The sequence below is a fragment of the Gracilinanus agilis genome, chromosome 1 (genome assembly GCF_016433145.1).
Source record: "Gracilinanus agilis isolate LMUSP501 chromosome 1, AgileGrace, whole genome shotgun sequence".
In the NCBI taxonomy this organism is placed as follows: domain Eukaryota; kingdom Metazoa; phylum Chordata; class Mammalia; order Didelphimorphia; family Didelphidae; genus Gracilinanus; species Gracilinanus agilis.
In genome coordinates this window covers 201,510,761-201,582,849 of record NC_058130.1, presented here as the reverse complement: position 1 = coordinate 201,582,849, position 72,089 = coordinate 201,510,761, and the positions used below count along the sequence as shown (strand labels likewise).

The window sequence follows — 72,089 nt, the reverse complement described above, 5'->3', positions numbered from 1 at the left end:
ACTGTTATGGCAGACTTTGCCTTTAATTTCTTTCAGGATCCTTTTGAAAGTAATAAATAACAATTAAGAAAATAGCAAAACTAGTGCCTACCAATTTATCTTCAGACCTACAACAGGGCACATAAATCTGAACACTTGAGGTCATTATATTTATTTATAAAATCCTTACCAATACTGTGAATTGGTTCCAAGGCAGAGGAGCAGTAAGAGCTAGGCAATGGGGGTTAAGTGACTTGCCCAGGGTCATACAGCTAGGAAGTGTCTGAGGTCAGGTTTGAACCTAGGACCTCCCATCTCTAGACCTGGCTCTCAATTCACTGAGTTACACAGCTGCCCCCAGCTCAATATGGTTTTTTTTTTTTTTAACCCTTAACTTCGGTGCATTGTCTCATAGGTGGAAGAGTGGTAAGGGTGGGCAATGGGGGTCAAGTGACTTGCCCAGGGTCACACAGCTGGGAAGTGGCTGAGGCCGGGTTTGAACCTAGGACCTCCAGTCTCTAGGCCTGACTCAATATGTTTTTAACTTTTTGTTATTTCCTTTTATCACCACTCCAGGTTGGGTCATCAGAGAGCTTTCACTGTCACATTCTTATCATTTGTTTTTTTCAATTATACATAGAAACAAATTTTGACAATTGTTTTCTGATATTTTATAATTCAGTTCCTCCCTCTCCCCAGATAGTAAATAATCTGATATAGGTTATACCAGTGCTTTCATGCAATATATATTTCATGCTGACAGAAGATACAAATTACATAATCAATAAAAAACTCATGAAGGGAATAAAGTAGAAGATGGCATGTTTTGATTTGGAATCACAATGTTTTGCACTATTACACATGCAAAACATATATCAGATTGCTTGCAGTCTCAAGAGGAATTTAACTCAAACATCAAAAAAACAAAAGTTAAAAAATTGTTTTCTCATGTAATTGGGGGAAAATATTATTAAAAAAATATTTGCAATCAGACTCCAACAGTTTCTTTTTTCACTGGGGATAGCATTTTTTATGAGTTTCTTATGGATATATTGGGAACTTGCTTTGCTGATAATAGTTTTAGTTCTTCACAGTTGATCAGAATACGATATTTGTTATTAGATACAGCATTCTCCCGGTTCTGCTCACTTCATTTTGTATTGGTTCATATAAATCTTTCTAGCTTATTTTGAATTCACAGTGATCTTCATTTTCTCATGGCCCAATTGTATTCCATTACAACAACAATATACTATAACTTGTTCAGCCATTCCCCAATTGATAGACACCCCCTCAGAAGGTGAAGAAAGTTGGCAAATATATTTAATTGGTGGCTCAATGGAACTACTGTACTTTAAGCCAAGAAATACAGAGGTGGTCAGTAGTAACTTTTGAACTTGGCAGAATTTAAAATAACAAAGATGCAGTCATTGAGTTTTTATGAACAAATATAATAAAGACTTGGGGTAGGCAGCATTTCACATTAAGTGCATTTAGAATTTTTTTTTTTTAAACCCTTAACCTTCCGCCTTCCAAGAGAGAAAAGCAGTTAGGGCTAGGCGATGGGGGTACAGTAGGGTTCATTGATTTGCCCAGGGTCACATAACTATGAAATGTCTGAGGGCAGATTTAAACTCAAGACTTCCCGTCTCTAGGTCCGGCTCTCAATCCACTGCGCCACCTAAGGTGACCTCTATAAGAATATTAATCGTTATAGTTGTCCAATAAAAACTCAATAACTGTATCTTTGTTAAAAAGTTTGCCAAGTTCAAAAGCTACTACTGGCTTTCTCTGGCTTAAAGTACAGTAGTTCCATTGGACCACTAATTCAACATTTTTGCCAATTTTTTTTCCATCCTCTTTGGTCCTTTCATTTGCTCGCGCCTCTGGGGAATCTTGCTACCGTCACAGTTCACATCTGCTCCATTCTGTACCTTTCTGTAGTCCTCCTGACCAGTAGTGGCCAGAATCAGCCGGAGGAACTTCTGGCGCCTTGAGATGACGCAAGAGATTCCTGTTGCTATGACAACGCTCCATTGCCGTGAGAGCAGAAAACGATACTGAGAGAATTGAGTTTGTGGTTCCCATGGAGACCGTTGCCAGGGAGCTGCGCCTTCCACCTTTGGGCGGTCTGGAGATTATCGTAATGGGGTATTTCAAAATGTTCAATCCTCCTTTGTCAGGTTGGGATGAGGTTTATCAGATTCCACAGCCATCATCTTTTGCCCAACATTTCTATTTTCTTCTCGTGCATCTCATGCATCCCAAATTATGGAAAATAGCAAATTTCACCTCCTTCCTCCCTTCTACATTAATGTATTCTCCCCCCAAATTTTTTTAATATTGTATTCTCATTTATCTTAGAAACTGTCAGTTTTTGTGTGAAGTGTCTGAGGCCAGATTTGAACCTAGGACCTCCTATCTCAAGGCCTGGCTCTCAATCCACTGAGCTACCCAGCTGCCTCCTAGACACATGAGTCTTGAAAGTAGCAAGTGTTTGCTCTGGCCTGTTTCTGATCAGCTTGGTTGCCTGTGCTAACCAGCCCACTTCACTAGAGCCCAAGGGCTTCTGGCTTAGCCTTTTGTCCAGTTGTGGGGCTGAAAAATCACTTGCTGTATTTCCTCCATCAATGTGAAGTCTAGTGTGAATTTCAGGTTCTTTCTGAAGTAGGTAGGTAGGAATAGAGTAGACTGCTTCCATTCAGATAGACATATGCCAAAGTCTCCTTTTTGTAAAGGCTCAAATCTACCTTTCTTCATTATATCTAGTTGGTATTTGTCTCCTGATGCAGATGCTGCTGTCTGGGGACATCTATAGGATGCTGATGAAAAAGCTGAAACCTTTGGATCCTCCAAAGTTCATGAAGTGCTCTTTTAGTCAAGGGGTGGAGCAGAGGAAGGAGACAAATTAAGCAGCTAGATGCTAAAATGTGTTTCCAAACTAACTAGCTTTTTGCAAGCCCCACAGAACATGATTCCAGGTCCCTGAAAGAATCTGGACAGATTTGCTGCAGCGCATACATGAAATCTCATTGATTGAAGTGACTGAAATATTTTCACAAATGTATTAGTTAGAGTATTGCTTTTGTCTGTTACTTTAAATGGGGTGAAATGATTTTATTGGTTCAATAAACTCTCACCATTGAAACGAAAACAATTATTTCTTCAGTTGTGTATGTTTCAAGGCTTCTAATCCATGAAGCAGGCATTGAAGTGGATCTGTGGGGGCTATTCCATGTAGCAAGTACAGGGTTTGCTCCTTGGCCCCTTCTCAGGAAACGAACCTGTGGCTTTGGGATGATGTGGCAAAGCTTATGTGGCCTCTTGATCTCTCCTCCCACTATGGTTGCTGAAGCAGGGTGAGGCTATAACCCCCAAAATTTGTCTAGTCTGCAATAAAAGAACTGAGGCAGAGTTCTGAGCCAATAACTATTTATTTAAAATGCCTGTTCTCCTTCAACAAAAAGGATCCCAGACCTTCATGGTCTGTGAACCCTGCATTCCCCAGAATATAGCTTTTCTACCTTTTATAACTTAGTCTAGTCTTCATGTTCCTGGACAGTTATTGGTAGATTCCAAACTCTTGGTATACCCCTAAGTTATGTTGCTACAAAACAACAAGGTGGGTGTATGCCAAGCAGCTCATCTACACTCCATCCTTATGACACTTACTTTAGCAACTGGACTCTGAGCTGATAAGGTCAAGTGAGGTTGCTAAGTCTTGAGTCCAGCCTCTTGTCAAGGCTGGCCTAGGATGGATCACAAGAAGAAAGTGATCCAGGTTGGAGGGGCTCTTGATGTATCTTGGGGCTTTTTGCTGAAGCTTGGGACATCTCTATCATCTCTATTTTATGCCTAAATGTTCAGGTCTAGGGTGAGGGATTCTTTCTCTAATCTTGCAAGTCTTGTTGACAATTTATAAAGTTTAACATGAAATGAAAGAACCTATTCAACTATAATTTACATTTAATCACTCCTAATTATATTATGCTTTGATTAGTTGATTATCCTGAAAAGAAATATCAAGGTATTAATCATTACCCCTATGGAATCACAATAAATTGGATAATACAGATTAAATCATTGATCAAATATAGGTAGGAGTCTCCCAAAACAGGATAGGAGTTCAATTATTTCTCACAAGGCAGTATCCAAGGATTGGCCAATAAAGTAAGAGTTGTGATTTAAAATTATGCAAGCTTATGCCTGGGTTTCTGGTTCTGTCTCTTCTGATTTATATTTCTTTGTTCAACTATAGGTGATTAAACAGTGATTAGCAAGATGAAAGTCTACTAGTTGTTCATCTGATGCCAACTGTGATACAGGAGATGTCTACAACAGTAACTATGAAGATGATTCCCAGCAGGAGGAGAGGCATGGCAATTCTAGGAAACATGGACCTTGAAGGCATTATTTATACAGTGTAGAGTCTGGATGAAGCATTAAAATAATGCAAATTGCTTTTGGTTTTGACAGTTCAATCTCAACCTCTTTGGAAAATATAAGAATAGTTTTAAGTTACTACCACTTGAGGTTTTCTGTCAGTGCATACTTGTCAGTCCTGGTGTGTTAAACTTTCCTGTTGTTTAGAGGGAGTAAATATCTATTTTATACCTAATCTACACGGCACAATGACTTCTTTTCTTTTTTTTGTTTTTTTGTTTTTTTAAACATTTATTAATATTCATTTTTAACATGGTTACATGATTCATGCTCCTACTTTCCCCTTCGCCCTCCCCCCCCCGCACTCCCCCCACCCATGGCCGATGCACATTTCCACTGGTTCTAACATGTGTCATTGATCAAGACCTATTTCCAAATTGTTGATAGTTGCATTGGTGTGGTAGTTTCCAGTCTACATCCCCAATCATGTCCACCTCCACCCATGCATTCAAGCAGTTGTTTTTCTTATATGTTTCCTCTCCTGCAGTCCTTCCTCTGAATGTGGGTAGCGTTCTTTACCATAAATCCCTCAGAACTGTTCTGTGTCATTGCTTTCTGCTGGTACAGAAGTCCATTACATTCAATTTTACCATAGTATATCAGTCTCTGTGTACAACGTTCTTCTGGCTCTGCTCCTTTCACTCTGCATCAGTTCCTGGAGGTCTTTCCAGTTCACATGGAATTCCTCCAGTTTATTATTCCTTTGAGCACAATAGTATTCCATCACCCGCATATACCACAATTTGTTCAGCCATTCCCCAATTGAAGGGCATACCCTCCTTTTCCAGTTCTTTGCCACCACAAAAAGTGCAGCTATAAATATTTTCGTACAAGTCTGTTTATTTATGATCTCTTTGGGGTACAAACCCAACAATGGTATGGCTGGATCAAAGGGCAGGCAATCTTTTATAGCCCTTTGAGCATAGCTCCAAATTGCCAGCCAGAATGGTTGGATCAGTTCACAATTCCACCAGCAATGCATTAATGTCCCAATTTTGCCACATCCCCTCCAGCATTCATTACTCTCTCCTTCTTTCATTTTAGCCAATCTGCTAGGTGTGAGGTGATACCTCAGAGTTGTTTTGATTTGCATTTATCTAATTATTAGAGATTTAGAACACTTTCTCATGTGCTTATTGATACTTTTGATTTCTTTACCTGAAAATTGCCTATTCATGTCTCTTGCCCATTTATCAATTGGGGAATGGCTTGATTTTTTATACAATTGATTTAACTCCTTGTTTATTTGAGTAATTAGACCCCTGTCAGAGTTTTTTGTTATAAAGATTTACTTCTTTTCTACTTGACTTGAAATTTAAGATTTAAGTAATTTTCCTCAGGATTCTGGGATGGGGTTATAAAGATCCAGGGAGTGTAAAAAAAAAAAAAAAAAAAAAAAAAAGAACCTGACTTTTTTTTTAGGAAGTCTCACTCTCTCAGGAGTAAATTAGGTCATCAAATACTGGTTTATTGCTGAAAATGTTACCTTATTAGAGAGGTTTAGCACCTCAGCCTTCTGACCCCAATAGCAGTGACAATTGTTAATGTTATACACATATTTAAAATAATATTTCATTTTCCCCTATTATATGTAAAAAATAATTTTTAATATTATTTTTTTTTAAGATTTTGAGTTCCAAGTTTTCTCCCTTCTTCTGACTCTTCCTCACTCTCTCCTTACCCTTTCCACTCCCTGAGACAGTAAGCAATCTGATACAGATTTTACATATGCAATCATACAAAACATTTTTCCATATTAATCATTTCATGAAAGAGATCTCAAATAAAAAAAATGAAATACAGTATGTTTCAATCTGCATTTAGTATCTATCAGTTCTTTCTCCAAGGGCAGATGACATTTTTTGTCATGAGTCTCTGGGATTGTCTTAGAATACTGCATTGCTGAGAATAATTAGATTGTTCACAGCTGTTCATTAAAAAATATTGCTCTCAAGGTATATAGTGTTCTGTTTCTGCTCACTTCACTCTGCATCATTTCATATAAATTTTCTGAGAATTTTCTGAAATCATCCTGTTTGTCATCTCTTATAGCACAATAGTCTTCTGTCACTATCATGTACCACAGCTTGTCCAGCCATTCCCCAATTGATAGATAGTCCCTCAATTTCCAATTCTTTGTTACTACAAAAAGAGCTGCAAAATATATTTTTGTACAAATGGGTCCTTTCCCCCTTTTTTAAATTTCTTTTAAGATTTGTTATAAACATATTGAGCAATTTTTTTATGATTTTAGGACATACATTCATGGGAGACATCTCATTGGAGGAGTCGAATGCTTTTTTTAAATTAAATTTTTAAATTAAAAAATAAATATGGTGAGATCTTATTGTCTTTCTATAGTCAAATTTCAATCAATCCTCTCTTTCAAGATATGGTCTTTGGTAGAGAAAGTTCTGTAAAAACTTGCCTATTTGCATTTAATGTTTATCTTTGAGCACACATAAAGCAACTTTACAATTTTTTTTTTAAAATAGGCATGTGGATTGTTAGTTATTGCCTTTTCTTTTGTTTTGAATTTTTTCCCACCTGGAGATATTTTAAAAACTGATCCCTGGCATAGAGATCAGAGGTTCTAGGTTCAAATGTGGCCTCAGATACTTCCTAGTTGTGTGACCCTGGGCAAATCACGTAATCCCTATTGCCTAACCCTTACCATTCTTGTGCCTTGGAACCAATGCTCAGTATTAATTCCAAGATGGAAGGTGAGAGTTTAAAAAAGAAAACTAAGCCAAGGGGCAGCTGGGTAGCTCAGTGGAGTGAGAGTCAGGCCTAGAGACAGGAGGTCCTAGGTTCAAACCCGGCCTCAGACACTTCCCAGCTGTGTGACCCTGGGCAAGTCACTTGACCCCCATTGCCCACCCTTACCAATCTTCCACCTATGAGACAATACACCAAAGTACAAGGGTTTAAAAAAAAAATTAAAAAAAAAAAACAAAAAAACTAAGCCAAGAGCCTTTAAATTTGCATTGGCTTCTACCTGGATTTTCTCTAAATGTATCTTGATTCTTCCTGGATTCATCTTCTTGTGTCTTTTCTACTTCCTGAAGCAATTTAGGTGAATTCGCCTATAGGAGCCTTTCTTAGAGGAGGCACAGATATAACTTGGTTAGATATAACTTAGGTTCCAATCTATCCAATTCAAACTTGGGGGAGCCTACTTGGAGTTAATAATCACCAAGGGGCAAGACTGAGTTGACTGATAATGAAGAGTAACTAGATCAATTGCTAACCCAAAAGAGCTGGTGAGTCAGGCACTGCAATGGGAAATGAATTCCTTCAGTGGAACTCAGTAGATAAACAGAAAGGTAATATAACCCTGTTTGCTCCTTTTCTTTCCCAGAAGCAAGTGAAAGGAGACTGGTCTGAATTGCCTCCTGGAAGGAAGGAAGGTTAGGGAGGGCAGTTGGCCCCATTCCCCTATCTAGCCATTTCAATGCTATGTATATGGCTGTCTTTATCTCTTTGTGTTTGTTTGTTTTTTCTTAATTTTAAATGAGTCAGTGTTTAGAGTTTGAAGTATCCAGTGACCTCTTGAATCCTGAAAAGCCAGAAGATTCTGGGAGGCCTGAAAGATGGTAATTTCAATGTTCCTAGAGTGGCAGATGGATAGAGAAACATCTATATCGGAAGAGAAGAGCAGAGTTAGTCACCCAAGGGAAGGGAAGGGAACTTTAGGGAGTGTTTACCATTTAAGTAAATACCTTTAGTTAAAGTTTATTGAGGGAGCAGCTAGGTGGCTCAGTAAATGGAGAATTAGGAGGTTCAGGGTTCAAATCTGGTTTCAGACACTTCCTAGCTGTGTGACCTTGAACAAGTCACTTGACTCCCATTGCCTAACTCTTAACACTCTTCTTAGAACCAATCATCAATTGGTATTGATTCTAAGATGGAAGGTAAGAATTGTTTTTTTTTTTAAGTTAATTGAGCCTATTGGCTGATTGTTAATAGGAAATATGCCTGTGGGGATTCAGAAGCTACCATATTAGAAGCCCCACAGGGTTAGTCCTAGAAACCTGAAAGTAGTTGTGATCCCTAGAAGGACTCAAATCTTAAATGTAAGTCCAAGTTCAGGGAGGGCCTTGGAAGGTGTGCTATGCTTTTATATAGCACACAAGAGGTGGCTTGGTATGGAGGATTGAGTACAGGCCTAGGAACCAGGAACACCTAGACCTAATTCATATTTCTGCCATGTACTAGCTGCGTGATCATAGGAAAGTCATTTAACGTCTCAGTGCCACTAACATATCTTCAGGGCTGCAAGTTTTGGAGTAGTTGCTGATCACAACTGCTAAAGGGAATTTCCTCAGAGGGAGTTCCTTATACCACTGAAATCACAGGTCCAATGCAAATGCATACAAATATACATGTATATGCCTATAATTATTTAGAGAAAGTGTATGATACATCTCTGAATTCAAAGAACCAGGGCAGTTCTAGACTAGAGGTTCATCTGAGTTCCAGGACTAGAGAGGTTCATTTGAGTAAGAGTTTTGTGATTAGGTAAAGGATTTTTTTTTTCTTTAGAACTATAAAGTGATCTTCACATGAAACAGAGACTGTGAATGTGTGGTTGTGAGAGTAGGGCAGCAAGGATCATCTAATGCTACATGTGTTTAGTTGCCAAAAGTGGGCATTTGTATACAACTACCCCAACTACTTTATTCAAGGGCTTGTTTCCTCAAAATTTTCTGGGTTCACAAACATTCTTGTTAGTGTATATGTTCCTAATTTTTTTAGAATGAAAAATTATGCCTTAACACAAGTTTTTGATTTTACAATACAGTATATTAAAATTCATAACTCTTGTTTAGAGGCCAACTTTCCTCATTTTATACAGTATAGATACTAAAATTCTAGATTAGTGGAATCAGATTGGGACATGGTCATTAACAGCTCTGCTCTTTATTAGACAATTAAATCTATTTTGAAAATATTTAATTTCAAAAAAGTAAACATTTTAATCTAATATTTAATTTTTAACAAAGGACAGGTATGAAATTGTACTGACAGACCATGGCATGCTGTTATGTAATAAAAAGCATTTACATCCTTCTCAAATATTTATTTTCAACAGTGGTAAAATTGTATGGTCAATAAGTAATGTTTGTGTCCAGGCTCATGGTATAATCAAGTTAGAATGTGTAATCTAATCCTAATCTAATTCTTACTGGTGAAAAAATGGGAAAGGGCAGACTATATACACACACACAGGGACTTGGAAATAAACAGAGAAACAACCTGCCAAAATGTACTTGAGTATCATTTTTTAACAGGTACAAACAACTTTTAAAAAAAGTGATTGGGAAATGGCTATAGTACATGAATATATTGATCACAACTGTGCTGTAAGCCATGATGAATGTAAGGAATTAATTTACAGAGACATGGAGAGACTTATATGAAATGATACAGCTAAAAAAAATCCAGGAAGACAACTGCAAGGATCAAAATGAAAAGAACATTAATGTGAAATTGGAAACTGTATAATGAAGCTTGGCCCTGGAGAAGGGATAAGAAAATAAATGCAAGACCTCATTTTGTTGAAAAGGTGCATGACTCCAGATATGCTGATATGGCATGCTATGTATGTGGTCAGGCATGGTTGATATGTTGGATTAATGTCTAAATTGCTTTGTTGGTTTAGAGAAGAGTAAGGTAGGTTTTGAAATGAATGTCACATAAAAGCAAAAAGGTATCAGTAAAGCTTTTGATTAAAAAAAAAAAAAAACCACAAAGGGACAAGGGGTAGTGATGCTGAAAAAAAAGGATTATTGTAAATTTAGGAATGGGGACAATAGGAAAAAGATACTAAAAAGTCCTTTCATTTTTTACATTTTAAAGCAAGTATATAATTCCATCAGAGATGGTAGCAGCATCAAAATGCATTGTTGTCCCCATTTTCTAGCAAGAGGCTAAAAGGCTGATGGGGGAAGCAGTAGAGACCTATTCTCTACTTTATACCTGAAGGATGTTATCTTGTTTCCAACAAAAGCCATTTGAGTTTTATTTAAGAAATATGCATATGTTCTCATTTTTCAAATAACACTGTGCCATTTCACAAAAAAATCCACTGACTTTTTACTAAGAATATGGCTTTTATAAATGATACTATTTCCTAAATTATAAGGTTTTGATGGTCCAAATGTGATCCCTAATGTATCATCTATTTTTTCATCTGGAAGGCTTTAATATTCAAAAAGTAAAAGGAAATAAAATTGCTCCTAGGTGAAGAAGTAGTTCTGTTATTTCAATATAAGAAACAAAGACTGTAGTTTGTGGAATGTGTGAATAAAAGAACTTCCCCTTTCCTTTTGATTTTAATGAATGAAACAGTAAATGTGCCAGAACACTAACATTTTTGATTCTATTGAACACTTTGAAGGTACACATTTTAGGCTAGAATTTAATGGAAAATGAGTCAATTTGTTAAAACATTTCCTTCTCAATTAGTCATGGTAAAATCAAAAGAATACAAAACAAATTCACAAGAAACATGTATATGATATATCTTAGCATAACTTATCTTTGGAAAAACATGGATTGATTTTCAATAAAAATGAAATATTATGAAATATTCTTCAGAAACATTCAACCACAATGAGCTTTACTCAGTGATGTCCTTCCAATGTAAAATGTAGTTAAAATACACATGTTTCTTTTGTACAATTAGCTTTTCCCAGTGCCCTACCAGTATAAAGTGTATTCAAGATGCACATTCTAATTGTTGTTGTCTGTAGGCATAAAGTGTGTCATTTTTTCAGTAACTTTACTTAAGATTCATGGCTTCTGGGTAGGTATATTACAGGAAGGTTTATTTTCTGTAAGGAGTTCTTTCCTAGGAATTAATTTCAAAGTGTTGTGTTCTGTGTGAATACCTTGTATAACAGATTTTCTGAGTATTAATTCAACATCAGAACCTATCTTGATCAACTCTTCTATTTTCTCAGGTAAAGTCTCATTTTTATGATTCTTGAATTCTTCATTTATCTTTTTTCTTGATGCTTCTAGTGCTCTGATATCATTTTTAAAAACTTGTTGTCTAGTCCTATGCAAGGCTTTAAAAAGTCGTAACACCTTGGTGGAGTCAACCATCTCTGTAGACTAGTCTTTAGATTCAGATTCCGGACTCCCACAGAGCCAATCACCTCCTTATTCCAGCCGGCTCAGAGTCTCTGTGGCACAGTTTTCCCCAGACCCCACTCTTTTTTTAGTTTATCCGTTTCCTCGGTCCAGCCACATTCCTTTGAGGAGAAAGGAAAGAGGGGAGGGACAAAGGGGAAAAGGAGAGGGAGAAGGAAAGAGGGAAGGAGGGGATCAGGAGGAAAGATAGGAAAGTGATACAATCTAATGTTATATACATCCATGGTATCATTTTAGTTTATTACATGAAGATATATAGCAATAAAATTAACATGCTCAAGTACAACAGACTCTAAACGCTGGACCTTTCTCGATAATTGGCTCACCCCACCCCCACCCCACTCTGCTAAGTGAAAATGCGTTAGCTTCCCCTTTCTTAGGGTCCAATTATGCATTTATACACTTGGCCTCAAATCAATTATTGCATTACCAAATGGCATAAAAACACAGGTATTAAAAACCCTTTAGCGGCCTGCAACTCGGGGGAAGGGGTGTATATATGTGTATGTGTGTGTAAATTAAACTCATGCCTCCCCACTGGCTAAACCAGTGCTTCCCAAGGAAACCGCTCCGGGCAGGAAGCCGGGAAGAGGGCCCGAAGAAAAGGGCTGCACTTTTGCCTCCTCTCTCACCCGCAACCGTAAGCCGTTGGTTCCCGCTCGGGTCTCAGCTTCACTAGCCAGCCTTAGTTACCCCGAACGTATGCATTCTTATGGGTTCCCCCTACCCGCCATCCTTCTTCATTCCATCCCCCTCACTGGGTCCGGCCTGGTCCACACCTCCCTTCTGTTCCCAGGCTGGCTTCCACCATTCCCGCTATAGGCAGCAAGAAGGACCAATGAGCCCCCTCCGGGCTCCTAGCTTGGTTTAGCAAGAGAAAAGAGACCGAGAAGACCTCCTGACCGACCTCCCTCCACGAGCTTCAGGATGACTTCCTTCAAGGTCAAAAGTACCTCCCCGGAAGCCGAGGGAATTCTGGGTATTTAGTCCTATGCCAACTTCCGCTGTCTCTTCTTCTTGGGTCATTGTGGGTGATACCATTTGAGCTGGATCTAAGGCCCCGTTATTTTTTTTTTGGGGGGGGGGTACTAATTTGTAGTACTGATCGTGTGATTATATATATATATATATATATATATATATATATAAATATAATCCAGTGGAATTGCTTGTCAATTCCGGGAAGGGAGAAGGATGAGGGGAGGGAAACAACATGAATCATATAACCATGGGAAAATTTTAAAATAATAATAAAAAATAATAATTACTACTATAGATCCCCATGTTATTTTCTAATATACTGATAATGGTGATGTTAACAGTAAATAGCATTTATTTTTTGTAGCTTTACAAATATTGCCATATTTCATTATACATGTAGCCCTTCAACAAACGTTTATTAACAGCACCTTTTATGTGGCAGGCCTTGTGCTAAGCATGAAGGAAGCAAAAGCAAAAAAAAAAAAAACAATGCATGTTCACAAGGAACTCATTCCAATGGGCGCTAGACTATGCAGACAACTATGTATAAACAAAATGTACAGTATAAAGCAGAGATAGGAAAACAGATGTAAAGAAAACTTCAAATGGGGTCATGTGCAATGACACTGAACTGTCTGATGGAGAAAAAAATATAAGCACAGTTAAGAGTCAGAAATATATTTCACTTAACAGGAAAATTGAAGGAAACATAAAAAAAGAATATAGGAGAATTAGAGAGAGAATAGATGAAGAGATTAGTCTTAAACAAATAGATGCTAACTAAGATATATGAAAATATGTATGGCTCTTTTTGAGTTGGCCAAAGAATGGGTATCTGATGGTATCAACTGAGGACTGGCTGAATGAGTAGGGGTTTGAGTAATTTTGGAGGAGGCATTAAAGAAGAGACACTCCTGCCTTTAAAGGGTACCCCAAAACCCTGAGAAATAGAAATATGTAAACCTCACTCCAGGAACCACATTCCAGTGTGCACTCTCTACACTTACAAAGAATGATCTGAAATGTTAGGTCAGATCTTCAGAGTAAAGGGAAAATTTATATAATCCAAACAGCTCTGAAGATCCCTAAAATTACCCTCCATCTTTAAATCTTAAATACCAGGTAATTTCCCCATTCAACTTGCAGGTGAAACCTTCCATATGTGTGATCTCCTTTATTAGAATGTGAACTTCTTTAGGGCGAGAATTATGAGAATTATCTGACTGACTTTTCTCTCTTATCCCATATCACCAGTGCTTATAATAGTACTGTGCACATAAGTTAACGGTTAATAAATGCTTCATTCACTCATTCAAATAATTGTAGGCAACAAACATTTATTAGCTGCCTACTTGGTGCTAGAAGGGACCTAGGATCTCTTTAAAAGAAGGTGTCACCTGGAAAAAATACAAAACTACTAATGTAGTTATCTTAATTCAAGTATAATCTGAGAAGTCACACAGAGCTATAGCATTGGAGTTCTCATTAAACTACAGAAAAGAAGAAGGTGCTTAAATAGATTTTAGGAAAACCAGGGGAGCAACAGCTAGGTTACATTAAGTTCACAAAAGCTTAGGAAAGATGTAATAACATCCAGATTCTAGGATAATTGGGGATGGTTCCCTTTTCCTAGGTTTGATGGTGTTTCCACAACTTGGGTTCTTAGACAAAAGAGCAGTTTTGTGATTCTGGGCAAGTCACTTAAATTCTCCAATTTCAGTTTCCATATTTGTAAAATGAGGATAATAATAGCACTCCCCTGGGAGTCAGGTGGATCAAATCAGGAAAGAGACAAGATCGATTCGTAGTCAACTCAGAATCATTCCCTGAAAATTGTCATCAAAGGTAAAATGTATCAGTCGATAGATTTGAGATGATTAGTACTAAGGCTACCTATTGCCTTTGGGATCAAATATAAAACTCTTCTGGTTGGCTTTTAAAGCCCTTTACAGCTTGGGTACAAGTTTATTGACCACTGATGCAAACTCAGTTATGGATTCTAGTTTCTGGACTTTTGTGGATTTACTCTTCTGACCTTTCAAAGCTTTACAAGGTTATAACTGTGTCATCATGGGCAACCCTTTGCCTCAGTTGAAAAATAAAGGGTTGGACTAAATGATGTAATCAGATAATCAGCACTTACAAAACTCCTAGTAAGTTAGGATGGAGAAGACCTTGGGAATCAGTAGTCCCAGTAATAATAATTCACATTTCTATGGTGCTTTACAATTACAAAGTGTCTGACATTGTACAAATCACTGACATTCACAACAACTCTGGGAAAGAGTGGCGTTTCTACACGTGGAAAAATGAATTTTAGCTGAAGTGATCTGTGATCACCATGCAGCTAAGGACTGCAGACTCCAAGTGGCATGGGCATTGAACCCCCTTAACCCAAGCAAACTGTAAACAGGGAAATTCCTTTGCTCCTTTCTGTCCTTGTGACTCCTAACCCAAGAACATCTGATAGCTTCTATAAGACCCCGAGATCATTATCATCCTTGAATCATCCTTTAGTTTGAGATGGATATATTAATGCACCTCCAGGCTACACCTTGATACCATCTGTCTGTATCTCAGGCATCCATCCATCTGTCTCCTAAACTATGAGGGTCTTCAGGCAGACCCTGCTCAGATGACAAAATACCCCACCAAATGCCTGAGTGTTTACCACTAGAGTCAAGTCTACACTGTGACACAGCATCAGGTACTCACTGTTGTAAAGAATATAAAAACCCCTGAACTGAAGCATTCTGGGAGCAACCCCCCAGGGTTGTTCTTACTCATGCTGTCTTGCTGGCCAAAATTTTACCTTACTAATAAAGCTCTCTTTTTACTTTTTAGTTAAGCTATGGAGTCTTGCATTCTTGCAAAAGGTATCCTTCCTGAACCCAGGGGTTCACCACTTCACCCCACAACAATGGCTGTACACCACAACATTACAACACAAGGGCTAGAAGCCCCAGCTTCTGACCCCCCATGCAAGCTCTAGGTCCAACTCAAGTTCTCCCTTCTTTATCCAAGCTGCAAGGACCATGAGATGGGGGCTGGGAAGTAATGGAATCCACTTTGGCAAAAGAAATGCAGAGTAATCTTTTCCTCTGGGGAACCTGGGTGAGGGGATCATTTTCCAGAGCGCAAGAGGCCTGTTTATTCTTACTTGCATCTTTCATAGCAGGGGTGAACACCTCCGAACCCCAGATGGCAGTTAGGTTGTGCTTTGCCTATAGGCTGGAAGTCTAGAAGAACATAATTAAAATTTAGCTTTGTGATTCAGAGCAAGTCACTTCACTTCACCAATTTCAGTTTTCACCTCAGTAAAATGGAGATAATAATAGCCCTCACTGGGTTATCTAGAGGATCAAATACGTTAACATATGTAAAGACTATGCAAATGACCCTCTTGGGGGAGGGGAGGAGACCAAATCAGATCTAGTTCCTGCCTTGGGGGTGCTCACATTTTGCTGGGAGTGGCAAGAAATGAACATAAATAACAATTAGACTTGGCAGAATATGTTAATAAGGGCTCTGAAAGAAGTGAAAACAACTTCACTTGAGTTACCATATGTATAACACTAGGTAAATACTAGCTGTGGAGTAGGGGAAACAGGCCTACGGAGTTCTACTTCCTGCCCTAAGGGTGCTCATTGTTGAGAGAGGCTAGGCACGAACATAAATAACAATTAGAATGACCAGAATATGTGAATAAATGCCCTGAAAGACATAAAAATACTATCTCCTCAACAGAAAGAAATCTTTTTTTTTGGCTAGGGAGGATCAAGTAGGGAGGATTCACTGAGAGAAGGTACATTTTGGGCCTAGAAAGATATATAATTTGGGGGCTGCTCTCTGTCAACTGGTCAAAGGATACAACAAACAATTTTCAGATGAAGACATCAAAAGCCATCAATGATCACATAAAAAAAAAAGTTCTACATTCCTTTAGATTAGAGAAATGCAAATTAAAGCAATGCTGAGCACCACCTCATATTTATCAGATCAGCCTACGAGGCAGTAAAGGAAAGTGGTAAATGCTGGAGGGGATGTGGCAAAACTGGGACACTAATGCATCTTTGGTGAAGTTGTGAAGGGATCCAACCATTCTGAAGGGCAATTTGGAACAATACGCAAAGGGCTATAAAACTGTGTGTACCTTTGATCTAGTAATACAGTGGTATTAATGGGTCTGTATCCCAAAGAGATAATAAGAAAAAGGGGAAAGGACCTATTTGTACACAAATATTTATAACTGCTCTTTTAATAGTGGCAAAAAATTAGAAATTGAGGGGACGTCCATCAATTGGAGAATGGCTGAAAAAAATCATGGTATGTGTTGCTGATGGAATACTATTGGGTGATAAATGATAAACAAGATGATTTCAGAGAAAAGCTGAAAAGACCTGCAAGAACTAATGAAGAGCAAAAATAAGCAGAATCAGGAAAACATTGTTCATAATAACAGCAATATTGGATAATGATGATGTGTGAAAAGTTGGCTACTCTCAGCAATGCAATGATCTGGGATAATTCTGAAAGATTTATGATCAGGAATTCCATACACCTCCAGAGAAAGAACTATTGTAGCTGTCTTTCACATCAGTGTATTTAGGATTTTATTTTTGGGTTTTGGCTATGTATGAGTGTGCTCTTACAACAATGACCCATATGGAAATGTATTCTGCATGACAAAAAAGTAAAACTAAAAAAAATTAAAAATAATTTTATCTCTTAAAGCCCAGATTAAATCCTATCACATTGGTGAAGCCCTCAATGATCCATGAATCCCCTGAACTTCTTTGGTATTTGCTATCTAGGCCCAGATGCGGAATTTGTGTAGAACAGTGGGAGTTAGATAGATCATGTTTCTCTTTTTTTCCTGGTAGCAAGTACATTCTATGGTATTGGTAGAAAGAACTCTAGAATTAGGAAGGAGGAACCCTGGGTTCTAGTCTTGGCTTGGAAATAAATGTCTTTCTTTATTTCAATAGTGTTTTGTAGTTGTTTTCATAGATTTTTCTATGTGTCTAGAAAGATAGATTCAGATGAATATTTTCTACATTTTGTAGACATTTTAAAATGTAATTATTTCTCTTGCTATCTCTTTCTGTTGAATTTTATTAGTAATAAATTGAAATTCTGAAAATTAATATGGATATTTTATATTCTGTAGCTGGTGAATTTGTTGGTTCAATCAACTTAGTTGTCTCTTTTAGGTTTTCTTTTATTTTCTTTGTTTGTTAGTTATATTAAAGTTCTCAGGTATCTTCTTCCTTGCCTCCTTCTACTCCATACCAAAGAGGGCATCACTTGACCAAAAAAAAAAAAGTGTATATATAAAACCATGTCATGCATATTTCTATTTATCATTTATTTGGAGGTAGACATTCATCGTTCTTCTTCAAACAATATTTCTGTTACCGTATATAGTGTTTCCTTGGTTCTGCACATTTCATTATTCATAACTTCATATTTGTCTTTCTAGATATATTTTTAATTAACCTGTTCATCATTTCTTATTGCATCACAACCATTTGGCACAACTTGCTTACAACTGAAGGACATCCCCTCCATTTTCAGTTCTTTGTCACCACAAAGAGAGCTGCTATAAATATTTTAGAATATATAGGTTCTTTTCTTTTTTTCCCTGATCACCTTGGGAAACAGTTCTAATAGTGGTATTGCTGTATACACAGTTTCAGAACGCTTTGTCTTTTAAGGGTTTTTCTATATAGACCATTATATCATCTGCAAAAATCAATAGTTTAGTTTCTTTTTCCCCATTACTTCCCTTGATTTATTTTTCTTGTTTTATTACTAAGGTAGTATTTCTAGTACAACATTAAATAATAGCGTTGACTATGGGTATTCTTGCTTTACCCTTGATCTTTTTGGAAAGTTCTCCAAACATCTTTTACATAGAATGTTTGCTTTTGTTTTTGAGTAGTTTTAGATATTATGTAGGATTTTAGGGAAAAGCTCATTTACTATTATGTTTTCAAGTATTTTGAATAGAAACAGGTTTTGGAATTTGTTAAAATACCTTTTACTATCTATGAACTAGTAATGTGTTTTTTTTTTATTACCATGATTGGTTCCATTAATAATTGTCTTTATGTTGAACCAACCCCTCATAGTATAAATCCAATTTGGTCATATATAATCTTTTTAATACATTATAATAATCTATTTTTGCTAATATTTGATATTTTTACTTTTTTAAAAAGTTTACTTAGGGGGCAACTGGGTGACTCATTGGATTGAGAGTTAGGCCTAGAGATAGAAGGTCCTGAGTTCAAATCTGGCCTCAGACACTTCCCAGCTGTGTGACCCTGGGCAAGTCACTTGACCCCCATTGCCTACCCTTACCACTCTTCTGCCTTGGAGCCAATCCACAGTATTGATTCCAAGACAGAAGGTAAGGGTTTAAAAAAAAAAAAAGTTCACTTACAGTCAAGTAATTGATTCTATTCCAACCCTTCATTTAAATTCCTATTTCCCTGTTTATGAGGAATATTGATCTATACTTTACTTTGTCCCTCTTTGGTTTTTGTTCAGTTATGCTCCTCTCTTTGAAACCCCCATTTAGAATTTTCTTGGCCAAGATACTGGAGTGGTATATCATTTCCTTCTCCTACTCATTTTGCAGATGAGGAACCGAGGCAAATGGTCAGGTGGCTTGCCTGAATTACAGTTTTGTAAGTGTCTTGAGGCCAGGCTTGAACTCTGGAAGATGAGTCTTCCTGATTCATGGATAGACCATGCCCCCTAGCTGTCACTCTCTTTGGCTCAGACATCAGGAAGTATTTATATCACAGAAAAAACATGGAACTGTTCTTTCTTTTCCTATTTTTTTTTTAAACCCTTACCCTCCATCTTAGAATCAATACTACCTACTCGTTCTAAGGCAGAAGAGTTGTAAAGGGTAGGCAATGGGGGTTAAGTGACTTGCCCAGGGTCACACAGCTGGGAAGTGTCTGAGGTCATATTTGGACCTAGGACCTCCTGTCTGTAGGCCCAGCTCTCAATACCCTGAGCTATCCAGCTGCCTCCTTCTTTTCCTATTTTTATAAATAGTTTATATAATATTAGAATTAAGTGTTCTTTTAATGTTTGATATAATTCATTTGTAAATTCTTCTAATATGAGAATTATTTTCCTTTGTGAGTTCACATAAAGTTCATTCTTTTTCTTTGATCCTGGGTTAATCATCTATTTCTTCTCTTCTTATTCTGATAATTTTACATTTTTGTAAATTTTTATCCATTTCATCAAGTTATGAGTTGTGTTGGAATATAATAGGACAAAATGTTCTCTAATTGTTTCCTTCTTTTCCTCTTCATTTATTGTAAATTCCCCTTTTTTATTTTTCAATACAACAAATTAGTTTTCCTGTCTTTTTACAGACTAGCTAATTTTATTAGTTGTTTTTTAAAAAATAACTCTTAGTTTTATTCACTAATTCAGTGTTTTATTGTTTTTTTTTACTTTCAGTTTTGTTTACCTCCTTCAGTTTTTTTTTTTTTTAATGTATATCACTTTATTAAAATTCTGTTGGGAACACCTTAACAGCATATTGGTCATTTGTTTCAAGCTTCTCAGATTCCAGAAGTTCCTAACCTTACTGGGAATATTAAGCCAGGCACTTTCATTTCTGATGATTCATCCAAAGTATTCCTTCCATGGTAGGTTCATCAGATTTTTGTTCAATTGGTCTTTTCTCCAATCCCTTTGACATTTTATGCTTTTCAGCTTCTTCATTCATCATTGGCTCAGCATAGATGGCATTATTCAGTAGTAACCATAGATCAATGCATTTTAATCCGATTTTAAGTGATCACCAGGGCGTCTGGACTTGGGAAACCATTTCTACTTCCAGTTGTCAAGTCCCTAGAGCTGTTTGCCTGTAATGCTTGCAATTCCATGGAGCCTCAGAAACAGCAACTTCATCCATGATGTATAACTTTAAGGTCAGCCAACAACATGCTCCTGCTTCCTCGAGTTCCATATCTACGCTAAGGAGCGTATCTTCCTCAAAGAGCTACCTCCTTCAGTTTTCATGATTTCTATTTTGGTTTTGAGTTGAAGGCTTTTGCTTTTCTAGTTTCCTTAGTTACATTTCCAATTCTTTGTCCCTTTTATCAATGAAATAATTTATATATATAACATTTTTTTTCTGATGACTAAATTAGCTTCCTCCCATACATTTTGGTATCTTATTTCATTTGTAATTTCATTTAATTTAAAATTTCTCATTTCTGTGATTTATATTTCTACCATGTGGGATAATTAATTCCTTCACATTTTTTCCTTTTTCTTCCACCTAAGATCACCAAAATAGGACAAAGCCACATCCAGACTCCTCATATAGCTTATTTAATTTTCTATTCTATCTGTGAAAATATTAGGGCTCAGGATCCAGGCATGGAGGTCAAATCAAATTTGACCTCAGATACTTCCTAGCTGTGTGATACTGGTCAAGTCACTTAACTCCCATTGCCATATAGATTCTAAGATGGAAGGTAAGGATTTAAAAAAAAAAAAAAAAAAGGACACTAGTTACTTCTTTCTCTCTTTCTACATGTAAACAATTCATCTTCATGCAATCTTTTCCAGTTGGTGAAATGTGTGTACCTTTCTCTATTTTCTTGTCTCCTGCATTTCCATTTCAGAGTCTCTGCTCAGTTCTGAGCTCATCAGAAATGCTTAAAAACTGATTCCCTTAGTTAGAATGTAAATTCCTTGAGAGGCTCATCTTTCTTTTGTCTTTGTGACCCAAAATCTTAGTACTGTGCTTGGCATATAGTAAGCACTTAATAAGTAAATAATAAAATGCATTCATTCAAGTACTGAATGGGAGACATGGGTGTGGACTTGTATAACTAGATAAGAAGACACTACATTGATCTTTGTGAACAATTATAAGCACCAGAGGAAGGTAGCCAGTATGTCCAATGAGGCCTTTTCCACTGACTTTTTTTTTTTAAACCCTTACTTTCTGTCTCAGAATAGATACTCCTTATCTATATTCCAACGCAGAAAAGAAGTAAGGGTTAGGCAATAGGGGTTAAGTGACTTGCCCAGGGTGACACAGCTAAGGAAGTGTCTGAGGTCATCTTTGAACTCAGGATCTCCTGCCTTCAGGGCCTTGTTCTCTATTGACTGAGCTATCTTTTATATTGCATTTCACAGAAAGAAGCAAAGGCTGGGATGTTACAAAAGGGTTTTGGTAATGAAGGGCTGTTCATATTTTATTCTCACAAAAACCCTGTCATCCTAATTTTATAGACTGGGAAACTGAGAGGGAAAAGGGTTGGATGACTAGACCAGGGTCACACAGTTTATCTCTGAAACAGACTTTGAACTCAAGTCTTCTTGCCACCAGGCCCAGCACTCCTTGTACAATGGCACCCCCTTGCTGTCTCCACTTGTCAGCTGCAGAAGTCAGAATTCTGAGTTATCCAATTTGAGTTTATTAGATTCAATCCATCCTTTTAGGCTATTAAGATCTTTTTGGAGACCATTTCTATCATGCAGTGTTTTCTGCATTCATGGGGAACCCACTACTTTGCCACTTTCCAAGTCATGGATAAAACTGTAGAAGAGAACATGACCCAGCGCAGAGGCCAGCGGCATTTCACTAGCCATTTTCTTCCAGGTTGTCATTATTATCCTAAGGGTAGGATTGTTCAGCCAGTTCTGAATTCACCCAACTGTACTACCACCCTATCCACATTTCTCAGTCTTGTCCCCAACAGAGCCGTGGTAGATTTTGTTAAATGTGTCTCCCTTCCAGGAACCTATTCCTTGTAGACTTTGGTTTGTACTTCTAGACAGTTCAGGCTCTCATTGTCCTGTGCCTGAGCCTCCTTGGAGCCTGTTCCCTGTTTTCATCTTTCTGTAGTTTACTCCCTAGGAATGTTTGAGATCTGGATCCTAGACCCTTGGGCCCTTCTCTGGGTCTGCCTGATCCCAAATAGGAATACTATTTTAGATAGAACACCTGCTAGAGACACAATTTCTTAGCCCAAAGGAATAACAATCATCCTAAGAATTTCCAGTAGGAAGAGATATTTGGGAGTCAGTTGGCCTTTGTTTATGCCTTTTAATCATATTTCTGCTACTCTTGTATAAGACTGGCCCTTCCTACTCTGCCATCTCCCTTCTCTCTCTCTCTCTCTCTCTCTCTCTCTCTCTCTCTCTCTCTCTCTCTCTCTCTCTCTCTCTATATATATATATATATATATATATATATATATATATGTATCCCCCCCCCATGTGGACTATACTCAGCCTATTCAGACTTCACATTTGGCCAAGTTGAGTATTTCCCATTCTTTAGGGTACAGATCAATATTCATCTCTTTTTTTGGTATATGTATATACATATTTCCAATTATATACAATAACATTTTTTAATATTTGTTTTCCAAAATTGAAATCCAGATTTTTCCTCTCCCTCCTATTAAACTGGAAAAAACACAACTATTAAATAGTCAAGAAAACCACATCTTTAATCAGGAGGAGTTCGGTACAATTTTCTTAGGCCTCCACACAGTCATGCGCTCCAAATCCACACAGAACTCCAAGGCTCCAGCTACTGACCCCTGGTAGTCCAATCACCTTAGATGACAGCTCCAGAGAAAAATAGAATTTGGCGAATTTGTATACCTCTTGGGGAACTGAGGACAAGAGTATAGTTGACTGGCTTTACCATGGCTACAAAGAAAATGAAGAGTTCTGGATAGAATTATCAGGGAGAAGCTGATGCTTTACAATGGACACAAAAGGGAAAGATCCAGCCAAGGGCAAGACAACTTTATGAAATAATAAGTGGGTTTTGGGGATGGGATAGGATGTGATTTAGGCTAGTATCAGAAGAATAACCTGGGTTTTGGGAAGGCCACCCAAGTACAGGCCTGGCAGAGCCAGACTCTGAGATGACACACAAATACCCATTTAGTTGATATATAAAAGGTGTTTAATTTAACAAGGGAAAGGTAAAAGGTAACTGGATCACTTAAACTAAAGGTTTCTATCTAAACTCCACAAGATCTAAATGTCCTGTTGTCAGGAGTCTTGGTGGATTTTTCCCTACACTGAGTCACCTATTTATCTAGAGACCCAGATCCTAATATAAATATCCTACACTAACCCAAAACAACCCTCTTTGGTGGTAATGGAGGTAATTAAGCAGCTAGGCAGGACAGGGACCAAGAAGTAGTTTTGAATCCAAAAGGATTCCAACCAGATTCTCACAGACAGATGGCTCAGCTGTACAGGAACACACAGGAAGCTCAATAGATGGTTCAGTCAGGTAACAGGGAAGCAGGTAGGATGGAGAAGTCCAAAGGAAGGTATCCAGGCTCAGGTAAAGAGAATGAATTCTCTCAGCATAAGCTAACTGACTCTTCCCAGTAGAATTCTAGAATTTCTTAACTCTGCTTTCCCATGACCTTGCCCTCTGCACTCAAGAGAGAAAGACACACACACACACACACACACACACACACACACTTTGACACAAAGGGAAAAACTACCAGGACAAAAAAAAAAGGTACTTAACACCTGGTGAAGTCTGCTAGCTCCACCTAAAATACTTTAAGATTTATTGTTAGTCTGAAACTTGTGAAATTGGGCTTTCCCTCCAGAGAAATTCCCATGACAAGGTCAATTGTGAGTTCTTCAGCTTTCAAGCTAACTAAACTTGGAGTTCTCAAGTTATCTCAAGGTTGGGTTTTCTAGATTCCAAGCTGACACTCCTCTCAGTACCCATTTCTTAAAAGAGGATTTCCCTGTGCAATACAGGATCTTTTACAAAGGAATAGTTACTTCAGAAGGTATCATGACAAATACGCAAAAATGCTCTCCCATCCCATGAAGGCATAATCGCTCTCCACACACAGTCTCTGGAGAGAGGAAGAAGTTTGGGCTCTTGGGTTCACCTAGAGCAGGTTCACAAGTCTTCTCAGGCGGCAGTCTCAGGCACTCTGGTTTCTCAGGACTTTTAGATTAGCCTGGCTGGCTACACCACCTTGTCTACAAATCCTGATGTTCCATAACTAGAACTCTGTCCAATGGGGATGAAAAATTTCAGAAAAGAAAGTGACCAGCTCAGTGTCATGTCACCAGTTTTAAAGATGCAGATAATCAATCAAAGGAGGCTACCCTAACCCATGAGGTAGGAGATACAATGGGCTCCTCTAAGTAAATTAGGGAGGCTGAAAATCTGGTTTGAGTCAGCCCTGGACTTAGAATCAGGAAGACTCATCTTCATGAATTCAAATCGAGTCTCAGACACTGACTCACTGACTTGTTGTGCCACTCTGGGCAAGTTACTTAAACCTGTTTGCCTCAGTTTCCTCTTCTGTCAAATGAGCTGGAGGAGGAAATGGCAAATCACTTTAGGATCTTTGCCAATAAAATCCCAAATGGGGTCAGGAAGAGTGGGACATGACTGAAAAATGACAGAACAACAAAAATCAGGATTATACTTGATTAGACTATAATGATAATAATTCTTCAGTACTTGAAAGAGTTCACAAAGCATTATATTTACAGAATATTATGAGGTAGGTAGTATAAATATTAACTCCATTGAACAACTGAGGAAACAGACATAGATTTTTTTTTTAAACCCTTACTTTCTACCTTAGAATCAATACTGGGTATTGGTTCCAAGGCAGAAGAGTAGTAAGGGCTAGGCAATGGGGGTCAAGTGACTTGCCCAGGGTCACACAGCTAGGACATGTCTAAGGCCAGATTTGAACTTAGGACCTCCCATCTCTAGACCTGGTTCTCAATTCACTAAGCCACCTAACTGCCCCCCAGACATAGATTTTGATTTGTCCACAGTCCCACAGAGAGTAAAAGAGTCTCAGACGGGCCTTGAACTTGATGTGACTCCCAGACAGGTGCCCATATTATACTACAACATGCTGCCTCTCGTCCTTGTAAAACCCTTAGAGTTGCTGATTCTGATCAGGTCCCTTTGTTGACATGTAATTCTATGTATAACATAGAGGAACCTGGAATCCATGCTTGTCTTATCTCCCTACTAGATTTTCAAGTTCCTTTAAGGCAAGAACTATATGCACCCAAAGTAGTTATTAGATTGCACTGATTTTCTTTTATTCTTTTTAAATGTTTGATTTTTTCCCCTATCATGGTTACTTAAAATAACAACCAAGTTACTTTTTGTTTTAGTAACTTGAAGACAGAAAGGTAAGGGCTAGGCAAACAGGGTTAAGTGTCTTTCCCAGAGTTGTACAGCTTGGAAATGTCTTAGATCATATTTGAACCCAGGTCCTCCTGACTCCAGGCCTAATACTATTTACAGTGCCACCTAGCTGCCCCCTATCATGGTTATTTTTTTCTCTTTTTTTTTTTTTTCATAATTTCCTCCCTAAAACCAGAAATATTTCAGGCCATCCATGCTCACTTCTGTCCTGATGCAGCTCCTGACCCTCCAGACTTTTCTACCTTACTCTCAGGTATGCATGTGTTGAACTGGAAAAAACACAGAACTTATTAAATATTATTAAATAGTCAGAAAAGCCACATCTCTAATTAAGAGGGATTTCATACTTTCCTCAAGGCCTTCACACAGAGTAGCAAGCTCCAAACCCACACAAGCCCACACAAACCCACCCCCTGGGAGTGCCAACTGTGCTAGAGAGACAACTCTGAGGAATAAAAGAAATTGGGGAACTACTTTTTTTTTTTTTTTTTTTTAAGTTTTAAACCCTTAACTTCTGTGTATTGACTTATAGGTGGAAGAGTGTATTGACTTACAGGTGGAAGAGTGGCAAGGGTAGGCAATGGGGGTCAAGTGACTTGCCCAGGGTCACACAGCTGGGAAGCGTCTGAGGCCGGATTTGAACCTAGGACCTCTGGTCTCTAGGCCTGACTCTCAATTCACTGAGCTACCCAGCTGCCCCAATATACTTTTTTTTTTTTTTTAAACCCTTGTACTTCGGTGTATTGTCTCATAGGTGGAAGATTGGTAAGGGTGGGCAATGGGGTTCAAGTGACTTGCCCAGGGTCACACAGCTGGGAAGTGGCTGAGGCCGGGTTTGAACCTAGGACCTCCTGTCTCTAGGCCTGACTCTCATTCCACTGAGCTACCCAGCTGCCCCCCCAATATACTTTTAAGGGAAATGAGGATGGGAAAGTACAGTTGATTGACTTTATAATGGCTACAAAGAAACCTAGGAGTCCTAGATAGGATTATCAGGGAGAGGCTGATCTTTTACAATGGACACAAAAGGGAAAGATGCAAGCAAGGGCTGGGCTGCCTTGGAAAAGCACTTTGACACGGAGAGAGAAACTACCAGGACAAAAAAAAAAGGTACTTAACACCTGGTGAAGTCTGCTAGCTTCACCTAAAATACTTTAAGGTTTATTGTTAGTCTGAAACTTGTGAAGTATGGCTGAAGTTGTTGGGCTTTCCCTCCAGGAGAAATTCTCACGTGACAAGATCAAGCTTGAGGTCTTTACTTTCAAGATAACTGAAATTGGGGGGCTTTCAGATCCCAAGTGGCTACAAGTTTGGGACTTTCTAGATTCCACTTTGACACATGCATCTCCTTGGTGCCCTTTCTCCCCATTTCCATCTCTCCTTTGTTATCTTTCCTCTTTAGAATGTAAGCTCCCTGAGGGTTTTATTGAGTTGTTTTTCAGCAATTCTTCTTGACCCCATTTGAGATTTTCTTGGCAGTTACTGGAGTGGTTTGCCATCTCTGACTCCTTTTATAGATGACAAAATGAGACAAAGAGGGTTAAGTGACTTGCCCAGGGTCACATAGCTAATAAGCATCTGAGATCAGGTTGAGTCGGCTTCAGGCCTAGATACACTGCCACCTAGTTGCCTCTCTTTGAGGGTAGAGACTGCCTTTTTTGGGTTTGAATTTTTATTCTCAGTTTTAGCACAGTTCCTGGCACATGATAAATGTTTAAGGATGCTCCATCTATCTATCTAGATATCTATCTATCTACCATTAGTTTTTTTTTTAAACGCTTACCTTTCATTTTGGAGTCAATACTGTGTATTGGCTCCAAGGCAGAGGAGTGGTAAGAGCTAGGCAATGAGGGGTCAAGTGACTTATTCAGGGTCACACAGCTAGGAAGTATCTGTGGTCAGATTTGAACCTAGGACCTCACATCTCTAGGCCTGGCTCTCAATCCACTGAACCATCCAGCTGCCCCCTACCATTAGTTTTTTGAAGACAGAATTATTCTGTTATGAGAGAGTTCTGATATCTTTTAGTGTTGTTTTACTTTTATATTACTTTGGTCATTGTGTGAATTGTTCTCCTGATTCTGCTTATTTTGCTCTCCATAAATTCAAACAAATATTCTTAAATTTCTTTGAATTCTTCATACTCATCATTTTCAATGGTATTATCTCATTTATATTTCAATTTACATTACAACAATTTAATTATATTCATAAAATACTACAATTTGTTCCGCTACTTCCAAAATTGATGGGCCCTCAGTTTGTTTCTGGCATGAACTCTAATAATAAAACATTTTCTTTGTTTCTTTATCTTGTAAATATATGGGACTTTTCCCTCTGGTTTTGATTTCCTGGGGGATATATTGCAGTAGTAGTATTACTGATTCAAAGGGCACATACAGTTTAGTGACTTTGGGGGTATAATCCCAAATTGTTTTACAGAATAATTGAATCAATTCATGTGTGTATATAGTGCATTATCACAATTACCTTTTCATAGCCCCTTCACCATTTACTATTTTTCTTTTTTTTTGTCATATTTTCTAACCTGACATCTATGATGAGAAATCTTGGATTTTAAAAACTTGTGTTATTTCCATTGCTTTTTTAAAAGAGCTATATCTCCTGAGCATAAAATTAAGGTTATCTTTGACTTATGAAGGTTGGCATGCCTACCAGATTTTAGCAATGTTTAACAAAGTTGGTTCATACTATTTTGTGAGACAGACTTTCACTTCCTATCTCTACTGGTGTTATCCATTCAAGCAGACAAAGTGAAGGATCAGGTTAGACAAGAATATAATTCACAGAATCATTCATTGGTCTTCAGATGTCAGAGCTGAAAGGCCCTCAGAAATTATCTAGTCCAGGGGGTCCACAACTAATAGATTAAAAAAGTCTTTTGTTTTTACATCATGATTTCCAAATATATCCTTTCCCTTACTTCTCTTCAAAGAGCCATCCCCTGAAACAAAGAATAAAAGAAAAAAGCAGTTCTCTAAAATTAACATGTAATACATAGTTTGCAGCTCCCTCTCACAAGGGAGATAACATTCATTTTAGTGAAAATTCATTTTAGGGGGCATTAGAGGGGGCCAATTTTTAAAATCTCATAGTTCATTGCCTCCACCTCAGAATAAAACTCCAGAGAAATCTCTAAAACAAGCCTTAGGTAAGGCATTTAGAATTTCCTCAAAATGTAACAGATTTCTTTCTAAAAAAAGATAATGTACAAATAGAAATTATTAGATGGAAGACAACTATTTCTTCTTCCATAGAAAATGCTTAAGACACAAAAGGATAGACATAGAAAACGTAAAGTATCTCAAGAAGCCTATTATATTGAGAGAAAACTTGCCTTTCATTTACAGGGTGTGCATATGAGGGCAACTGCTATCAATGATGAGAGGGTGTATGTGGAGAGGAAACTGTTGGGATTGGGGGAGGGGGGAACCAGCATCCTCTTAAAGAATGTACTGGTAAAAGCTAACACTGGCTCAGTATAATTTGCCTTATCAACATATTTTCTCCATTCTTTTCTTAAGTCTAAACAATCAACAAATCAATAAATCAAGCCTGTTTGTACCATTTGTCTGATGCCCAGGTGCAAATATTCATAATTAAAATTTAACGATTGGAACTGGTTCTGAGCTGGTTGGAGCTGGCTCTAGTCCATTCCTGCCGGGGTGGTGGGGCTCCCGGGAGGTAAGTGAAGTTCAAGGGGCTGAGTGGGGAAATGTCAGTGAGGGGTGGCCACAGGGAGTCGTGGAATGGTAGGGAATTAATTTATGTGTGTACATCGTGAGGGAGTGGGCTGGGGGGCACTGGGAGAAAAGGTTGTGGAGCAACTGTTTTATGGGGAAGAGCTGGCCATGTAGAGGTCACTGTGCATATGTGAGAACTGTGCATGTGTGTAACTGGTACCCGAGGGCGGCCAGGGCCCAGAGAGGGACAGGGATGCGTAGTTCCCCGACTCCTTTGTAGCCAGCAGTTCTCTTCTAGCGCGGAAGGAAAAGCGGTTCCTCGCCTCCACCCACGCCGAAGGAGGGAGGGGTGGTTAGGGGGAGGGGTGAGCTCCGGAACTAGGCCTACTCTCCCTCCCTCGCAATTCCCCACCAATGGATCGCGGTCGTATTGCCGTCACCCCTCCCCCTTCACCTCCCCTTCCTTTCTTTTCCTGACTTTGCTTCCAAACGTACCATTTTGCTGTTCCTAGGGGGAGATCTGTGAGTTCTCTAACTAGAATTAAGCAATATTACCTCTTTCTTCCAGGTATGGACAAAATTTACAAACGAAAAAATTTTCTATAGTCTACATTTTCCATCTCTTTGTATAGATCATCTCGTAATATCCCTAAGGCTTGATTTCGTCCAGTTACAGCTTAGATTGCCACCTGGTTCTGGATTTGGTACAGTCCCCTGCGGTGCGTAGGAGGAGGGGGAGGAGTACATAAGTTCAGCGCAGGGGGTGGGGCCGTTCAGTCCTCGAGGCGTCGTGGTCGGCTGTCGACTGTTTTCTGTTGCTCGGTAGCCGGTGTGCGCGTGCGCGGACATGGCTTCCAACGGTAGGAGCTCGAGGAGGGGGGGGCGAGCCGATCCCTGACCGCCTCGTGCGAAGATTGGGATATTGGTCCGGACCGCGTTCGGAGCGGTCTGGAGTCCTTTTTTTGGGGAGTCAGGAGGGAAGGGAGTATGGTTGGATCCGTTGTGCTTGTGTCTGGGAGGAAGGGTCTTAGGCTCGCGCGGTCTAGGCGGGAAGTAAGTCGAGGGCGGTGGGCGGGGAGAAGAGAGGCCGCTGCCGCCATTTTGTCCCATGGTTCTGGCGCGTTAGTGTATAGAGTTGATTTGCAGAAGAGTTTCCTGTGATCTTCCCTTGATAGCGAGCGAAGGCCCTGGCAACTGAAGTTTTGGGCGAATAAGGCGGCGGAGAGAAATGCCGTTCATTGCGGTTTCCCGCTATTAGTTTTTCACTCCTCCCCGCTTTGTCGCAGTGCCGCATCCGGGCAACTCTGGTGCGCACGCGCATTGGATTCACGCCCTGCCCGGGAGCCGAGGCCTTGTCCGGGTTCGCGCGTTCCTCTCACCACAGCCGGCTTTTTCTTGATCTTCCCCTAGGCACCCCCATGCTCTGTTCTTGCTGGGGACCCCCTCCCCCATTTCTATCCTTTCTTCCCATAATGGTTGAGGCTTTTCCTTGCTCCTCAAGCGTATGCGGCCAAGCTGTGGGCCCGGGAGAAGGAGGCAAAGCTCATTATCGTTCCTCGTGTCCCGTTAAGGGCCTCAGAAAATTACTTGGGGCACTTTGGTATTCTGCCCAACCTTTTTCTTAATCAGATTTTCCTTTTCCTGAGGTAGCCACGAACTACTCTGCCGGCACTTGTGAAGAAAGGGTTACGATTAGTTTATCTCTTTGTACCTCTCATTATGGATGGAAAGGCACTTTTCTGTTCCAAAAGAACAGAATTTCTTGTTATGCTTCAGCTGCCCTTTGAGAACTTGATTAATGTTGCTTCGGATAATATAGCCCTTTTAACTTCCCTGGACTTGTAATTTGAGTCTCACAATGGCCCTGTGAAAAGTAGGACGACAGGCAATTATTTTGTAAATGATTTAAGAGATTCAGGCAGGTAAAATTACTTGTGCACCACCCCTAGGTTTGGGGAAATTGCAGTCAGGACAAAAAACTAGCCCCCAAATCCTTTCTGCTTTCTACTTTAAAGCCAGGTTCTGCATTTCTGTCCGAGCACTTTGGAAGCCCATCTACTCCTTTGTGTTTTAGTATTTTCTAAGTGTCTCAATTCTTTTAGCTTCATAGGGTGAGATTGCAGGGAGAAGCTTTTTTAAGCAATAAGACTAATGGAATATTACCCCGATGCATTTCCTGCTGAGTTCCTTTTGGGAGGGAAGGGAAGAAGGCATGAAAAGATGTTTTTCCCTTTTCTGTCTTTTGTTAATGTTTCCTATTTCTGGTATTAGTCAAGATACGTTGGCAATTGAAGAAATGTTTTATTGACATCTTTTCACTTATGCATCCTACTCATTTCCAAATTTATCCCGTCTCATTTCTCTATTCCAAACGAACCAGTACCAGCTCCTTTTCCATCCCCCCTTCCTACCCTGGTTATACAATATTCTAATTTCATAGTTTCATAAACTCTAACAAGAAGAAAATCAGATATATACTCATTTTAGGAGGTATAGCTTCACCATTATAATTACTCAGCATTCTTTTTTTTCCCCCAATATTGTCTGATCTATTACCTCCTTTATCAGTTCACATAAATCCCCATGCTTCTGAATTCCTTTGGGTGTATTCCTTTTGTTGTCCGATATTACCAGAATTTCTTTAGCCATTGTAAATGTCTTTGTTTCAATTTTTTGCTACCACTGCTCTATGTATGTTAAAAGGTATGTATATTTCAATGTGTATATTTATGGTTTTTTTTTTTTACTTCCTTGAGACTATACTTTTAGCTTTCTCCCTCAAGTCCTTGGTCTTCTTTCTCTAGTTTTATTCTACAGTGAAGAAACATTCAGAAGACCCTTTTATGAGAGGATTTAGTTCTTTGCAGATCCTTTCCTCTTTTCTTTTGTTTTTTGGGATAAACTTTCTGAAGCACAAATTTTTTTCCTGTTGGAGTTGTGTATGTGTAATAAACAGAATATCAGGAATATAACCTACCTTTTTTTTTTCTTTACTTTTACAGAGTACACTCAACAAGCCACACAAAGGTGAGTGTGACATCAAAGGGAATGCACTAGTGGTGGCAAGATATCTATATCTAATTTTATTTTATTAATATTCCTAATTATTAATATTTATTAATATTTTGTAATTTTTTCCCCCCTAGCTATGGGGCTTACCCTACCCAGCCTGGACAAGGCTATTCCCAACAGAGCAGTCAGCCCTATGGCCAACAGAGCTACAGTGGCTATGGCCAATCAGCTGATACCTCAGGCTATGGTCAGAGTAGCTATGGCTCCTCCTATGGACAGACCCAGAACAGTAAGTATTTTTTTTTAATCGATTCCCCCCCCCCCACCTTTCTGAATGTTTCATTTAGAATCAAGATTTTATATTTCAAAGGATTTCATTTTAACAAATAAACAGTAAGACATTTGAAATTTTCCAAATCCTTTTGTTGCAGATCTTCATTGGCTTTTTTAAAAATTAGAATATTTTCCCTGGTTACATGATTCATGTCTTTTCCCTTCCCGCTTCCCTACCCCCTCCTGAAGCTGAGGAGCATTGGTTTATTTTTTAAACAGTATTTTGGAGACAGCTAGCTAGGTGGCTGACTGGATAGCCAGGTCTGGAAATGGAATGTCCTGGTTCAAATCTGCTTCAGAGTTACTGGCTATGTGACCCTGGGCAAGTCACTTAACCCCCATTGCCAAGTCCTTACCACTCTTCTGCCTTAGAACTGATTCTTAGTATTGATTCTAAGACAAAAGGTAAGGGTTTAAGGAAAAGTATTTTATCTCAATCCCTCCTTCAGCCTCCAAATTTTAATATGCTAGTACTTCCCTTTTTAAATGTATTATCCTTTTTTTAATACCTCTCCCTCTTCCCCATAAAAAATAATGAAGGTGAAATAAGATAAATAAGAGATTTTACTGGGTCCCTCTATCCAAGAGGGTAGAGATTAATATCTTTTAATTTTGGTTTGATTTCTCTCAAAGTAAGTGATTTCTCTTTCAAGGTACTTTAATTTAGGCAATACTTAATGTGATACAAAGTATGCCTTTGACAACTTGCTTAGGAGATGCTTCCAGTGTATAAGGGAGCCAGGAACTAGGTTGAATTAAAAAAGGAACTGAAAGCAATGTTAAAGAGTAAGAAAGACTAGGAATTGTTTACATTAAAGATAGCATATGGATGTAGATACAGAATAACTTTTATGTTAAAGGGATTGGAAAATTTTTATCTGCCAAAAAATTTGAAGAAAACTTTTACTATATTTCTTATGTTATACTTGGCACATTTGTTTCATAATGAGACTCAGCATGGCTTTTGAATAACTTGTGTTTTTTTCCTTTCAGCAGGCTATGGTACTCAGTCAGCTCCTCAAGGATATGGTTCAACCAGTGGCTATGGCAGCAGCCAGAGTTCTCAACCTTCTTATGGTCAGCAGTCATCCTATCCTGGCTATAGCCAGCAGCCAGCACCTAGCAGCACATCAGGGAGGTGAGAATTATTTAGCTTCTGGGAGAAGATAGTAAAATTTTTTTGAGGGTAGTTCCTGTGTGTGTTAAGGATAGGGTAGAAAATATAAAAATGGAAATGGAGATTAGAAAAGATCTAGGCTCTAATCTATTCTCTTCTCTTCCCTAGCTATGGTAGCAGCTCCCAGAGCAGTAGCTATGGGCAGCCCCAGAGTGGGGGCTACGGGCAGCAGTCTGGCTATGGTGGACAGCAGCAAAGCTCCTATGGACAGCAGCAAAGCTCCTATAATCCTCCTCAAGGATATGGTCAACAGAATCAGTATAACAGCAGCAGTGGTGGCGGTGGAGGGGGTGGTGGAGGTAAGATACTTTTCCCTCTAGCCCCTTCTTCAACTCCCTTTTCTATGGAGCTATGTTTTTACCATTTTTTTAGTTCTCTTGTTGGTCCTAAAACTTTATTTTTTTAACATTTATTAATATCCATTTTTTAGAAAAGTTAACATGGTTACATGATTCACTCCTACTTTCCCCTTCACCCCTCGCCCTCCCCCCACCCCTGGCTGATGCGCATTTCCACTGGTTTTAACATGTGTCATTGATCAAGATCTATTTCCAAATTGTTGATCATTGCATTGGTGTGGTAGTTTCGAATCAAAATCCCCAATCATGTTTGCCTCAACCCATGTGTTCAAGCAGCTGCTTTTCTTCTGTGTTTCCACTCCTGCAGTTCTTCCTCTGAATGTGGGTTCTTTTCCATAAATCCCTCAGAAGGTCCTAAGAGTGGTCTTATGGTTTTTGCCAGTTCATATTATGCCAAGTCTTAGATGGTCTTCTTTTAATTTCTTAACAGGTAGCTATGGCCAAGACCAATCATCAATGAGTGGTGGAAGTGGTGGAGGCTATGGCAACCAGGACCAGAGTGGAGGTGGTAGCAGCAGCTATGGGGGAGGCCAGCAGGACCGTGGGGGCAGAGGTCGGGGTGGCGGAGGCGGCAGCAGCAGTGGTGGCGGCGGATACAACCGTAGCAGTGGTGGCTATGAGCCCAGAGGTCGTGGAGGTGGACGTGGAGGCAGAGGTGGCATGGGGTAGGTGTCTCGTGGGGAGCTAGGGAATATTTCCAAATGGGTGGCTTAAGGGTTGCATGGATCTTGTCTCCCTTTTTTCTCAAGCCTAGACCTAAGGGATGCATGGGTTAGTTTCTAGGGATTTGGGGGATTGTTTTGTTGGTTTGGGGGTAGTGATTTGTCTCCTTTTATCTACCCCACTGTGCTAGTTTGATTTTTGTGGGGACTTAGGAATAAGAACTTGATGCTTTTCCTTACTTATCTTCCCTTGACCATACTGAACAAGAGGTTGAGAAGAAACTAACAGTTTCGTCTCAAGGGGAAAAATGGGTATAAATGGTATAGGTTGGAGTTATATATAGCCTCTCATTGTAAAGGACTTGCCCAGCCCTTGGTAGAAACTTTAGAGAGAGGGATGGTATCTTCTTTGCCAGGAAATGAGGTGGGTGGAAGTTCTTTTATTATACCCATCATTCCACATGGCCTTTCTTTTCTGAGAGTTGGTTGATAAGAATTTAGCTATCCCCACAACTTACTGATCCTGATCACTTCGTGTGTGACCTTGTAACTGGAATTAGCTATGTTCACTGAGTTGCAGGCCTTAGAGCAAATGCTCTTGACACAGTGGTCTCTGGTCTTACCACTTCCCTTCTCCCTTGACTACTATCTTTCTTGAATATATATGATCAGTGTGTCAGACTGGATTTCCCTTCTGCCCTTCCCCACATAGTTTCTTTTAAAGCAAAACCTCAGACTTGACTTTAAAAAACATCTGTCAAACCTGGTGATAAACATGGTCCGAGTGACCCCACTGTCTCAATGTCTTATCTCCTTTGAAATGAGGGTAGGATTTATCAGTGTGTTTTTGTCTTAAAAAACAAAACAACAAACCAAAAACCAAAAACCCAACACTTTTTAATGAGTTGTACTTATACCAACCAGGTAAGTATTTTTCATGGGTGGGTGGGGGCAATCAAAAAAAAACTTCCAAAAATCAAGAAATCTGTGTGTTTGATGCAAAACTTAAAAAAAAAAAAAGCAACTGTTAATGTGACTGTTAACTTGCTCTGCATTTTATGTGCCACAGGTATGAAAGGTGACATTGCAAATACTCCGCTCTTCTCACAGTGTAGAAGGGGTGACCCCTGGGGGGGGGGAAAGACCAAAAACAGCTCAGTAGTTAGGACAGGGCTTAGCTAAGAGTTTGTCTCGCTTTAAGGGGAAAATCGCCTTTGGTTTTGACTTTATGGATGGGGTTGGGTTTGCTTGCTGCTTTCAAAGCAAAACCACAAAAATCATTTGTGTTTAGGGCTAACCCAGCCCGGTGTGAAGTGTCTTCTGGGTAAATTGGGGACAGGGTTTTTAAACCAACTTTTGGGTTTGTCGAAACCACTTTTACTACAAGAGGAAAAAAAAACACAACTGCCACATCGGAAGGACGACAAAGGAAAACGGGTCACTTTTTCCAGAGGAAATGGAGATATATAACATTTAAAAACAATCAAAAAACAAACAAAAAACCAAAACCTTAAACTGTGTTTGAGAAACTGCACACATGTGTGTGACATCCTCAAAGGTCAGATTGAGGGGTGGTCAGGAAGGAATGTATCTTAGTAGCCACTTGTTTTCCCAAAACAAATATCCACATTGGGGAGACTGTACAAAAATCAAACAAACAAAAAAAACCAAACACCCTGTTGTAGCCGTTGGAAGCTTCATGTCCTTTCTTCTAACTTGTCTTCTCCAGCGGAAGTGACCGTGGTGGCTTCAATAAATTTGGTGGTAAGTGAACAGAGTTTCCAAAATTCCCAACCCCCGGCAATGCTTTGTCTGATTGTTCATTTGCAGATGTCTTCTCATGTTTTTAAGTGTCAAAGAGGTTTGAAGTGTCCAGAATCACCTCCAGGGTTGGGATAGAGTGCCACCTACTGCCAGATTGTGTTATAACCTCTGGAGAGGGTGAAACAGTTGCCTGGTACCAAATTGGTCTGACTGGCTGACTTTTTCTCAAAGGTTGAGGATGTCTAATAGACATGAAAGGAGAGGGTGGGTTATAAGAATACCCATTTAGAGACAACTTCTTACGAGATCCTCTTGGTGAGAATGTGATTAACATGGTGCCAAACTGGCTTTAGGATCTTTTGATCTGTGTTTCTAAGGTTAGAAAAACATTCAACAACCTAAATGTCTTAACTTCTGGGGGAGGGGTATGATAAACACTGGCTTGGGTGGAACGTAGATGTGTATATTATATTAGGTACTGAATGGTATTACCCAAATGTAAGATAACATACTCTAACTTTCCCCAAGTGGGACTAATAGCTAGTTTGGGAAGGAAGGTGTGGACGACTTCAGGAAAACTGAGTGTATGTGTGACTCATGGGAAATAACCAGGTCTTTAAAAAAAAAAAAAAGGATAAAATAATCTTATGACTTCATGAAAAATGGAAATTTAAAAGTCTCCCATTAAGCTGGAAACTTTCTGGTCTGGTTGACACATGGTTTCTTGAACTGTCACTCAACATTTAAAACCAAAGGCTCATGTGTTTATGAATTAGGTGTGCATTCAGTGTGTGTATATGATTTTTTTTGTACATGGTGAATTCAGATAAATACTGGTCACAATGGTCTCTGGAAAGAAATAGAGGCTGTAAACATGGAAAAGAGATTTTTTTGGTCTGTTCCCTGGGACATGCTATTTTAAAAATACACACAGATATTATATGAATGTATGTGGCTTGGGAAAACTTTAACATGGTTTAAGAAAACGGTTTCTAAAAGCTGAAGCAATAGAAAATGGTTTCAAGAGGGCAAATGTCTTGGTTTAAAAGTTTTGGAGAAGTTGGATGCGCATCATGTGCCGGTGGTGAAATACCCTCATCTCTCTGGGTTGAGAGAGTGGGGCTAAGCTATAGCATTTGGTTTGGTAAATACAGTGGGGTCCATCCCCTCTCCCCCCAACCAGCCTGTGCTGAGATTTCCCAGCCTGTGCTGGGGAGGCATTGTTTTCTAGAGTGTGGAGTTACCCCTGTGGGGCTCAGGTTACAGATCTTAAAAGACAGGGAGGGGCTTGTCTCCTCCCCAGCCCTGCTCAGGGTTTTCTCCTCTGGGCACCAAACCCAGGACAGGGTTTGGGGTGAGGCTGTGAGCACATACCTGATTTTACAGTTTGCAAGAGTGTGTTTGGATTTGGTGTTTTTGTCTTGATTTTCTGTTTCTGTTCCTCTCTCCTGACTAATGGGTATCTTGTTTTCCTTTTTTTTCATGTTATTCATTCAAGGGCCCCGGGACCAAGGATCACGCCATGACTCTGGTGAGCTGCAAGCCACTTGAGGGGGGAGGGAAGTCAAGGTTACAAGAGTACAGTAGCAGAGGTTCTTAGCTGTTTTGAGTTCTTAATATTGGAAAGCTATTTATTTCTAGGAATAAAGTTGGTAATTAGAATTTGAGGTAAAAAGTACATGGTTGGGGTTAGGGGTATTTGGAAGGGTCATTGAAGGAAATTAGGTAACTGAAGGAAGGGGTAAGAAAAAGTTTCAGTAGAGAGGATAGAGGAGCTTGATGATATTCTGATATATATGGAGCAATATGGCTGATGAAGTCAACTTGTTAAGTTAAACCGTTTCCATCTGCACATGAATATAACATTCTCTGAGGGTAGGAACTAAGCTTGTAGGACAGATATGAGATATTTAATTGTTTTTTATCTTTTGTTTCTCTCCCATTTCTTCTCTGCAATTTTTGTGTGTATGTGTGTTTCTCTAGCAGAACAGGATAATTCTGATAATAATACCATCTTTGTACAAGGGTTGGGTGAAAACGTTACTATTGAATCTGTGGCAGATTACTTCAAGCAAATTGGCATTATAAAGGTACTAGAAACACATTGGGGATGGAGAATAAAACTTGGATTATGAGGGAGGCAGCTGAGTTGGGGAAAGTGAAGCTTCAGTTTGTGTTAAAGGGGAGCTCTTTGTATTATGTTGGATCCTGTAAGAATTTTCACTTGTTTCCTTTTTTAGACCAATAAGAAGACAGGGCAGCCTATGATCAACTTGTATACAGACAGGGAGACAGGAAAGCTGAAAGGAGAGGCTACAGTATCATTTGATGATCCCCCCTCTGCCAAGGCAGCCATTGATTGGTTTGATGGTGAGTATGTGAGAAAATAATAAATGGGTTGACTTGCCTGTGATAGCTAACTATTATGATTTATCTTTAAGAAGCTGATTATTTTCTAATTTTTTTCTGTTTTTTTATTCTAATTTCTAATTAGTTTCTTAGATGTTACTTATTTCTTCTTGAGGGATATAAGTCATGGGTTCCTTTTGGTTTCCCTGTAGTACTTAGTAGTAAATTAAGAAGTAATTATACTTGAGGTTCTTGGACATAAGATTTTCTTTGCTTTCTTCCCTTAGGGAAAGAATTTTCTGGAAACCCTATTAAAGTCTCCTTTGCCACTCGAAGAGCAGACTTCAACAGAGGAGGTGGCAATGGCCGAGGTGGTCGTGGTCGTGGAGGTGAAAATGATACTTATTAATGAGAGGGTGGATAGCTCCATTGTATGGGAGGTTTGGCCATTAGAACCATAGGTCAAGGGCAGTTTTGACCCCTGTCTCTTAGGGAGGTTCTTGGTTGGGTCTCTGAGCACAGAATGTTATATTATGATGCCAAATACTCTTTGTTGGTTTTGTTGGAAAAAATCATTGTTTAAATATACTGCATACTATGCCAGGCACTCACTGGTGTGCTAAGTGCTATAAGGGTGGAAGATTTAATGAACAAGGATTATTTTGGAAAATGATTATTATAAACAAGAATTAAATGGGGAAACTTTTAAATAGATTAATAGTGATAGAAGGTTTGCAGACAGTGGGTCAGGGTAAAACAAAACTAATCCTCTCCCAAATTATTTGTAGGACCCATGGGCCGTGGAGGCTTTGGAGGTGGAGGCAGTGGTGGTGGCAGCCGTGGAGGATTCCCCAGTGGAGGGGGTGGTGGTGGAGGGCAGCAGAGAGCTGGAGACTGGAAATGTCCTAATCCGTGAGTAAAAATTTGTAATCCTTATTTAAGGATTCTCTTCTGATTATTTTATTCTCAATATTGTCAAAGTCTATTATTCCTCTCAAAGCAGTTTTTTCTTTTACCTTTTTTTTGCTTTATTTCCACCCTTCCTGGGAGGGAATTCTATCCCTGCTTCTTCAAAATGTGTATTTCTAGCACTTGCTGCATGGCTTAGCACAGAATACTTTAAAATGCTCTTTTGTTTATTCAATTCTTAATCTATCATCATATTCCCAAACTCCCTTATGCTGGTCCAATCCCTTAATATGGTTTGTTACTTTTTTTCTTTTTGTCCTTAGCACATGTGAGAACATGAATTTTTCTTGGAGGAATGAGTGTAATCAGTGTAAGGCACCTAAGCCTGATGGACCTGGAGGGGGACCTGGAGGCTCTCATATGGGTAAGAGCTGTCATTGGGAAAAGGAGCGTGAATTAGTATTGGAGGAAGGGAAAAGGGAAAGATTGGAGAGTGGAATAATCCAAGCCCATCTCCTTGTTTACTTTTTGTTTTCCTGTAGGGGGTAATTTTGGTGATGATCGGAGAGGTGGCAGAGGTGGCTATGATCGAGGCGGTTATCGAGGCAGAGGCGGGGACCGTGGGGGATTCCGAGGGGGCCGGGGTGGAGGGGACAGAGGTGGCTTTGGACCTGGCAAGATGGACTCAAGGTGAGTGATTTTTTTTTTTTTTTACTGTTCATTGAATTTTGAAGGGAGTTGTGATTATTGTGGTGTGATGACTTGGGAATGAAAGGTGGGCATCGAGGCCAAAAATCCTGTCTAGATCCATATCCTGGAAGGGGGGGAGGGTTAATAGAGAGAAAGAACGCTTAATCAATAGTAAGCACATAAAGTCCTGTTGGTACTGTGGGGATAATGGAAATGACCCTTTCCTCTGTGATATGGTGGTTTTTAATTGATTGTTTTTTCCTTGCAGGGGTGAACACAGACAAGACAGACGGGAGAGGCCGTATTAGCCTGGCTCAGGCATCTCTGGACCACCTTTCCTTCCAGACCCTACTGTTGATCCCTTTATTTTGTAACTTTCCTGCCCACCTTCCTATCCTTGTTTTGTGTCGGACTTTGTAATTGTAACCATACCCCCAGCTCCCATTAAATGCCATTGTTTTAGTTATCAAGTTATTGTTCCTCTCCTGGAAGAGAGGAATAGGGACAACTCCCTATCTATTCCTTCTCCATCTCTGAGCTACCCACCTGAGCTGGGTAAGTATCTGAGGCAGAAAATCATACTCAACCATAGATTCTGGACTGCCATGTATGTAGGAGGAAAATACCGAATTTGGAAGGATTTGATTAGTGATAACTAATCCCTAATCCCCAAAACCTTTGCTCAGAGCCTGTCATTTTCCTACTTTTAGTCTCAGACCTCTAAATTAGGACTTTGTGTGCATATTGGGTTAATAACTTCAGCTCTCAAGTAGGGACTGAAAAGATTTTAAAGCCATGTAGTCAGGACTAGTCATTTCTTGTGATTAAGATGTATTCCTTTACTCTTTACATGACTTTACATGACTTAAATTTTGGCAAGGGGATGTAGGGAGAAGTTAGGAGGAGAGACCCAGTCTGTTTAGCTGGATTTCAGGAATTTGTATTTTGTTAATCATTAAAAAACAAGTTTTTGTTGGGAGGGCTTTTGGGGCATTAGATAAGGTAGTAAGGAAGAGGCAACAATGTTCCTTTCTTTTTCATGTCCCAGGGTGGTAGGGAGAGGGTTTGAGGTATCTGTAATGGGTATGAAGAAATTTCTGGCTCTTGCTGTATACATGTCACTTAGAATGAGAAAATTGTCCTTGTCAATACAGAGGAGGAAATCTTACTTCTACAACTTGAAGAACATCCTGTTTTCGGCAGAGTTGAGAAAGGAACAACTGAGGGGCTAGGAACAGACTGGTTGTTTACTTTGGCAGTTGCACCTGCACTTGAGCCATTTTCCTCAGCTTTCACAATCTAGGTGTTAATAATATTTAGTGCTTTTTATGTTAGAGGCCTACTGATAAATGAAAAATATTGCTAGCATTTTATTGTCATTGTTCTTATAGTAAGCAATAACAGGGACCCTTTTTAGAGTGAAGAAAAAGGTTTCATAATTTGTTCTAACTTGGTATTGGTGAAAGTTCAGAGTTGGAAAGGAGTATATATATTGAACAAAATTATAGAGTGCTAAACTTCAATACAAAGATTTTAGTCTGTACTCTAAAAAGAACTGCAATGGTGTGGAGGGAAGGAATAGAATGAACCACAGGGTAATCTAGCTATTGGAACCTTCCCCTCCCAGCCTTTATTACATTTAAATATTTTCCCAATTGTACCAGTGTAAGCCATTGTGACTAAAAAGGAACTAGATTTAGGAGGACTTAAGTTACCCATTAAAATGAAGCTATTGTTGGCTGGCAGCATATAGCAAACTGAAATCAGTTGGCAGTGAAAAGACTACTTTTAGGAGCCAGTTGAAAGCAAAGACCTTAAGTACAGGAATGGGCAGCTGTGGTTTAGGATTTATGTTTGTAGTGTGGAACTAGAAAACCATGCTTAGTTTATACCAGTTTTGCTTTGGAACTTAATAGACTACAAATAATTTGTGGCATCCCTAAGGAAGTCATCTTAGCCTTTGCTGAAAGAGGCTTATCAAAGGGAAACACAATAACTTTCATTAATGCACAGCTCTTGGAATGTTAAATCTTTCTTAATCTGAAATGTCTACTTTTTAACTCTCTAATCCTAGGAGGCAGCTCAAGTATTATTATTAAGCCCATGCAAGGAATCAAGTCTCTGGGAGGCTGTCTGATACTGCCTCAAATTTAGGGACTTCTAATCCACTGATTGTTTTTTGCAACGTGAAACTTAGTTATAATTTTTCTTCCCTGGTGCCAAGCAAAAAATTGACACATGACTGTGTTCAAGATTTAACTTTTTAAAAATTTACCAGTTCCTGGTGTGATTTCAACTCTACCACATCCACTGGTATGTTTCAGCTTTTCAGGAGCTTTACTAAAATGCCTAAAACCGCAGATCATGCTTCAGACTGGGTCAAATTTTTTTTTCCAATCGAAATTTCCCACTTTTTCCTGTATTGGGAAAAGGAAAAAAAAAACACCTTCTTTCTTAGAAACTAAACTAAGTATTGGTTCCAAGGCAGAAGAGAAAGGAAGGGGGGGGGGGAGTAAGGGGGATTAAGTTACTTGGTGCCAGGGTCATTCATGTAGCTAGGAAATGTCTGAAACCTGATTTGAATCCAGAACCTCTTATCCTCTAGGCATGGTTTTTATCCACTATCCCTGAAGCTACCCCAATAATTTAACACTGCTCCTGTATTGAACTTGGTCCCCCCCCCCAATTCCTTAATCAGCATTTATCATCATCATGGCCCTTTGGAATCAGCTTTAAGACTTATTGTTTTAAGTCTTAAACTCAGTTTTAAGACAAAATCCAGAGGTAGAGGATAAGAGAGCAAGTATTCCCGGTAAGAGTGGGATGTGATGTTGGCAGTGTCAGTTAGAGCAAGTCACTTAAACTCCATTGTTTCAGGTAACTTGTTGATTTGGCAAAGGGAATTCTTTTACCAAGTCACAGGACCATTTTAAAAGAATAAGCTTTTGCTATATTAACTTGGATTTTGAAACCCACCACATCCCCCGGGTAATTATGTGAGCAATATATCTTAAAATTGACTACTTTTTGGACTCAAGTAAAGGACTTGATTATAATTTTATTTGCTTAGATTTCAGCCTGCTAGAGGTTTTCCTGTATAGACTGTAAAGAACTTATTTTATCATAACTTTGGGGGTTTCAGTTGGTTCTTAATATATGTAGTCATTTGGGTATTAAAAGTATTTTAAAATATCATGTTGGATTGCAGATATTCTGAGACAGTATACTTAGGCTACTAGTAATAATCTTGTCAGGAAGGAAGATTAGTCTGGCATGACTTAAAAGTGTTTTATTTTTATATACATTTTCTATCCTGCCCAACTTCCAGATAAAATTCTCTTGGCAAAAACAACTTTTGGTATATAAGTGGATTTGACAAATCAGACTATCAAATTCCATTATTCAAAGTTCAATGTATTTTTAGGGGATCATTTAGATTTACCCTGAAGTCTTGTTTTCTTTTGGTTTTGCATCAGTTTATAGAAATCTTACAATGTTTCTCTGAATTCTTTTGTCATTACATTGTTTCATCACAGAACAGGTTTTTTAGGCATTCCCATCTGCTCTCAAAGTAATAAGACTTGTTTCTGGAAATTTTTCTGGAAAAAGTATTTGTATGGTCTCTCTTGGCATCATAGGGAACCCATGCTGGCTCATGGGGTTAATACTGCTCTTATATTAAGCCCTCCTGGACAAATTGGTGCTTATGGTTACTATATTTTTTTTCAGTATATATCCCTCCCCCCCCCCCCCGCCCCATCTATCCAGTAAGCCATCCTTTGTGATGAAAATAGGAAAAGAAAACCAATTATACTTGTAATCTTAATATACTTATTCTCAGATCATCCCATGTATACTAAATACTGGCAACAGATACAGTTCATAGAACTTTTCTATTAGATTTTTGAAAAACATACTTTGTTTTCTGGCCTAATTTTTTTGTAGTACTTTCTTGATGGGAGTTAAATAATCATTTCCCTTTATATACATTAAGGCCTGGTGATTTCAATCATTTTTATGCACATTCGGTTAGCTGCTCAATGAAAAGAAGAATCCAAACATTGGTCTGAAGGGAGGTTTTTATAATAATAGATTCATTAAAATCAATGTGAAGATATTTTCATCGTTAAAGGATAGAAGCAAAATAGGAGTGGATTAGTTCTTTTCACTGCTTGTGACCTAAGCTGATGCTTATTGAAAAAAATCCTTTTAGGGATCTAAGATACATAAGCTCTATAAATTTTTTCTCTGAAATCTCTTGTGAAGGTTTTACATAATTGACCAGACTTGGGATTTCTGTTTCCAAGATATAAAATATTCTCCCCAAGTTCTTGTCTTTTGCACTATTTCTCATTGGTGAGAATAGGGTTCAGAATATACTTGCATGGCAAATCAAAAGTATGTGCAGCTTTTTCCTGCACATAATTGGCTACTTAGCCTTTTACTCCCTGTTTTGATAATTCATCCTTTAGCCAATCAGCATGCATGTCCTGAGCTATTTTAATGCTTTGTAACCTTGGGGGCCCAATTAGGTTTTCTTATCTTTAAAATGAAGGGAGTTTGACTTGAGTGTTAAATAATGTTTCTTAGTTACAAATCTTCCTAGTGTGATAGTGTATGGAATGCCAGCTGAGTTAGGAGGGACAATGGGGCAAGAGGGAGAAAGGTTTGCTTTGTCTAGCAGCAGTCAGGGACAATTTGCTTATTCCTATTACAAGGCTCCATGTTCAACCTGTGAGGTCTACTTGAACACTTTGGGTAAAGATGCCCAGTTTGTCCCTTCTACCGTACTTAAAATGTTGAATTCTTTTATTCTCAGCGTTCACCATACTCTGCTGCATGGATTCCCATATAAATATATGTATGTTGAGCCTATATTGTGACTTGGCAACATATTCCATAACAGTCTGTACTTGTACACACTTTAACATTTCTGCTACTTGCAAAGTATAGTAGGTGGTAGAGCTATGTGAACTTTTAGTTTGTTTATGTACATGTACCTCTTGTGCCAGAGTGGTAACTTTTGGGGCTTAGACAAAAGTATAAAAAAAAATGGGAGGGAGGTAACAGATGGAAGTATGGGGGAAAAGTATATGAAATTGAAGTTTGGGAACTGAGCAAATCAGATGGGGCAGAATGAGGAGGGACTAGAACTTTCAGAATATAGAAAAGTAAGTGGGATGGGAATATTCTGTGGCAATTTGGACTGACTTTGAGGGAGAGCCTTGAATTAGGATATCAGGAAGTTAAAATAAACTTTTTGAAAAGGGGAAAATTATGTGATCAAGAGTGAAGAATTAAGAAGTGGCCAGTTAGAAGCTACAGAGTTTTAACTAGTCTAGGCAACTTCCTCATTTGTAGGATGGGAATATACATATATAATATACATACGGGAACTTATGACCATGAAAAGCTAATTTTAAGAAATGGACTAAATGAGGGTAGTTGGGACAGCAAGATCCTGGTTTTGAAAGCCCTCAGTGGAAAATAATTGTGAAAAGGATTTCCTTGTGGCTGTGAGGACCAATTTCCTTGTTCAATCCTTGTTCAAACATTTTAGTGGTACTTGTAAACTTAGGTGTGGTGTTTTGCACTAAGATCCCCCTGTTCAATTTAATTATACTCTACCTTGCTCTTAATGACAGCTAATGATGATTAGTGTTTCTGCCTTCCTTTATAACTATTTTGAGTATCCCATCTGCCTTTTATCTTTTTAGCATTGGGGGCAATTTTTTCCCTTTTTTTTTTTTTAATTAGATTTTTTTCTGGTTGTAGGGTAAATCAAGTTTTCCCAATCTTTAGTAGATTGTCATTCCTGAATCTTAGGCATCTGTTTTCTGGCATATCTCTTTAACCAGTTTGTTATTCAAGAATTTTGTTATCTTTTCTAGCTGCTGTAATTTAAATGGGTGGCATTTATTGATCTCCCCCCAAGTCCTCTTCCCTACTTCATTCTTTTTGGAATGCTGAGGGACTCCATTATGAAATCACCATTCTGTGTTCAGGGCCTGAGAAACTTAGGATTCTGGTCGGTTTTTCTTATACCTAGAATGAAAAGAGGAACTGGGAGATGTAAAAAAGCCAGACCAAGTTCAGGGCCTTGGGGGTTGAGTGGTGGCTTTTGCTCTACAAGACGGTAGAGGGTATTTCTGGTTAAGATAGTTGCTTGTAAACAGCCCAGCTGCTATATATTTGCTCCATATTTCCTGAAGTTTGTCCCAAACTGAATAAGAAATCCAGTGAGAAATAATAGTGACTTTTCATGTCAGAATTGCAGGTCAGCTAGAAATCTAGGAAAGGGGAGAGGGGTAGAGTTGTGAAAAGTGAAGTTGGATGGGGGGGGGGGGGTTGTACAAAGATTCAGCAAAGCTGGAGAGAAAACCAGTAAAACTTGCAAATCTAACAATCCCATCCCCAGAGGAGGACTCAAAAGCTTAGGAAAAAAGGACATTATAAATATATAAAAAGGAATGAAAGGAGGAAAGAAAGCTTAGAAAAGTGGTAAACTTTTCCTAAGTAATGGGACTCTGAGAAGTAGAGTGGATCAGAAGTCTATTGTTTATAATAAAAATATTGGAATGAATGAAATCAAACTTCTGGAAAAAACCTGGATACTATTTCAAGAAGTCACAAGGGAAAATTCAGAACCGGAGGACAGTGAAAATTGAATCCACCAGTCATCAGAAAGGATCTTCAAATGGGAAAATCAGTTGAAATCCAGAGCTCCCATATCAAAATTTCAAATGAAAGCAAAACATCCCCTTCCAAGAACTAAGGGGTTACATTTGGGATCAAATAAATTATGTCTTGAATAAGTTTTTAAATAAGTATCTTGGGAGGTCCAAAGTGCTTGCCAAGGTTGTGTTCCTTAGTTTAGGAAGTAAACTGATAATTACTGAGCTACCCTTTAACTTTCTGTCCTCCAGGGGAATTGGCCTTAGGCTTTATTTTCATAAACTTAGTGTTCTGGACACCTAACCTACACAATATATGCCTCTGGCTTTTAACAAGATGAAAAGTAGCTAAGAACTAAAGATGAAGAGCAGGGGAAATTTTGAAGTGACTCTGAAAATATAGGATAGAGCCTTTCCAGACTCCAGGGTATCACTAATAGTACCAGAAAAAGGCGGAGTCTAGGATGATACAAAGGAGAAAGGAAAGAACCACTTGATCTTGCAAAGGAATTGTCACAAATGAGATTTCATGAAGAGAAACTGGATTCCTGGAATGATGAAAATGTCACCAGATGAAAGATGAGTAGATAGGAAGAAATGAGGACTGGTTATTGGTGACCTGAAATAAGAATGAAAAGATGTGTGTATTCAGAATATGATGGTGAAATTACTAAGGTTTGTCAAACAGTATTTTGGGTCAATCTGGAAGAATTATCACTGAAATTTCAGGGCAGATTTATAATGGAAGAATTAGTTAAGAAAATGGTGTCTGAGATTATTTTGGTTTTTGGAAGATCTTCCTTGAAATAGAATAGACTTGGCCAGGAATTCAGTCCATATATGCAGTACTGGGCAAAAGCCGTAGACTTGCAAATCTAATCAAAGAAGTTTTAAAATTATCCCTCAAGCTAGATGCTATGGAGGGGTAGGTACAACATAGAGTAGAAAATGAAATGCCTAGAAGTTCACAGGAGGTAAAATCCAAGAAGATTAAATCCTGACCTCAGAGTTGGCATTCTTAAATGCAGAAAATGCGGGTAACAAACAGGGTGAACGAGAAATCCTAGTACCAGGAGCCAAAACTGTAAAAGTCCGAAAGCAGTACATTTCATGCAGTGCGGGTAGGTTTGAGTGCTATGGACAATTAACTGGATCTTTTTGTGCCAGTTGTGTTGATAAAATACCAATAAGGAACATCAGGACTACAACATGAAAGATACTAACACTGTCATGGTCATTTGTAGTAAAATAAGGTCAGAAGCCTCTTGTATGCAACCTGCCCTGGAGCTTGAATTGATAGTCGGCTCTGTATCATGAGCTTTTTAATATTTTCTTGTCCATTAACTGAAACCTACCACTGCTTGGGAATCCCAGCAGGAAGACAGTTGCAAAGTCTTGCTCTTTTAGAGGAGGAGCACCCATTTCTTCTGCAGGAGCTTAACAACATCTAGGAACTTCTAGGGACCTTCTAAGGCAGTGGTTCCCAAACTTTTTTGGCTTACTGCCCCCTTTCCAGAAAAGATATTACTTAGCCCCTTGGAAATTAATTTTTTAAAAATTTTGATAGCAATTAATAGGAAAGTTAAATGCATCTGTGGTCATCACTGCTTTCCTGGGTTGCTGCAGCACCCACCAGGAGGTGGTAGTGCCCATTTTGGGGATTACTGGGAATCACTGGTCTAAGGGATCCACTTACAGTTGAATTCACATTTTATATAGCTATAAAGTTTCACCTCCATATCTGAAAGCAAAATAATTCTACCCCTTGGTCTCTCAAGCCCTTTTTTTAGGAAGGAACTGGTTAAACCATCCCCTGGGAAAGGAGGTCTGGCATTTATAGGGCCTTCTGAGGGGCTCTGGCAATTCCATGCATGGGATGAAATAGGGGCTGGAGTGGGGCGGGTTGTTAAGGACTAAGTATAAAAATAGTCCACCTTATCAGGTAAGTCTTCCTGAAGATGAAACCAGAGTCCTCTCCTTTTAAAGGTTAAAACCTTTTCATAACAGAGCTTCTGAGAAGTGAAACCACCCAATTCTGAAAATCAGGGCTATTTTATCAAAGGTGGTGTTTTTAGAGTCCATTACGGTGTTCAAAATCTTTGAATGATAGGAGAGATGGAAAATCGACTGATAGTCCAATCTGGGATCCCCACAGCAAAATATACTCTTATTAGGTTGAAGGGGAGCAATAAGATAAAAGTTCTGATAGTGGCTATCAAGGTGGATGACTTGACTAGCACTACAATGATATATCCTGTATAAGTAGTGACTGTAGTAAGGACCAACCTCATTTTCTAAGAGGAAGAGGGCCAATACAATAGCCTTTTATATCTGCATCCCTAATATAGTCAATGAACCCTTACCAATGTGCTTCCCATTAAAAAACAGCCAGTAGACTTAGCTTTTAGTGAATTAATATAATTACTTTAACAATTACTATTGTCAGGCATTTACTGAAATGGCATAGTAATACTGATTAGAAAAATCTCAAGATATCTGTACATGTTCTCCCACAATTTCATACAATATCCATAGGAAGGGTATTGGTTGAACGTTCATTGTTAGTAGCATATATGTATGTCCAAGGCAACTATTGCAGAAGTCCTTTCTTTGAGGAATCCTTCCCTATTTCCCTTTGGATACTCCTGGTATCTCTGCTGGATATTTTGTTCCACTGGGTTTCCAGTGTCTAACCCTCTCAAGCTTTACTCTTGATTGCAAGATGACCAAGTCTTCTAAAAGCTGCTTTCTCCTTTGGGTGGCTCTATTCCTCACTGGACACAATGTTTCCAACTAGTTTCCAGCTTGCTATCTCTTTCTTTACGGAACAAGAACTTCTCAGCTGTTGGATGGCTTTTGTGTGTGACAAGGCCAACTGAGAACAAATGAGGACCCTGCTGCTAGGTTCCCGAAGGTTCAAGACAGATAACACTGTGTGAATTGACATAAGGGATATAGAAAAATAGCACTGAACTAGAGCTCACATTTAAGCAAAAGGTAAAGATAATCCTGTTGGGTGGTAAGGGATGGAAATTAAGGCTAGAATTAATTAAAGATATAGAGATGAATGGGGCATTAGCAAGATATAATGAAAAGTGAGGAAAATTAAAATTAAATTGCATCATTTGATAAATGATTCTATTCTGTAATTGACCCTATTTCCAATTTGGTCAAATCCTATTTCTCAGTTAAGTTCAGAACTGAGATCAGAAATAAAGGCTTGGTTCAATAATGTGATCAATTCCAGCCTCAGGGACATTTGCTTATTAACCAGTTCAACCTGGGAATCAGCTTTGTTTATCTGTATACAGAAACCAGTTTAGGCTAGTTCCTCCCCCAAAGACAATAACTCTAGTCTTTTTTTTAGTGAAAAATTGGGGTGGTTTGGTTTTCCCAAGAGGACTAGATGATCCTGATTGGGGTAGTTCATATGTTTTAGCCAGGATGACTAGAGGCAGTTGAGGCCCATGGAACAATGAATATTCTTTAATTGTCCTAGAAGAGTGTGATCAACCACACCTAAGGGCCAACCCCCTTTCCTTGGCTATAGCTAATTACAAGGCCTCCTAAATTCCCTTATCCCTACCTTTCCTATGTCTCAATAAAATGTTTTTTGTTTTTGTAACATCTGGGTCACTGACATTACAGGAGGCCAATCTTACCCACTTTACTAACCAATATTCAAATCACTTAATAAACTTGCCTGAAAAAATAAGCCTCAGTTTCCCTGTATTGCATTTTATCTGCCACAATAGACTATTGGACCTGGAGTATGGCAGACCTCCGACACTGCCTATTTACCCTTGACAAGTGTAAGGAGGAAAAAGGGGGTTTTGGGTAAATATATTAAAAGATGGTCGCCAGAGGATTGAACAATTATCAATCCTCAATTAAGCATAATCTCAAGTCAAAATTGACTTTTATGGAAGTTTATTACAATTGAGAAGAGAGAGAGGAAATAAGGAAATAAGAATCTAACACAGTAGGTAAATTACTAAGATCCTCTAATTAATCCAGGTAGATCTAATTAACCCTCAGCCGAGAGTCAAATGGGCCAGAGGCTGGGAGGTGAATGAAGCAACATTCACAGAATCTATTAAAGGTAAGTTCCTTAAGAGAAGTTCAGGAAGATTCAGTCTTTAAACTCACCATGTGGACTTCTAAAAAGATATTGAAAGCAGTCTCACCAAGGTCTCAGTGTTCCAGCCATGGACCAGAAGAACTAGAAGACCTCCGAAGAGCTCTTTCACCAGCCACCCTCTTCACCAGCACTCTCCAGCAGAAGACCTTCTCCTTTTAAAGTGGTCACTTATGTGTCACTTCCTATGCCTTCCCCCTAGTTTGCATGTCCAATCACAATAGATGTTTCTCATAGATCTGCCTAGGGGGCAGTCAGCTGATTCTGATTTGGCACCTGCTCTTACCTTTGGTGATTAAATCTAAAGATGGGCAGTGTAGACTTAATCTAATTATCATAAAAGTTGTTTAACCTCTCTAATCTCCATTTTCCCCATAGCTAAAAATATGATAATGATATATTTTTGGGGTTGCTGAGCTTCATAAGCCATAAAGCTTAGTACAACTGGGTAGGCAGACAAGTTGATTTGAAGGAGCAAGGTGTCAAAAGCCTAGGAGGGCACCAACATAGTTCCTTTCTGCAATTTTCTATAGGTATTAGTTAAAAGCAAGGAAACCAGAGATTCTCCTATAGGCAATTATTCCAGAGAAGTTATTGATAAAAAAAAAAAGATCCTATACATATGAACATATTTATATCTGCACTTTCTGCGAAAGGAAAGAACTTGCAACAAGATGTTCATCAATTGGAGAATGGTTAAACAAACTGGAATGGAATACTACTCCCACGCTGGGGTACTATTTCCAAGAAATGACAAGCATGTTGAAAACAGAGAAGCATGGAAAGATTTACACAAATCCATACAAAATGAATCAGAACCAGGAAAACAATATTCACAATGAGCACAACAATATAAATGGAAACAACAATCCCCCAAAAGTTGAAATCAAATGCAAAATTATAAAGAACAATCTTGGTCCCAAAGAAGAGATATGAGAAGATGGCTCCCTCTAGTTCTTTGGAGGGTTGTGGTAAAGGGGTGTAGAACATTAGATATAGTGGCAGAGTTTGTTTTTTATGATTTGTTTTCTCTTAATTTTGGGGATGACTGTCTGGGAGGGAACATGGGGAAGTATATAAGGAGATATCTGGGTGATATAAAATCAAATATTAATAATACAATTAAAAAAAAATGTGGAGACCTGCTTTGGCGCTGGTATGCCTAAACTAGCCTTTATACTATGTCTTTATGGCCTATTGCATTGGAAGGAGGGAGATGGAAGGAGAAGAGAGCAAGACAGTTCAGTGAGATCTTTTTTCAGCAGAGCATTATGACTTGAAACTGGTGGGTTCAGTCTACCTAGGTAGTTTCTCTGTTTTCATTTCCTGGTACTGTGTATATCTTTGGGCTGGTCCCTGTGTTCTGAGCTATGCAATAAACTGTCCAAGGTCTTAGACATAGAAAATACCCAAAGTTTGTGTTATGAAGCCTCTGTGTTATAAGCACAGCTGACCTTGATAATATTTTCTGAGTCTTGCCCATTTCACTATAAGGCACTATGTTAGGGGTCATGGGACCCTGAAAAACCTTGCTATATAGGTAGGACTTATAATAATAACAACAAATTACAGTTAATAATAATAAACTATTACTAATCACTCTTTTTTCCTCCTAACTGCTAAGATGATTGGGATAATCCTGGAGAAATCCAGATTCCCTTTGAATTCTAGGATTGTGCAAGGAGGCAAATTAAGTGTAACCAATAACGTTTCAGTCAGGTACCATTCTGTCTTAGAATTCCCAGATTTGTGACAAAGAGCTCATATGATGAAGTTCAGGAGCACCCAGGGAGAAGGATAGAGTGGAAGTTTCTTCAGAATAAGAACTGGTTCTCTTTCTTCTTTGGACATAGTAGTTGCTTAATAAATGCTTAGTGATTGATTGAAATATCCAATTGTCTATGGGCAATAGTACTATGGCAATAGTACTACTGTAGTGGTTCAAGGACCCCAGGGGATACATGAGATTCTTTCAGGTTTTTTTTTTTTAAGTCTTAATTATTTTCATAAGAATACTAAGACATTATTTTCCTATTAAAATACTTTTCTGTTTTCCTACTACATATTCAAGAGACTGAATTTCCTTTCTATGCTTGAACCAAAACATTTGACTATAAAAGCGTATATGAGAATCCATCTATCTTCTATTAGACACTAAAGATATTTGCAAGACAATGCAAACAATGCCATTCGTCTCGATTTTTTTCTGCTTTGGAAAATATGGTTTTTCATAAAATGTGATATTAACAAATAATGGATTTATTATTATTTTCAATGAATTAATAAATATTTAAAAAACCCATCAGCTTTAATTTCTAATATGATAAATATCAATAGATAACCCACATGAACAAAAGCTCTTTGGAGCGGTCTCATGATTATTAAGAGTATAAAGAGGTCCTGAAACCAAAAAAGTTCAGACTGGTCGGATTAGTGACTAGGAGATGGCAGAGTGCGACACCATGTGGTCTCGGAGGGAGTATTTTCCAGCCAAATAACAATACTCTATCCTTAAATGCCCAGCCTGATTTGCATGAAGCCTCTGGAGCTCAGGAGACCAGAAAAATGGAAAGAGCATTTACAAATGTGCAGTGATTTTGAAATGAACCCTCTCCTCTCCCTAATCCTCCATAAATCTAACCTGATTGTGGAATCTAGGCTTTAACCTCATCCCAGAAGTGATGATTTAGAGGGGCTGATAGGATATGGTTGGCTGGAACCAGAGTTACATAAAAAATAATACTAAAAATGACTCATTTCTATAATAAACATTTATTAAATGCTTAGTATGTGCCAGGTAATGTGCTAATCACTGTGGCAAAAACACATCCAGGCCCTCAAAGAATTGACATTTCTAATTGGGGAAATAACAGGAAAACTAAAAAATACATTCAAGATATTCAAAGGGTAAATTGGAGATAATCCTAAAAGGAAAATACTAGAATTTAAGGATATAAGGAAAAGTCTCCTGGAAAGGGGAGGATTTGAGCCGAGGCTTGAAACCAGGAGGAGTTAGGGAAGAGGGAGAGCATTCTAGTCATGGGGGACAGCCAGTGAAAAGGCACAAAATGTCCTGTGTAAGGGACAACATCATTGGATCTTAGAGGATCTTGCAGGGGGTGAAGTGTGAAAAGCCTAGAAAGGTAGGAAGGGATCAGGTTCATAAGATCTTGTACTCCATCTGGAAGATGATAGGGCGCCACTGGAGTTTACAAGTGTACCTCAGAGGTATGGTGGGTCTGGTTTCAGAATCATATAATAAAAAAGGAGAAAAGACCTACTTGTACAAAAATATTTATAGCTCCTCTTTTTGTGGTGGCAAAGAAATGGAACTTGAGGGAATGTTCATCTACTGGGGAATGGCTGAACAAATTGTGGTATATGATAGTGATGGAATACTATTGTGCTAGAAGAAATGATGAGTGGGATGATGTCAGAAAGAGCTGGAAAGAGCTTCGGGAAGTGACGTAGAACAAAATAAGCAGAATCCGGGGAACATTGTACACAGTAACAGCAATGTTGCAAGATGATTATCTGGGAAAACTTGGCTACTCCCAGCAGTGCCATGATCTGGGACAATCCTGAAGGACTATGACAGGGAATGCTGTCCACCTTCAGAGAAAGGACTGTTGGAGTCGTCTTTCCCATCAGTGTATCTTTGGATTTATTTGGCATTTTGGCTATGTATGAGTGTGCTCTTATAGCCAGGACCAATATGGGAGTGTGTTTTGCATGACAATAAAATTAAATTAAAAAACTCAAAGTGAATCATAAATTTTTTGGTTTCTCAGGGCAAATAAAACTTATGTTTATGCTGTACCATAGTCTATTAAGTGTTCAACTTCTAAAAACAATGCATATGCCTTAATTTAAAAAAATACCTTATTGCTAAAAAATGCTAACTGTCATGCTAGTGGAGGATTTTGACTTCATATTGATCATGTGGTGGCTACTGAAGGTAGGGGTGGCAGTGACAATTTCTTTTCTTTTCTTTTTTTTTAAACCCTTACCTTCCATATTAGAATCAATACTGTGTTGGTTCCAAGGCGGAAGAGTGGTAAGGGTAGGCAATAGGGGGTTGAGTGACTTGTCCAGGGTCATCCAGCCAGGAAGTGTCTGAGGCCAGATTTGAACCCAGGACCTCCCAACTCTAGGCCTGGCTCTCAACCCACTGAGCCACCTTGCTGCCCCAGATAATTTCTTAAAATAAGACAACAATAAAATTTGATGATTGCATCAAATGATGCAATTGTTGGATTGGTTTCTCACTTGAACACTTAGAGGTCATTGTAAGGTTATTAATTGACCTAATTTTGATATTGTTTTTCAGGGAATATGGAAGCCTGAGGACAGGGAGAGAGGAGAAATAATCCATAGGTGGAGCAGTCAGAATATATCTATATATAAATATATATACACATATATATATATTTATCCATTAAATTCACTATCCTATATGAGTCTGTTTTATGACACCCTAAAACAATTACAATAGTAACATCAAAGGTTCCTGATCTAGGGCAACTGGGTGGCTCAGTGGTTTTCGTTCTATAGAATAGGCGATGCCCTTCCCAGGTTAAACTCATCATCCCTAATCTCATCACCATTCTGCTAACTGGAACCTTACCATATACCTTATCCCTCAGCCTCCTCTCTCCTCCACTTGGAGGCTGGAGGCCAGAGGACCAAATTCTTCTGTATATAAAGAAACTGACTTCCTTTATTTTTAAAAAAAATCCCATTTAATTAATTAATTAATCAAGCACATCTTTCTTTTTGAAAAAAAATTATTTATTTAATTAATTTAGGATATTTCCCCATGATTACATGATTCATGTTCTTTCCTTCCTCTCCTCCCACCTCCCTCCTGTAGCCAACCAGTAATTCCACTGGGTTTTACATGTGTCATTGATTAAGACCTATTTCCATATTATTAATATTTGCAATAGAGTGATCGTTTAGAGTCTAAATCCTCAATCATATCCCCATCAACCCATGTGATCAAGCAGTTGCTTTTCTTCTGTGTTACTACTCCCACAGTTCTTTCTCTGGATATAGATAGCATCTTTCTCATAAGTCCCTCAGAAATGTCTTGGATCATTGCATTGCTGCTAGTAGAGAAGTTCATTACATTTGATTGTGCCACAGTGTATCCGTCTCTATGTACAATGTTCTCCTGGTTCTGCTTTCCTTTATTAAAAAAAAATTTTTTTTTAAATTTAAAATCCTTAAGCTTCCATTTTAGAATCAATACTGTGTATTGGTTCCAAGGCAGAAAAGTGGTAAGGGCTAGGTGATGGGAGTTAGGTGACTTGCCTAGGGTCACCCAGCTAGGAAGTGTCTGAGGCCAGATTGGAACCCAGAAGAAGAGTCTTCCTGACCCCACGCCTGGCACTCTAACCCACTGCACCATCTAGCTGCCATTTTGTTCTCTGCTTGCTTTCAACTCAATGGAACAAGTTTCCCTCCCTGCCCTTCCCTATTAGATTGTGAGCTCCTTGAAGGCAGGGGCTATCTTTGTTTTTATTCTTTGTATAAGGTGCCATGCATGTCTTGCAGTGGGCAGCGCTTATATCAAGAAGATGATAACTGACAATGACAAAGGCTACACAGCAGTTAATTAATTCATATTTTAAAAACTAATTACATGTAATAAATTTCCACATAAGTTTTCCAAAGTTAAAGGATCCAAATTGTCTCCCTACCTCCTTCCCTACCTTCTCCCGAAGCTGACAAGCAATTCTATCCGGGTTATACATGTTACAGAGAAGCTAAGAAGGATGTGGACTTGAAAAAAGAAGCTGTGAGATTTGACAGTTCAGAGATTTCTAGTAACTTCAGAGATGGGAATTTTCATAGAACGATGAGGTCAGAAGCCAGACTTCTCTGCCTGGAAAAGTGCTTAGATCCTGAATCTCTTAAATCTTGATTCAGGGGGCAGTTGGGTAGCTCAGTGGATTGAGAGTCAGGCCTAGAGACGGGAGGTCCTAGGTTCAAATCTGGCTTCAGACACTTCCTAGCTGTGTGACCCTGGGCAAGTCACTTGACCACCATTGCCTAGCCCTTACCACTCTTCTGTCTTGGAGCCAATATTCAGTATTGATTCCAAGACCGAAGGTAAGGGTTTTATTTTAAAAAAAAAATAAATCTTGATTCAGAGTGTTTTTCCCCCCTTACTTTGTTGCTCTCTAAGATGCCAAATTTGGAACTCCTGTCTTGTGACTAGAAAACCTCCTATCTATAGTTTAGAATTCTGGTCAGAAAAGGACCTTATTTCCGGCATAATTTATAAGCTGAGGCAGGGAGAAACATTAATTGGCACTTAAGGAAGTGCGTTTAGGAGAACTGGCCTTCTGAATGTGGGGCTTTTCTTATAGAGTGTTCAGAAAACACATAGTTATGCTGGATTCACAACTGGTCAGCCATTGGCCTTGGGAGCAGTGTGTTGTGTTTTGTGGTGGAAGGGACAGCAATTTCCTAATCTGCTAAGTTATTATTAGTTTGCTAGTTTGTACTTTGATTGGCTTTTCATAAGACATCAGGTAAAGGAAGACCGAACAGACATAAGGGTGAGATGCCACTGCCTGCCCATTTACACTGGGAAGTGTAGACGTTCTAAAATGGCATCACTCGTGTCTCTGATAGGATGATACAGTGGATCCAGTGCCTCCCTCTCCTGGCCCCTGCCCTGAAACTTCTATCTTGCCAAGCCAAGAATGTGGAAGTTTCCAGGTTTTTCTTTGGGGAAAATTGGCTTCAAATCAAAGCCTCCTCTCAACATTGAAGAATGAGTTAATTAGTTTATGCTGCTGATTTATGACTTTTGCTCAGCATAAAGGACACAATGCCCCTCTATCATCCTGGCTTAAAATTCCAGGGAGGAGGACAAACCTTTATTCCAAAATTACATTTTGAAGTTTGAAAAGACGAGACCAGAGAAACTGCCTCCAGCTTAGAAAGATACAGAAGTTCAGAGGTCAGTGACAACAGGTAATAATTCACTCTGACATCCCACAGCCCAGGTGAACCAGAGCAATTCATCATCAACTCACTAAACTCAGAGGCCACTTGAAAACCCTTCACTTTTGTCTTTTTCTTTTTTTTTTCCTGCTTGTTTCTGCCCTCTCCTCCCAGCATTGCTTCCCTACTTTCTTCTTATTTGCTGGCTCTTTATTTGTTTTTAGTTTTTTAAACCCTTCCCTTTTATCTAGTCTAAGATGGAAGAGTGATAGGGGCTAAGCACTGGGATTAAGTGACTTGCCCAGGGTCACACAGATAGGACATGTCTAAGGCCAGATTTGAACCCAGGACCTCCATTCTCTAGGTCTGGCTCTCAATACACTGGGATACCTAGCTTCCCTTTTTGTTTTTTTAAAAATTAACCTTCTTCTATTTTTTCACTCTAATGTTCTTCTGTTCCTAGCAGTATAGTGGAAAGCATGATGGGGTGGATGTCAAGGAATCTTCCTTCAAATCTCAGCTCCGTCCTTTAATATTGAATGAAACCTGGGGGCGTCATTTAATTTCCCTAGGGTCCTGTTCTGTTCAGTAAGGGCTTTGAATTAAATGAGTCTAAGGTCTGTGTGACCCTGGGCAAGTCACTTGACCCCCATTGCCCACCCTTACCACTCTTCCACCAAGAAGCCAATACACAGAAGTTAAGGGTTTAAAAAAATAAATGAGTCTAAGGTAAGGTTTTTTTTTAACTCTTATCTTCCATTTTATTTTTATTTTTTAATTTTTTAAGTAAAACAAATTTCTGTATTGGTCCTGTCCAAAAATATGTGGTTTATTCTGCACCCTTGATTCCTTTACCTTTCTTTTTTTTTTTTCCTGGGTAAATATTTAATTTAATTTATTTTTTATTTAAAAAATTTTTCCATGGTTACATGATTCATATTTTCTCCCTCCCCTCATCCCTCACCCCTCCTGGGGTTGACAAGCAATTCTACTGGGCTATACATAAATATATTATCACTCAAACTCATTTCCATATTATTCATTTTTCTTACCTTCCATCTTATTTATTCCTTTTTAAAAATACATCACCATTGTTTTCAAGTATGCCAGTTCTACTGTGCCCCAAACTGAACTTCCCTTGTATCAAAGAAAAAACAATTAAGGAAATATAATTGATACTGCAGTGATTTTCAGCTTACAACATACGTAACATTTTAAGGCAAAGATTCTTAACCCTTTTTGGGTCATGAATTCCATGGCAGTCTGGCGAGGCCTATAGGCCCTTTTTCTGAATAATATTTTTTTTTAAATTTTTTAAACCCTTAACTTCTGTGTATTGACTTATAGGTGGAAGAGTGGTAAGGGTAGGCAATGGTGGTCGAGTGACTTGCCCAGGGTCACACAGCTGGGAAGTGTCTGAGGCCAGATTTGAACCTAGGACCTCCTGTCTCTAGGCCTGGCTCTCAATCCACTGAGCTACCCAGTTGCCCCCCTGAATAATATTTTTAAATGCAGAAAAAAAATACATAGAATTCCAATGAAACCCATTTTGTTGGAATTCTATTGTGAAAATATAAAAAAGATAATTTCATGTGTGGTAGGTTAAGAACTCTTGCTCCAATCCAAGGTTCCTTTCAGATCTAAACCTATGATTTTTTTCTCTCTCTTGTTCACTTATTCTTCTTTCCTATCTCCATCTTTCTCTACTTTTTAAATTCACTTTCTGTGTGGCTCCCTGACTTTCTTCACTGAATCTTGAAGGGATAAGATTCATAACTACAATATGGCCATGAAAGGAAATTATTCACAAGAAATAGAATAGACAAAAGAGAAGGAATATGGGAGCATTATTTTACTCATGGGAAGCAATGCAGATATCAGAAATCCGGAGTATAATGGAGAGTGTTTCGTTAAAAGGGGCAGAGGAATAAATACTTATAGAATGTCCTACTATATGGCAGCCACTGTGATAAGTGTGTTACAATTATTATCTCATTCAATCCTCACAACAACCCTGGGAGATGATATTATCCCCATTTTATAGTTGAGGAAACTGAGGTAAATAGATTAATTGACTAGCTAGCATCTGAGGTGTGATTTGAACTCAGGGCTTCCTGATTCCAAGTCTAATTTTTCATCTGGTATGCCACCTAGCTGTAAAGATATCTGATCAGGAGATATATAAACTGAAGCAATATTGTAATAGGGTTTTACTACACAGAAAAGGAATTGGCCAAGGCAATTCAAAACTCTAACAACTGGGATGGTGAAAAGATTAAAGAATGAACTGCAGAGGTTTGATTGGGAGAAGAGAAGGCACAGGCGGGATAGGAAACAGTCTTCAATAATCTGAAGGGTTGTCATTATAAAAAGTCAGCTAGATGGCATAGTAAATAGAGTGCTGCCGGAGGAAAGAAGATTCCTCTTCCTGAATTCAAATTTGGCCTTAGACACTTACTATCTATGTGACCCTGGACAAATCACTTCACCCTGTTTGCCTCAGTTTCCTCATCTGTAAAATGAGCTGGAGAAGGAAATGGCAAACCCAGTATAGTATCTTTGCCAAGAAAATCCCAAATGTAGTCATGAAGAGTTGGATATGACTGAAAAGGACTGAACAAAAAAGAGAAAACTTCCTAACAATGGGAATTTGTAAAAATTTTAAATAAAAAAATTTCCTTTAACCATTACAGATAATAACAAAATTTCACATAACTTTTCTGAAATTATATGATCCAAATCCCACCCCCCCCACCTTCTTTTCTCTCTGCTCCCAGAGCTGGTGTGAAATTCAGTCTGGGTTATACATGTATTATCACACAAAACATATTTTTGTAGTGTTCATTTTTTATCTGCAAATTTTTATTTAATTAATTAATTTAGAATATTTTTCCATGGTTACATGAGTGTTGTTCATTTTTGTAAGTGAATAATCTTATGAAACCCAAACCTCAAAACATAAACCCAAATAAACAAGTGAAAAATGATAGGCTTTCATGTGCATTCCTACTCCAACAGTTGTTTCTCTGGAGGTGGGCAGCATTCTTTGTCATAAGTCCCTCAGAATTGTCCTGGATCATTTTATTACTGAGAACAGCAAAGTCTATCATATTTGATTATCCCACAATGTTATTTCACTCTGCATCAGTTCATGTAGGTCCTTCTGGCTCTTTCTGAAATCATTCTGTTCCTCATTTCTGATAGCACAATCATATTTCATCATCGTCATATATCACAACTTAACCAGTCCCAATTGAGGGATGTCCTTTCAATTTCTAATTCTTGGCCACTACAAAAAGAGCTGCTATAAATATTTTTGTACAAGCAGGTCCTTTCCTACATTTTAAAAATCTCTGATATACAGACCTAGTAGTGGTATTACTGGATCAAAGGGTAAGTGTTCTTTTATAAGCCTTTGGGTTTAATTCCAAATTGCCCTCCAGAATGGTTAGATCAGTTCATAACTCCACCAGCAATGCATTAGTGTCCCAATTTTGTCACATCCCCTCCCAACATTTATCATTTTCAGAGAAATTTGTTCTAAATTTCCCCCTCTACTTTGTTGTTTCCCTTCTAATCTTGGTTGCATTGGTTTTGTTTGTGCAAAAACTTTTAAATTTAATATAATCAAAATTATTCATCTTACATCTTGTAGTATTCTCAATCTCTTGTTTGTTTTGTTCATAAATTCTTCCCTTTTCCATAGATTTGGCAGGTAAACTATTCTATGTTCCCCAAATTTACTTATAATATCACCTTTATGTCTAAATCACATATACCCATTTTGACTTTATCTTGGTATAGGGTATGAGATATTGATCTAAACCTGATTTTTGTCATACTTTTTTCCAGTTTTCCCAGCAGTTTTTTTTTTAACCCTTGTACTTCGGTGTATTGTCTCATAGGTGGAAGAGTGGTAAGGGTGGGCAATGGGGGTCAAGTGACTTGCCCAGGGTCACACAGCTGGGAAGTGGCTGAGGCTAGATTTGAACCTAGGACCTCCCGTCTCTAGGCCTGACTCTCACTCCACTGAGCTACCCAGCTGCCCCTTCCCAGCAGTTTTTGCCAAATAGTGAATTCTTATCCTCAAAGCTGGGGTCTTTGGATTTATCAAAACCTAGATTACTGAGGACATTTACCCCCAATCTAGTCCATCAATCCACCCTTCTATTTCTTAGCCAGTACCATATTGTTTTGATGATCACTGTTTTATAGTACAGTTTAATATTTGGTACAGCTAGGCTACTCTCCTTCAAAATTTTTTTTCAATAGTTCCCTTGATATTCTTGATCTTTTGTTCTTCCAGATTAAGTTTGTTATGATTTTTTCTAGTTTTATAAAATAGTTTTTTGATAGTTTGATTGATATGGCACTGAATAAGTAAATTAATTTAGGTAGGATTGTCATTTTTACTATATTAGCTCAGCCTGCCCATGAATAATTAATGTTTTTCAAATTGTTTATTTGTATGAAAAGTGTTTTGTAATTGTGTTTATATAATTCCTGTGTTTGTCTTGGCAAATAGATTCCCAAGTAATGGGAACTTTCTAATAATGGAGCAGGCTGCACCAGGAGGTAATGATTTTTCTCAGCTGTTGAAGAGAATGGTCTTCACTGAAATACGAAATATTTTCTCTATAAGGAAAGAAAAAAATGCCATCTCAATTAAATTGCTTTTTACGGATTATTTTTCCTTTGTGGAAAGAAAACTAAAATATTTCTGTGTATGGATTTTAAAAATCAATATTTAATAACCAAATATTATATTTTAATAAAGTTTTATTAATAATAAACTAACATAAAAAGCTAACTAAAAAGGTACTACCCAGCCCTCTCCCAAGAGCAAAAGAGGAAGAACGAGGTGGAGCCTCAGAATTTATACAAAAAACGTGACCATGCAAACGTAAACAAAAGGAAAAGCATTCTAGGTGATTGTGAGATTCAGATTGCAGCTGGAATTCCACTCCACTCTGCAATATGAATCTCACAGTAATACAAAAAGGAAGTTTTAGGGATTCAAGATATTTCTAACTATACACATGTGATCTGTTCTTGCAGGATTCTCTAAACTTACAAAATCCTACCTGTTTGATTTTGAGGTTGACAAAGATATCCTCCCTACCTTAACATGTCAGATGAACATTTCAAAGAATCTCATAGTTGGAAAGGATCTCAGAGGTCCAAACTCAAACAGCAATGTCTTTTATGACTATAACCCTAACAAGAGGTCATCTGTTTTTTTTCTCAAATACCTCAGGGGATGGAGAATTCATTACCTTTTGGGGAAACCTTATTGTACATTTGAAAAGCTCTAATTGTTAGGAAAATTGCCCAAGGAAGTCAAAGTTAGAAACAAAGATCAAATATATGTAACAGGATGCTGGAGATGATGACCCACTGGTGGTAGAAACCCCCATGACTCCCCTCCAAGAGCTTTGCTCTGTCCCCATGACTGATATTTCAGACTTTGATCAAGAAGCTTCTCCCTTGCATCCCAAGTTATTGAGGGGACAGCAGATAGTTTATGAAAGTGGAGACATAGATATGACAGTGGGGTAAGCCTAGATGATAAATAGCAGAGTTAGGATTTGAACCTGTGTCTTTTGCTTCTCCAAGTCCTTCCCTTTCCCCCAACCCCAAATCCTTGGTCCAAAAGTCTAGCAAAAACTCAAAGTCTCCAGAATTCTACTCAGGCTTGGACAATTCCTCCTCTGGGGAGCTGGGATATGTTTTCCTCTCTGAGCCTGCCTGCCTCCCCCTAACTTTGAGGGGACTGGGGACATAGGAGAGACTTAGAGAACAATTAATGAACTATACCCCCCTCGAACAGTAGAGAGATAGAGAAAGTAATCCTCTTATATTGAATGTTGTATACTTTGCTAGATGTAGTCATTATATCTGCTATTTCTGCTTAATTGTTCATCTTTGTTGTATAAAAAATGGATTCATGGGGGAGGACACTGACGAAAAAGAAGACATCGCTGACACATTTTAAAGGAAACAACAAAAATTGGGAGTTTTAGGACAATAATGTGATAGCAGTAATTAGAAGGAGAGACAGGTCAGGAAGATAAATTAGAAGGCCACTGTAATGGTTGAAGTGGGTGGTAATGAGTGTCTGGATTAGGGTGGGGTGGAGATGAGTGAATGGAGAAATCTAAAAGACATTGGGACCAGCTGTGTGACCCTGGGCAAGTCACTTGACCCCCATTGCCTACCCTTACCACTCTTCCACCTATAAGTCAATACACAGAAGTTAAGGGTTTAAAAGTAAAAAAAAAAATGGGAAGGAAGAACCCAGATTTGATAATTAATATGACTATATTCATTTATTTATATATATGACTCTCTCTGTATATTCTCTCAAAACTTCTATCTCTATATTCATATTAGTCATATATGATTATGTATAGAAATATATTATCAATTCCTCTCTATATTCAATTAGTCATCAAATCTAGGTCCTTTCTTCCCAGTGTCTCTCAGATTTTTATATATATATATATATATATATATATATATATATATATTTTTTTTTTTTTTTTTTTTTTTTTTTTTGCTGAGAGGGTGATGGTGGTGGCTGAGAATGAGTTCAAAGCATTGGTAACTGGAGAATAAGCAGTCCATTAAAATTTGGGCAGCTGGGAAGGGAAATGGTTTGCTGTGAAAAATTGGGTTTTAGACAAGTTGAGTTTGGAGTCCTGGCAATTCATCTAGGTAGAGAATGAGGTTAGCTTGTGAGTATCCCCTAGTGCAGTGATGGCGAATCTTTCAGAGATAGAGTGCCGGGTCCTGCCCCGCCTCGCTACCCAGACCAAGTGCTGTACCTGTCCCCTCCCCAAAAACCAAGTGTCAGCCCTGTCCTCCCACCTTGCTTCCTGGCCCCGCCTTACTCCAGATAGAAGAAGGAGGAAGCATTTCCATTGGCTGCTGGGTAGAGGGGCAGATCATGTGAGAAATATCCTCAGGTACATGGAGAGGGGGAGGGGAACAACTCCACTTTGAGTCCCTCTGGCTTTCTAGTAAAGAGCTATGATGGGTGACTGCAGGCATGCCCACAGAGAGGGTTCTGCATGCCCTTTTTGGCACCTGTGCTGTACATTTTCCATCACTGCCCTAATGCCAATAAGTCCCAAATTAAATAGCATCTTTTCCCCTGTGCCTCTTTTCATAGGTGAACCTATGGCATGGGTGCCAAAGATGGCACTCAGAGAACTCTCTGTGGGCACATGCACCACCCTCCTCCCCCCCACCCACTTCATTTCGAGAAAGGGAGAAGGACTCAGGCAGAGATGCTCCCCTTTCCCCCTTCCGCCAGGTCTGATGACATTTTTTTCACATCCCCCAGCACACAGTGGGTAAGGTGGACAACTCACAGGCTGCAGAGCTGGAGGGGAGCAGAGCACTTTGGCCACTCCCCTCCCCCTCTCCACACTTGCTGAGGACATTCCTCACTTCGCCTGCCTCCTCATCCAGTAGCCCAATAGGAGTGCTTCCTCCCTCCTCTGTATGGGGTAAGGTGGAGGCAGGGTGTACCCAGCATGTGGTGGTGGGGCAGGCACGGGCACTCAGTCTTGGGGGTGGGATGGCGGCAGGGCCCAGCACTCCATTTCTAAAAGGTTCACCTACAGAATTAGAGCAGGAAAGTACCCCAGAGGTCTAGTCCAGAGGGGTCAAATTCTTAGCCATATGGTGCCCCCAAGGCCCAAGTTTGGCCTGAAGCAGATTAAAATGTAATTGAATGGGCAGCTGGGTAGCTCAGTGGATTGAGAGTCAGGCCTAGAGATAGGAGGTTCTAGGTTCAAATCCAGCTTCAGACACTTCCCACCCCCATTGCCCACCCTTACCATTCTTCCACCTATGAGCCAATACACAGAAGTTAAGGGTTTAAAAAAATATGTAATTGGAAAATATTTAAACCAAAATTACAACACAGATAATGTTAATTTGTGGTTTTCTAAGTCAATATATGGCCTGAATGGATCTATTTCTATCTGAATTTGATACCATTTGAATTTCTAGTCTAATTTCCTTATTTTACAGAGGAAGAAACTGAGGCCCAGACAGGTTTAGAGACTTGATTAAGGCCACACAAGGTGATAAAAAGCAGTTAGAATTTGAAATGGAGTCTTCTGTCCCCCATTCCCCAAACCGTGCTATTTTTTTAATATCCTTGACCAAAAGTTGAGCAAAACTTCAAGTGAGTCCTCAGAATTTTATGCAGGTCCAGGCAGCTCTTCCTAGAAGGGAGGGGAGATATGTTTTTTTTCTCCTTTGCCCCCCGATTTTGGGAGAGAGAACATGGGCCATTTGTATGGGACTCACAAGCTCTGCTTTTTTTTGAAACCCTTGCTTTCTGTATTAGAACTGATACTATATATTAGTTCCAAGACAGAACGGAGGTATGGGCTAGGCAATGGGCGGGGTGGTGGGGGTGGTGGGGGGTGGTGTCAAGTGACCTGCCCAGAGTCACCCAGCTAGGAAGTGTCTGAGGTCAAATTTGAACCCACGACATCCCATCTAGCCACCCCACAAAATCTAAAACTTAAGCCATTTCCCTTGCTTCCCTTGTGTGTGTGCCTGTTGAGGGGCAAGGATGTAACAAGTCAGAGAATGTAAGAAGACTGACCCTAACACCCCTCTTTCCCATTATAGACCTGAGCGCAGTGACCTAGCTGTGGTTTGTTAATTTGACAGATAATTGATTCCATTTAGAGGGAACACAATCTCTTTATTTAGTGCTCACCCTATGCCAGGCCCTGTAAAAGAAACTGTTCAAAAAAACCTGTTCATTTCTCCAAGGAGTGTAATACATTTGATCAGAATACAGAGGAAACTCTGCTGTCATTATTTGGAAGAAATATTTCCCTGGCTCTGCAGAATTATTCACTGAAGTTTTTGAACTAGAATAAAGTAAATTAAAGACATGCACCTCAGAGTTTTGGTTCTGACTACTGGTTCCCTGGGCAAATTTGACCTGAGGCTTTTTTTTAATAGGATGAAATTTATTAGATAAATATAAGCATTTACATTTGCATTCAAAAAATTAAGTTCCAGAGAACAAAGTGAAAATGACTGAGTAATTTATCAGAAAAAATGTGAGTATTTTGCTGAGGCTTTGAATTGATCCATTCTTGTCAACTTTAAGTCCTCCATAACTGGACTCTAACAGACCATTCCAGTCTTATTTCACATTCTTCCCCTTTATGAACTCTGTGGTCGGGCCAGAGAGGATGATGAGCTGCTTCCCGAATTTGACTTTCTATCTACTGCCTTTGGGCATTCACATCTCCCACGCTGCCCAGTTGGCCTGGGATGGGGCTTCTCCTAGATCTTGGATTTTCACAGATACTTGGGCTTACTGAATAGAACCAGAATGCTTTTGGGGAATGGCAACATTTTTAGTTAAATGGATTTTGTAGTTTACTGAGAATAAAAATAAAAATATGGTGAATTCCAGGCCTGGCTCTCATGCTAGCTCTGTGTGTAACCTTGTGCAAGCCAATTGTCATTCTTCCTTCCTTCCAAAGAGGACCAATGACATAAGCCAATCAATCAATCAATCAGTCAGTCAACCAACCAAGCAAACCTTTATTACTGGATTGCTCAGTGCCATGAGCAATGTAAAAAAAGACAATAAAATATTCCCTGCCCCCAAGGAGGTTACATTCTATTGAATCTTTGAGCTTCATTTTCCTCTATCAAATAAGGAGGTTGGACTAGATGGCTACAAATGTGCATTTATTTATTTATTTATATTTTTCATTTTATTATTATTTAAAAAAACCCTCACCTTCTGTCTTGGAATCAATATGGTGTATTGGTTCCAAGGCAGAAGAGCAATAAGAGCTAGGCCATGGGGAAGTGTCTGAGGTTATATTTGAACTCAGGACCTCCTGTCTCTAGGTCTGACTCTCCATCCACTGATTTTTTTTTTAAACCCTTAACTTCTGTGTATTGGCTCCTAGGTGGAAGAGTGGTTAGGGTGGGCAATGTAGGTCAAGTGACTTGCCCAGGGTCACACAGCTGGGAAGTGTCTGAGGCCAGATTTGAACCTAGGACCTCCCGTCTCTAGGCCTGGCTCTCAATCCACTGAGCTACCCAGCTGCCCCCCACAAATGATTTTTAAAATAGTTATTATTATTATTATTTTTGATTTTAATAACAAATTTCCACATAAGTTTTCCAAAGTTATAGGATCCAAATTGTTTCCCTTCTTCCCTCACTCCTTCCTAGAGCTGGCAAGCAATTCAATCTGGGTTAGATATGTATTATCATGCAAAACATATTATAAATAGTTTTTTATTTAAATTTTTGTGGCTGATCAGAGATCTTTCTGCCTCTGTCAGTACATAATTGGACTCTTTACTCCCTTCTGATCCCCCTGTTCCTCTCCTTGCAATCCCCTGTCTCACGTTTGAGGGATTCCATCAGGGCTGTACTGGCTCAGAGACTAGATTGATACATTTTTGTTGTATTAATTTTATCTTGAAAATCAACAAAAGCTACAAATCAGGGCTTGATTTATTGTTTTGTTCATTGTTTAAATTTATGAAGGTGATGGAGAAAATGTTACTAATGCAGAAGAAGCTTATATGTCCTGTGTGCAATTTTTCTTATGAGGAGCTAAATAAATATTTACCAAAATAACCCTGGATTCTGAGCTTCTTATGCAGTCCTTCCAGTTGTGTTTGACTCATCTGGGGGTTTTCTTGGCACAGATACTAGAGAGTTCGCCATTTCCTTCTCCAGCTCATTTTAGAGATGAGGAAACTGAGGCAAGTAAGGTGAAGTGATTTCCCCAGGGTCACATAGTAAGTGTCTGAGGCCAGATTTGAACTGAAGTCTTCCTGACAAATGATTTTTAAAAGTTATTATTATTATTATTATTTTTGATTTTAATAACAAATTTCCACATAAATTTTCCAAAGTTATAAGATCCAAATTGTTTCCCTTCTTCCCTCTCACCTTCCTGGAGCTGGCAAGCAATTCAATCTGGGTTAGATATGTTCTGTCCACTGTTTTTCTGTCCACATCTTTCCTCACTCTTAGGCTGTAAGTCCCATGAGGGCAGAGGCTCTGGCTTACATTATCCCTGAGCCCAGTTCTGTAGGTGCTGAGCAGCACACTGATTCTTTTTTTTTTTTTTTTAAACCTTATGTTCTGTCTTAGAATCAATACTGTCTACTGGTTCTGAGGCAGAAGAGTGGTAAGGGCTAGGCAATGGGGGTTAAGTGACTTGCCCAGGGTCACACAGCTAGGGAGGGAGTGTCTGAGGCTAGATTTGAACCCAGGACCTCCCATCTTTGGACCTGGCTCTCAATCCACTGAGCTACCCAGCTGCCCCCATAGACTCTTAAAATTTTTTTTAATTTTAAAAATTTTATTTAATTAAGAAAAATTTTCCATGGTTACATGATTCATGTTCTTTCTTTCCCCTCCTCTCACCCTGCCCTCCTGTAGCTAATGAATAATTCCGCTGGGTTTTACACCTACATAGACTCTTTAAAGAGGATGAGTTGACTAGTTGGATCCTTTTCTGATCCATAAGGATCTTATAGAACCAAAGGGCTTTTTTCTTACAAAGCTGACATTTATTTAGTACTTCACAAATATTATCTCATTTTATTCTCACAACAGCCCTGGGAGGGAGGTTCTCTTATCCCAATTTTACAGATGAGGAAACTGAGGCACGGGTTAAGCAACTTGCCTTGGATCACACAACCCAAGAGTGCCTAATACTGGATTTGAACTTAGGTCTTCTTTATTCCAACTTTATTTCAAGACTGTATACACTTCATCTAGCCATTTGTCTGAACATCATATTATATTTATTATAATGTACTATATAAATTTATATATGATATAAATATATGATATAATTTATAAAATAATAAACATAATATACTTATATATAATATATAAAACAAAATATAAAATGTATATTATATAAAAAGAAATAATTTATAAATATAAAACATATATTATAGAAATATATTACATATAACTATAATATACAATAAAATGCTATTAATAATAAATATAAAAATATAACAAGAAAGTAACTAATAATATTTATTATAATTATATTATGAAAATACTATATTATGATAATACTGAATATAACAAGAAAGTAATAATATTTATTATAATTATATTATGATAATACTACTAATATTATTATTAGTGGGCAAATACTATTACTGGTAGGCAGCTAGGTGGTGCAGTGGATGGAGTAGGAAGATCTGAGTTCAAATCCAGCCTTAGACACTTACTAATTATATGATTCTAGGCAAATCACTTCACTCTATCTGCCTCTGTTTCCTCATCCGTATAATGAGTTAAAGAAGGAAATGGCAAACTGCTCCTGTCTCTTTGCCAAGAAAAGCCCCAAATGCAGGCATGAAGAGTCAGGCACCATTGAACAACACTAATAATCCTAAGTAACTTGTCCATCATCAGATGACCAGAACATGGCATTGCAGGGGCATCAGTCTAGGACTTCTGGTTCTTTGGCATGTGCTGCTTACGTGATACCACGCCGTCATCCCAGGAGTCTTCATGAGTGCAGGAGGAGAGGGAGGAGAGGCAGACACCAAGAGAGAGAGTCTGATTTTTACATTTTATTCATAAAAACAAATTTTGCAACAATTTATTAAAAATCGACCTCATGCAGTAAGGATACAAGAAATTCTTCATTTACATTGGATCCTGGCAGTTCCATTCTAATTGAAAGCATTTGTGCACTAACATGGTTGGGAAATGCCATTGGAGCACAGCCGCGTGGTAAATGGACAGACTCGTTTTTGCTGCTGTATAAAAGAACAGAACAGTTAGATAGCTAGAGTCACTTCTGTGGGTCTCGTTATTTGCAGGATTTTTTTTTTTTTTTAATGGGAGGAACTACTATCGATAGGACAGAGAATGTACTGCATGGTTTAAACCTAATAGACTGCACACACAGTCAGTATTCACAAAGAAGTACAGACAGACACACTCACCTCCGACAGTCCAACACTTTGGATTGGTTTTGTCCTGCTATGCTGGAATAATATGTCTACAGAGATTTTTTTTTTTTGCATGTGTGTATACATTATGTACAGTTGTCCTGTTCCCTTTGAAAAAATTAACATGGTCCTTTAAATTAAATCTGGTCTTGGTGGGATCGAGAATGCGATTCAATACTGGAAACACACAGTGAGTGACGACGTCAGCCTTGAGTGCTGAAAACAGAGTAAAGTTCTCCACTCTAACCTGTGACATACTTTACACAGTAGGTCTGTTGGGTTTTTTTCCTCTCCTAAAGGCTCCGGGACCTCTGCTACCTCTCTCCCTCTAAGTGAAATGTGTTCGTTTTCTGTTGCTTATGGCTGTGATATTCGGATGGCGTCTTTTGGAAAAGATGCTGTTAGAGCGGTATTCCAGCCCTGGGGGTGGGGTCAGGGGAGGGATTATTGCCGACCCACTGAAGCTGCCAGTCAGAGTCCTTCAGGAGAGAGCAAACCCGGCTAGGGGGCAGATACTGGGCAAGCCACCGCTGGGTGACTGACTTCTCTG

General features: G+C 38.8%; 2 protein-coding genes across 8 annotated transcripts; one reads left to right on the top strand and one right to left on the bottom strand.

Annotated features, from left to right (window-relative positions):
* Positions 1-10,744: 10,744 nt before the first annotated feature.
* On the bottom strand, positions 10,745-12,536 carry LYRM7 (LYR motif containing 7). Of its 3 annotated transcripts, none has more exons than XM_044657377.1 (2): positions 12,491-12,536; positions 10,745-11,684 (listed from the first exon to the last, which is right to left on the bottom strand). In XM_044657377.1, the coding sequence occupies exon 2, from the start codon at positions 11,533-11,535 to the stop codon at positions 11,221-11,223; it is 315 nt and encodes a 104-aa protein (XP_044513312.1). In that variant the 5' UTR covers positions 11,536-11,684; positions 12,491-12,536; the 3' UTR covers positions 10,745-11,220. The 3 variants fall into 3 exon arrangements, with proteins under 3 accessions (XP_044513312.1, XP_044513311.1, XP_044513313.1); XM_044657376.1 differs by having other exon boundaries at positions 12,311-12,518; XM_044657378.1 differs by having other exon boundaries at positions 12,363-12,518.
* Positions 12,537-30,286: 17,750 nt separating this feature from the next.
* On the top strand, positions 30,287-41,230 carry FUS (FUS RNA binding protein). 5 transcript variants are annotated; one of them, XM_044659577.1, is made up of 15 exons: positions 30,287-30,365; positions 32,508-32,532; positions 32,652-32,806; positions 33,847-33,988; positions 34,136-34,326; positions 34,817-35,051; positions 36,778-36,812; positions 38,311-38,343; positions 38,799-38,902; positions 39,053-39,182; positions 39,449-39,550; positions 39,950-40,073; positions 40,394-40,494; positions 40,613-40,760; positions 41,029-41,230. In XM_044659577.1, the coding sequence occupies exons 1-15, from the start codon at positions 30,353-30,355 to the stop codon at positions 41,066-41,068; spliced, it is 1,578 nt and encodes a 525-aa protein (XP_044515512.1). In that variant the 5' UTR covers positions 30,287-30,352; the 3' UTR covers positions 41,069-41,230. The 5 variants fall into 5 exon arrangements, with proteins under 5 accessions (XP_044515512.1, XP_044515507.1, XP_044515516.1 ...); XM_044659572.1 differs by having other exon boundaries at positions 38,796-38,902; XM_044659581.1 differs by having other exon boundaries at positions 33,844-33,988; positions 34,136-34,317.
* The last annotated feature ends 30,859 nt before the right edge of the window (positions 41,231-72,089 follow it).

What these genes read in the sequence shown, in the direction of transcription:
- LYRM7 (XM_044657377.1), bottom strand. Translation starts at nt 11,535, where the DNA reads ATGGTTGACTCCACCAAGGTGTTACGACTTTTTAAAGCCTTGCATAGG.
- FUS (XM_044659563.1), top strand. An exon ending in GGAGGCAGAGGTGGCATGGG is followed by an intron (nt 35,052 to 36,777) that starts GTAGGTGTCTCG and finishes TGTCTTCTCCAG; the next exon opens with CGGAAGTGACCGTGGTGGCT. An exon ending in GACTGGAAATGTCCTAATCC is followed by an intron (nt 40,074 to 40,393) that starts GTGAGTAAAAAT and finishes TTTTGTCCTTAG; the next exon opens with CACATGTGAGAACATGAATT.